The sequence below is a fragment of the Elaeis guineensis genome, chromosome 4 (genome assembly GCF_000442705.2).
Source record: "Elaeis guineensis isolate ETL-2024a chromosome 4, EG11, whole genome shotgun sequence".
NCBI classification, from domain to species: Eukaryota; Viridiplantae; Streptophyta; class Magnoliopsida; order Arecales; family Arecaceae; genus Elaeis; species Elaeis guineensis.
Window position 1 is genome coordinate 125,163,318 of NC_025996.2, and position 72,089 is coordinate 125,235,406.

Genomic DNA, 72,089 nt, shown 5'->3' on the forward strand with positions numbered 1-72,089 from the left:
TAAATATTTAAAAGAGAGAGAAAGACCTAGAGAGAGAAAGTAAAGAGAGAATCTAGAGAGATAAAGTGGAGAAAGAAGGTAGAGAGAAAAGAGGAAAGAGAGAGAAAGAAGAGAGAGGAGAGAGAAAAATTTTTTTCTCTTTTTTTCTTTCTTTTCTTTTTTTCTTTTTTTTCTTCTTCTTCTTTTCTTTTTTCCTTTTCTTTCCCCATTTTCTTCTTTCTTTTCTTCTTTTCCTCATCCAAAATAGGGGACCCGATCCCCTCTTCTCCTCTTCCCCCCATGCAGCCAAGGAAGGCCGACTCTAGCCACCCCCGATAGCCCCCGACGATGGCGAAGACACAGCCCCGACAACAGTCCCAATGGCGGCTGTTGCCGGTGGCACACAAGCAACGAAAATAAGAAAAATAGAGATGGCCCTATTCTTCTCCAATTCGATGGCTTGCCGTTGCTTGCCAGCAAAAGAAGGATACCCAAGAAGGATGAAGAGCAGGGAAGGAGCTTACCTTGCTTTGGTGGCCAAGAAGAACTCTGGCGACCCCTCTCTTCTCGTTCAAGAGCCCGTGGGTACCCCTTGGAAAAATCCCTCAAATTTATTAAAAATCTCTCCAAAACCCATTATAGAGACCTAAGAGAGGGAAGGAGGGTTTTATAGGGGAGATTTCCTACCCCTAATCAGACTCTACCGGTTCGATTTTACTGGAGCCGGAGAGGAAGAGGACTCCAGTTAGGAGTCTTTCTCCCCCTTGTCGGGCTCCTTGTTGGGCTTTAAAAGGTTTGCCAGGCCCAAGAGCCCGATGGGCTGGGCCATGACATTCTTTCCTCCTTAAAATAATTTCGTCCTCGAAATTAAGTTATATTATTTGAGATATATATTTCAAAGTATATATGCTTCATGTCATTCTTACGCTTACGATAATGTTTTACATATTATTTATTTCTCATGATCTTGTTATGATAAAATCTTTTGAAATCTCAAACTCATTCTTTCTATATGGATTTTTCGATTTTTTTTTTGAAGAACAGTAACATTTTGATCTTCTTACGCTCTAATATCATTTTGTCATATCCAAATCACTTATATCATAATCTCCAAATGATCATAACCTAAACTCTGATATCATTCTGTCATGCCCCGAACCCAACACCTGGGTCGGATACGTGATGGTCGTACACTCCTTAGCGCAAGTCCTAAAGAATATGCAAGGCCCAAAAATAATTCATTACAACCTCAACATCCATAATATCTGATTTCAATAATAATTAGTAAAACTTGTATAATTACAATTAAAATTCTTTCAATCTTCTGATCAGGTATCATGATACTCTATCTATGCATCCTCTCACTCGCAAATCCATACCATAGCCCTGTAACTCTGAGAAGAAAAAAAAAGAAATGAAAGGGTGTGAGCTTTACAGCCCAGTAAGAATTTTTATATCACATCAATATAATAATATAATCTAAAAATAAAGATAAGCAATAAAATATAAAATTTCATGTTCAATATTCAAAATAATGCAAACATCCATAAATTATTTGTCTTATCAAAAGAGATACATCATCATATGTTAACAGATGAAATACTTTTATTCAGCATTTGTTTCATGTCTTGTCTTCCATTTCTCTTTTCATAATCACATGATCTTTAACCTTTTTCTTTTTGGCTTTGGACTAACCAAGACTATACCTCAATCTCCATTCGATCAAATTTTCACTCATAAGCCTCTCAAGGCTGTTCCAGGCATAAGCTCCTGACAGGCTGTCTCAAGCATAAGCTCCTAGCTGGCTGATTTACAATAAGCCCATGGGGCTGTCCCAGGCATAAGCTCCTGGCAGGCTATCCACATAACGAGGCTAGTCCAAATCATATCTTTTTTATTTAATTATTATATATTGATTTTATCAAATTGATTTTAATTTACAGTGTGATCAAAATAAATATATCATGCTCATATAATCATGCCATCAATCACGAATACATATATGTTGACATAACCCATACTCATGCTTAAAAAAATCATATAAGCAAATAATGGTGTCTTGAATATAGCAAATTCATCAATCTTAAATTCAAAAATACAAAACTAATGATGCAAGACCAACGGTAAAATAACATATATAATGGTGATCATGTACAGAGATTCTTACCTTTATCATTGAATGATCTAAATGAGAATTGATGAGCTCCCCAATCTACGAATCTAAAATCAAGATATTTTGCTCCATATCTTCTTGTACAATAATTACATCTCTACATGATCAGGATTAAATATAAAAATTATATATGAAGAATTTATAGATAAACGATCCAAATAACATAAATCCAGAACCTCTCCTAGGATTAACCAAAATTGAGATTTATCTAAATATCTGGACTCTCCATTGGTCCACAAGACTTTTAAAGAGAAAAAATCCATGAAGAGAGAGAAAATTCTAGAAAAAAAATTTAGAGAGAGAAAGTGAAGAGAAAATCTTTGTATTCTTCAAATGAGGCAATTATGATCAAGATCATCAAAGGTTATATCAGGATGACTCAATATAGATTAACTATAATCAGATGCTATAAATTTCGAATAAGGATCGAATTGGGATGCAACCTATTACATGAATTTTGAAGCGATTTCATGTCATCTTATTTTCATCTCAAATTTATTCTAAAATCTATGATGTAATTAGAGAGAGTAGAATGATCTTTAAGGGAGAAACTAATAGAGAAAAAAATAGAGAGAGAAACTCTCTAGGTTTATAATATGGATCGAATCTTTCTTGATGTCCTCTTATCCAAAAAAAATTGATCTCCTATATATATTAAATAAATCAAATAAATTTTTTAAAATCTTTTATTGGGGTTTATCAGGATCCTCACCCTTGTTCTCAAATTTTTTCCTTCCCAAATTTTCCTAACCATCTAAAAATATATTGATAAATTAATTATTTAATTTATTAATTATTTTTTATTAAATATTTGAGAAGAGAGAGAAAGTCCTAGAGATAGAAAGTAAAGAGAGAATCTAGGGAGAGAAAGTGGAGAAAGAAGGTAGAGAGAAGAGAGGAAAGAGAGAGAAAGGAGAGAGAGAAGAGAGAAAATCCTTTTTCTCTCTTTTTCTTTCTTTTCTTTTTTTTCTTTTTTTCCTTCATTTTCTTTTCTTTTTTTTTCTTTTCTTTCCTTGTTTTCTTCTTTCTTTTCTTCTTTTCCTCATCTAAAATAGGGGACCCGATCCCCTCTTCTCCTCTCCCCCTCATGCAGCCAAGGAAGGCCGACTCCGACCACCCCCAACAGCCCCCGACGGCGGCGAAGACACAGCCCCGACAATAGTCCCAATGACGGCTGTTGCCGACAGCACATGGGGAACGAAAATAAGAAAAATAGGGATGGCCCTATTCTTCTCCAATTCGATGGCTTGCCGTCGCTTGCCGAAAAAAGAAGGATACCCAGGAAGGAAGAAGAGCAAGGAAGGAGCTTACCTTGCTCCGACGGTCGAGAAGAACTCCAGCGACCCCTCTCTTCCCATTCAAGAGCCCATGGGTAACCCTTGGAAAAATCCCTCAAACTTCTTAAAAATCCCTCCAAAACCCATTGTAGAGACCTAAGGGAGGGAAGGAGGGTTTTATAGGGGAGATTTCCTACCCCTAATCGGACTCTATCGGTCTGATTTTGTCGAAGTCAGAGAGGAAGAGGACTTCGGTTAGGAGTCTTTCTTCCCCCCTATCGGGCTCCTTGTTGGTTTCTACAGGGTTTGCCAGGCCCAAGAGCCTGATAGGCTGGGCCATGACCCAGATAGTAATATCACAAATAGAGAAACTACAAGGTGTTATCATATAAGTACTTTATTTAGCAATCTTTTACTGATTTTTCTTTTTAGGCCTATTCAGATCAAGGGAAGCTAGAAATAGAGGATAATTCCTCCTTCAATACCCCAGCTTCTTGCAAAAAAAGTATTCTACCTGACTTAAGTCTGTCTTAGACTGGTTAGATCGATTTCAATATTTAAAGTATTTTCTTTGGATGAGCATCATTAAATTTACAACTAAATTCGTCACTCATAGTAGCTCTCATTATGCAACATACTATTATACAGTCATTGAGCCATTTCTAATAAGTATCTCTAACCATCGCATGTGCATTGGAAGCTGGTACTTTAGATGCAGGATCCATAATCACATATAGGATTCTTTCATGCTCGAGAACTATTCTCAACTTTCGATATCAATTATCAAAATTTAATTCTATAAGCTTGTCACTGTCCAATAGTGAGTGGAGTGATGAATTACTAGCCATCACTAAAAGAAAAATAAAAGATCTATTAGTATATGAATTATTTAATCCTAAAGACTTAGACTTTAGTCTAAAGGTCCTTCCAATATTTTACACGAATTGGTAGCCTCTATCTTCAATTCGAAGAATTATTTTAATTCTTTAGCTAGTACTAGAATCCATACAAACTACACTCAAGCCTGACTATGGCCAACAAATTCATGTGCATCTATGGATAGATTCTTAACCAATTATTTCTCTAAATAATTTTTAGTAATTAATTGTACCTTAAATTTTTTTTTTTAATAGGCTAGGACCTCCATTGAAAGTTCTGGTTAGGTCCAACCCTTAACATGACCATACTTAGTCCATTTAACCAATAAATGATCAAGTCCGACTATGGTCGGTCAACCCGACCATCCATCAGAAAGATATGATTGTGCCATCATATAGTGAATGATAATTCCAATATCCAAAAAATACTAGGCCTAAGGGTCTGCAATGCTTACCTAGACTATTGGTTCCATTATCATCCATCTTAATGAAAGGCTATGATCTAGTTATCTCCATAGCCATCTCATTTTAAAGATCTAATAATTTAGGAGATTTGATTTTAATGATTTGAGAAGCAATTGATCGGTGAGTCATAAATCCTTCCATTGACTTCATCAAGTCATAGAATTAGATTAAAGACAAGCTGGTTGAAAGGACACCTAATTCAGTCAAATTGATTTAATGATTTGAGAATAAGAGAAGAGATTAATCGATAAGTTATAAATCCTCTCACTGACTTCACCAAGTCATAAAGAGGATTATAGACAAGCTGGTCTAGAGATACCTAAATCAATCATACTGATTTACCTTAATAGCATGAATCAGCTCGAATCAATTAGGGACCTAATCAAAATATAATCTATGGAATTGGCTGGATAAGTGAGATCGATGGGAGGTTCTACCTCGATTTGCCTTAGACACCATCAACAAGGCCAGATAAGTGGACTATTAATTAAAAATTATTGATCATTTTGCCAAGCAATATTGCTAAATCATTCCATCTCTATCACAATAATCCATAATTAGCTTAAGGCAAAATTCTTTATACACCATGAGAGAGGTAGAAAATCCGATGTGGAGTGCACTGCATCGCCTGATTGGTCCACGTAGTGCCCTCATAGCACGACATGATGGATGTCGCTTCATGTCAAAATGGGCCTTTGAAGGTGCGAAAAAAATGGAGGTGGTGCGCTATTCCATCACTGAATATATTTAATGTACGTCATAATCTTATTTTTAAATTAAATATGATGAAAATGCCCTTTTCCTTTAAGATAAAGTTTTTTTTACTATTTTGCAATCTGGTTGGATATTACGAATGCTGCTTTTTCCTCTCTTCTTCATCATTTTGTTGAGCTTTTTCTCTTTCTGTTTGTGTATCCATTGTAAACTTCTGTAGCAAGAATTATGCATCCGAGATTGTCAGCCAGCATCTAGATAATATTATCTATCTAAGTAATATGTCCCACCCATTAGGAAGTAAAATACCATCGTAGATCTTTTATTACAATATTTTTTTGATTTCTTTATTATAGCAGTTCCCTTTTCATTAGGTAGGTTCAAATGGAGTTCTCTTTTCAGTTTTGAATATAGCATGTCACATAAATTTATTCAAAAAGTTGTATAACAAGTCAGGATGTCATGATTTCTATACATGATAGTTTTTTATAATATTATGACATCCGAGATCAAAATTATGGCATTATAGATACATATTATGATCTTATAGGTTCAAATTTTGACATCCTATAGATAAAATATCTTTTGAATAAAATTATGATATACTGTAGGTAAAATATCTTTCAAAAATAGTTTGAAAATATTATGACATCTTATATCAAATTATGACATTCTATGAATATTATGACATCCTATAGGAAAAATATTTTGAAATGAATACTCTTTGATATTTTTATGATGTGCTGGAATAATATTATGATATCTTATAGGTAAAATACTTTTTGAAGATAGTTTTGACAATATTATAATATTCTAGATTAAAATTATGATATTCTAAGTTAATATTATGATATTCTGTAGGCATAATATCTTTTGAAGTTAGTTTTGATAATATTATGACATCCTAAATCAAAATTATAATATTTTAGATTAATTTTATTATATTTTATTGATAAAATACTTCAAAATAGATATTTTTTAATATTTTTATGATATTTTGAATCAAAATTATAATATTTTAAATCAAAATTATAACAACTTACATGTAAAACTTATTTCAAAGATAGTTTTGACAATATTATGATATTCTAGTTCAAAATTATGATATTATAGATCAATATTATGACATTCTATGGATAAAATATTTTTTAAATATATTTTTTGATATTTTTGTGGTATCCTGTATCAAAATTATAATATTTTATATTAAATAATAACATCCTATATGTAAAAATTTTTTTAAAGATAATTTTGGTAATATTATGATATTCTAGATCAAAATTTTAATATAATATTAATATTATGATATTTTATAGGTAAAAAATCTCCAAATAGTTTTTTTTTATATTTTTATGATATGTTGGATCAAAATTATGATATTCTAGATCAAAATTATGACATGTTATAGATTAAATATTTTTTAAAAATAGTTTTAATAATATTATGATATCATAATTTAAAATTATAATATTATAGATTAATATTATAATATTTTATTTATAAAATATTTTTAAAATATATTTTTTGATTTTTTTTATATTTTAGATCAAAATTATGGTATTCTATGTTAAAACTATGACATCCTATAGATAAAATACTTTTTGAAATTAATTTTGATAATATTATGATATTTTAGATCAAAATAATAATATTTTAACTCAATATTATGACATCCTATAAGCACAACATCTTTTAAAATTAGTTTTAATAATATTATGATATTCTAGATTAAAATTATGATATTTTAGATTAATTTTATAATATTTTATTGGTAAAATACCTTAAAATAAATATTTTTTAATATTTTTATGATATTTTGAATTAAAATTATGATATTCTAGACTAAAATTATAATATTCTATAGATAAAATATCTTTTGAAGTTAGTTTTGATAATATTATGATATTCTAGTTAAAAATTATGACATTATAGATTAATATTATGACATCCTATAGGTGAAATATCTCTCAAGTATACTTGTTAATATTTTTATAACATACTTATGTCAAAATTATGATATTCTATATAAAAATTATGATATCCTGTAGATAAAAAATTTTTCAAAGATTGTTTTGATAAATTATAACATCTTAGATCAAAATTATGTCATTCTAGTTTAATATTATGACATCATATAGGCATAACACCTCCGAATGAATATTTTTTGATATTTTTATGACATCTTGGATCAAAATTATGATATTCTAACTCAAAATTATAACATCCTATAAGCAAAATATCTCCTAAAGATAGTTTTAAGAATCCACCTTCTTCAAGTGCACCGCATGTAAATAATGATAATGTTGATACTCATGCTAGAACGGAGTTTAATTTAGTAATCGAAGTGTACAATTTTTATAATGCTTATGCAAGAAAAGTTGGTTTTGGAATCACAACTATGTGCAGTATGTTCAATAACAAAAAAGAATTATGTTTCAAACATCTAGCATGCTGGAGGAAAGAAAAATCCAAGAAAATGGATAATTTCATGAACCAAGGACACTGGCAAAATTGGTTGTAAGGCCTTAATAAAAGTCAAACTTAATTCCAAGATCGATAAGTGGAGATTAGATGATGCTATTTTAGAACACAACCATGAGCTATCTATGTCAACTGTCACTTAGCTACAGTTCCACAGAAAGATCAACACATAAAAAAAATAAAGATTAGCAACATATATGCTGTGAATATACCTACAACTCAAATATACTCTGCCATGATAAAAAAAATGAGAAAGAAGGCAATTAAAATTCATTACGAAGGATGCTCATAATTATATTTATTAGAAATATCAAAGTCGGCTGAAAGAAGGAGATGCATAGTCAATGATTGTCTACTTCACACAAATGTAAGCTAAAAATTTAAATTTCTTCTATACACTGGACTTGAATACCAATGCATAGCTAAGGACTATGTTTTGGATCCATCAAAGGTCAAGAATGGCAAGCACTTATTTTGATGATGTATTGACCTTTGACTCTACTTACCTTACAAACACATACCAAATATCATTTTGTTTATTTATTAGAGTTAACTACCACGGACAGTCCATCTTGCTTGACTGTATGTTGTTGTCAGATGAGAAGATGAAGATTTTTAAATAGATATTTCAATCATGGCTGGATGAAAATGGCGGTCAAGCGCCAAATGCTATCATCACCAATCAGAATAAGGCAATCGAAACTACTGCCAGGAAGATTTTTCCAAATGCACGACACCAATTTTGTCTGTGGCACATTTTGAAGATTCCTAAAAAGATTGGCTATATATGCATAGCACATCCCAAATTTATGGTTGAATTTGATGAGACTATATATAACACTATTACGACACAAGCTTTCAAAGAAAAATGGGGACTACTCATAGACAAGTATGAAGAATGCAAGGTGAAAAGTTGATTGCATGATCTTTATGAATGCCGAGATAAAGGAATTCTAGTTTACCTTAAGGATACATTCTTTTAAGTATGTCGGAATCTTAAAATATTTTTTTTTCTAAGTTTTCTATGATATCCTATAACATTATATCAGTAATCTTATTTGATTCTGACATCATTTCAAGGCATGTCCTCCTCTCAGAGGTGTTAGAGAATTAACCACTTTTTCGATAGGTTTGTGAATTCGAAGACTATCCTAAAAAAATTCATCAAGAAATATGAGAATGCATTGGAGAAAAGATATCAAGCAGAAAATGAGCAAGACTATAAGTCCTTGCAAACTAATGCTTTCCTTAAGACATCCTCACTTTTCGAGAGGCAAGCAGTAGTCATGTATATAAGGTGCATGTTCAAAAAAATTCAAAATGAGATAGTTGAGATGGTTGCATCAAATGCTAAATTAATTGAAGAAGTTGACAACTTCGCTATATATTCCATGAAGTCATCTGAGAGAATTGAAGTTAATAGAATTAAGAAAGAGATTGTCAAAAACTATACTGAAACAATCCAACCAGTTGGAGGAAGTGAAATGCCAATGCTGATCATTTGAGTTCAGAGGATACTTATGTAGGCATGCCTTATTGGTTCTCCATCAAAATGAAGTATTTTACATTCCTGATAAGTATTTTTTCAATAGATAGTGCAAAGATATAAAACACTGATTCAATGATTTAGATTGCAATGTTCAATTCTATGATAGGAGCACTAGAAAATCTAGGTATGTCATCCTATAATTGAATTATGGTATCCTATCTATAACTACAATAACTTGTTATAGCATATGGATATCTTGTTTGATATAGGTATGCTTTGATGAGTCATCGATTGATAAAGCTTGCGGAGGTTGCCGCCATGTCTAAAGATGCATTCAACCTAATGATGGCTGATCTAACTCCATTATTCAAAAGAGTAGTAGATACTAATTGTTTAGTATAGTCAAGCTCAGAATTTCTTATTCGAGATCCTGAAAATATTGCCACAAAGGGGTGGCTAAGAGAGAGAAGAATAAAGAGTGGAGTTGAAAAGAAGTCTAAGAAAGCTGTGAACATGACATTCGATGTTTCATCTACCAAAGGAAATGATAAAAGGCCTGCTAAAAGAAAAAGGATGACTCCTCTTGAAGTTGTGGAGGTCGTCCAATAAATAACTCCTAGCATTCAACGGTCTGATCCATTTTTGGATAAGTTTGATGCTTACATGTGCCGCCAACTTACATAGGAGAGAGTTTTTTTTTATCATATTGTAGTTCAAAATTATGACATTGTACATTAAAATTATGATATCCAGTACTAAAAAGCTCTCCATAATTATGACATCCTACTCAAAATTTTAACCTCTTGGTATGTCATTTTCATGAATACATGACGTCATTCACCCAAATCCCAAAGGGCATTTTCTATTTCACTAGTCCCGAATTGGTAATTCACGGGAAGTGACACCAGGAGACCTTTTCCCAGAAGAGGAGCAGTTTTCGAAGTCAATAAGGTGACAACACATGACATACAAGAGGGCGATGGATCGGTACCCCTTATTCATGGCTTTTTTAAATCAAAGGAAAGGGTTGCTGCTGGTGAAAGTGTCAGAGAACATAGGATTGCTGCTTCAAACCTGTACCAATGGCATGGTGGCTGCCAATGTTAGCTTCAAAATGAAGGGTTTCTATACTTCTATCTTCATGTGGTTGTTTTGGTTGGAATGGTATGCCTACTAGTTTTTGTAATTATGTCTATGTTCTTTATGCTTATGTGAAATATAGTGTAACATATGGTCTGTCTACTTTAATAAAATAGGATCTTAAATTTGGAATATATTGTATGGACCTTTGGAAAGGATTTCTGCATATGATTTCATAATTTTGATACACGATGTCAAATTTCTATAAGTACTGCATTCAAAGACATTCTCAATGCCAAAATATCATAATTTTAATCCAATATATCATAATTCTGCATGTACTATGTTTGGGGATGTCTGTTGTATGTGGATATCATAATTTTAATCTGATAGGGTAATAATTTTAAATTAGGATGCCATAATTTTATATTTTGAAATATTTAATATACATGAATGTCATAATTTTAATTTATAATATCATAATTTTAATCTATAATATCATAATTTTATATGTACCATATTTTAAAATATTTTTTATAACATGATGTCATAATTTTAACATACAATATCATAATTTTGAGCCAGAATGTCATAATTTTGCATTCGTTTATGTTTATTATATAGGCTATCATAATTTTAACCTTCAATATTATAATTTTGATCTAGTATGTCATAATTCTACATAAATTGTATTCGAAAACATCTACTATATGTGGATGTCATAATTTTAACCTAATAGAGTAATAATTTCAAATCAGGATGTCATAATTTTACACTCAGGGATATTTTATATACATGGATGTCATAATTTTAATCTAAAATATCATAATTCTGCATGTACTATATTCCAAAATATTGTTTGTAATAGGATGTCATAATTTTAACCTATATTGTTATAATTTTGAACCATGATGTCATAATTCTGCATTTATTTATGTTTATTATATAGGATGCTATAATTTTAACCCATAATGTCATAATTTTGATCCAATGAGTCACAATTCAGCATGTATTGTGTTCAAGGATGTCTACTGTATGTTGATGTCATTATTTTAATCTACATTATCATAATATTGTATACAGGATATCATATAATTCTGCATTCTAAGATGATTTCTGTATAAGAATGTCATAATTTTAATATACAATGTTATAATTTTGATCTAAGATGTCATAATTTTATATCTTCGATATGTATCATAATTTAACCTACAATATCATAGTTTTGAACCAGCATGCGATAATTCTGCATCAAATTATGTTTGCTATACAAGATGTCATAATTTTAATCTATAATATCATAATTTTGAAGCAAGATGTCATAATTTTATATTCATTTATGTGTACAATACAGAATGTCATACTTTTTTTTAAAACTTTTTTATCGGATTGATGCAGATTTCAACTTATTTACCAAAGTGATGCAAAAGCTAAAAATGCCATTCCAAATGGCATTTCTTTAGTCCAGTCAGCAAGCCTTTCCTGACCTGCATGGAACCCCATAAAAAAAATATAAAAATGCCATTCAGAATGGCACTTTTAAAAGCACCATTCGGAATAGTGATTTTAAACTTTTTTTTTTGTGCATGATGTCTTGAACTGGCACCTTAGTTTAATTTTTTAAACTAATTTTTTTGATGCATGATATGTTTCTCATTATTTTTTTTGTATTTTAATTTATATAGCTCTTTTAGCATGATATTTTTTCTCCAATTTTTCGAGATATATTTGAAGACCTGTATCTATGTCCACAAACTATAGCATCCTAACACTTAAAATTAATAAGTAAAATATTTAAAACTTTGATAGAAATAATAATTAATAATATAAAATAGAATAAAAATATCAAGTCTATAAAAAGAATCCTACAGTCTACAAGTCTAAAAAATACTGTCCCATAAGGGCATCGTGGTGCCTGTAGCCACTTGGACCTTCTTAGGAAGGTCCTCAATGATCACTCCTGCTCCTATATCACCTATGATGGCCCCTCTCATATACCAGTGGATATCTCTTGATCATGCATATGGAGAATAACAGGTACTGTCGAAGCATCTACGAGCTAAGTGACTCCCTCAACCCTCTCATTTGGATCCAAGGATGGGCCTATAACAAAAGGATCAGACCACTCAGATAAAGATGCATGATGCCCACTTGAATCCGGTGCTATCATCTGGGGCATGTAGGAAGATGAGGACCCTAGCATCTGTGGATCAAAAAGTGATGGCATATGTGTAGCATATGGTGATGACATATATAGAATACATGGTGATAGCATATGTGAAAATATGGTGATGGTGTATATCTCATATCTGGCGCATCGGATGCTCCATGCCAAGATGCACAGCTATCTGGATTATAGCCAATCACCATCAATGTCCCTAAACATAATCTCTCCATCTCCTGTAGTATCCGAATCTGCTCGTCCTCATCAGTCGTAAATAGAGCACGACGAGTATCCAACAAAAGACCCGACAAATGATCAGTTTATATAACAAAAATAAAATTAGTAATACATTATAGAACATAAAACAAAGATATAACAAAACTATATAAAATATTTTGTATTAATGATTAGAAGTAAAATAAAAACTCAATGAATTAAAATTCGATATGAGATTGACATAAATCATAATTTTTGTGGCCTTACCAACATGCGCATAGTAGAACTCTCACCAGCATATCTTGAAACTGCATATCGAGACTGTCTAATGATTGATACTGTAATGCTAAGAAATCAAGCCATATAGTTCTCAGTATATGGATGGCCTCTCAATATGTCATCATCATGAACTATATAATTTCGCTGTGCATTTCAAATAGTGATATACTCTGCATGTCTGATATGTCAGTCAATATGAGCTCTCCCTCATCAATCAACATAATGAAGTTGCTAGCTGGTATCAAACTGCTTTAGAATATCCTGAATCTGGCCAAACTACCGCAGCACACAATTTGAAAAGTGCCACTCAATTATATCAAAATAAATAAGCAGCACCCTAGCAGTCTATATATCATATCCATTTATGCAAATATGTGGTAATATGGACATGATCTGGTCTATGTATGGCTCCCACAAAAATTTATAGAGTTAAAAATAAAGTCAGATTAGTAAGCTCATTTTTCAGTAGATTATGAATACTATAAAATGATATTTATACATAAATTAAAATAATTTATCTATGTGTACCAGTCAATGTATCCAACTGGCATTTATAAACTCGTACTACTTTCATCGACACATGGTGAACGTTGAATGCAACGTTCCATCTGCTTGACAGTATGTTCACATTAATTAAATTTTATCAGATTAAAAATAATACTAAATTTTAAGTAATGGAATCAATATTTTTATACCTATATCTCCAAGGTGCATCTAGTCTGAATGGAATATCAGGGTCGTGCTGCTCTAGTGGCATCTCAAGCAACTGTCTCCGTAATAGGCTGATAGTTGGCATCCTCTCTTATGCCCAAATCCATCAATTCCAAAAAAATTATACATGATATGCCCAATCAGAGCTACAATAGAATGTAAAAAATTAAAATTTGTATATCACATACCAGCAATAATATAAGATAACCATCAATCTTTGACTAGTCTGTTGTAGAACCCAACATATAGCCCTATATAGGCAAGCCAGTACTGCACTGTCCCACCTGAGCCTACAAGCAAAATCTAAATCCTCTAATAATCATAAAAATATCAATTTTATCTTGTTAGATTAAGTATCACATAAAAAGATACCCTCTAGTAACCATAGTACGTAGCCTCTGACATACTGTTGCACCATCTCCTCTAGTGCATCATCTTTAATGTGCAAATATCGATAATGATGATCCAAACATTCTATCCTCAGTCGTGAATGATCAAAGAACTGCATCTCAGGCTGAAATCCTAGTAATTGATAGCACATAGCTTACTACTCTGGAATACTAAGAGTATGATCAACTCCTGTAACTGCCTCACCATTAACTGGTAGTCCAGTGAGGATACTAACATCCTGTAATGTGATAGTCACCTCATCGAATGGAAGATGAAATGTGTGTGTCTCTGAATGTCATCTCTCAAGCAAGGCAGTAATAAGACCAACATCCATTTATATCCATCCAATATGATACACTCCATAAAACTCCAAATATCATAAATAATCTACAACTCTATCTAGGATGTCTTCCGTCCTCCATATGTTAGCATCGGCTCGTCGTAATCAGAGGTGTCTAGGCTCTTGTAATAAGATAGAATAATTAGATAACATATATGACTTTAACAAGATTCTCTTTATAAAAATATAAATATTAAGAGTATAAATAGAATGCTTACATTGCTATCTAAGATGGCCTATAAGCGATAGATCTCCTGCAATATAAGAATACTGCGATCTCGAGGGTTCGGATGCCATCCCTCGTAAGCCATAATACACTAATAAATCCAAAACAATGACATACATCCCAAGTGTATTAGAGCATGAAAAATATGATACTAATTTATTACATGAGAAATATAACTCTACAATCATACATAGAACAATGGATAGAAAAATACACAACTCTAGACATAGACTACACAACAATTCAAGCATAATGGATAGAATAACACACAACTCTAGACATAGACTACACAACAGTTCAATTATCGAAACTATATAAAATAATATATAACTCTTAAAATATATAGAGCAATACATCTGCTGCCTTTAATTTCTTCCACTACTTGAAGTTGATGTGTATGGAAGTAATCTAAGACAGCGACGACAATCATGATCTTGTTCCTTACAAATATCACAATGATTCTTGCTTCTTATTTACCTATCATCCATCTCATTTCACAGCCTTATTGACTTTGGCCTTTCTTTCTGTTTAGGTCTCAAATGATGATAATCAAGAATACATGTGAAAATATGTGTGGATCTCCAATAGTCTTCATGTGGTAATGGATAAAATTCATCACTCCAAGCATTCATGTATGCCGCAACTGTGTATGCATCATCCATGAATCTACTAAAATGTACAGTAATTTTTTGGCACATAGCTAAAACGTAAGAATAAAGATATCTATAGATGCTTCACTTTTCACAAGAATATTTTCTATCACTTAAAGTCACAGTTTAAAAATTTTCTTTATCTTTTAACCCTGCACTTGCTCTCCTCGTAAGTACTTCATATATGCCTCGTTGGATATTGAATGCTGTTATAATATGCTGGTTAGTTTTAACTTGATCTTCTGTAATCTTAATTATAACATGAGGAGTAAAAAAACTATTTGAATTCTCCTGCACATATCTTGAGGCTTGAGCACATCTCATATTAAAATATTTTATAAGATAATAAAATATCATTTGAGCACAAGCTATAATTGGTATATTTCTCGCTCTTCGTAAGATACTGTTAAAAATCTCCAATAAATTTTTAGTTAAAACACCATAGTGTATGCCAGCATCATGTGCCAATGTCCACTTCTCTGGTTTCAACTCAAGCAGCCAACTTCAAGCCTCTACATTCACAGTCTTGATCCTATTCATGATAAAGTCAAGCTTGCGAACTTAATGAGTGCTCCCTACTTGCCATACTGCTCTTTTGAGCTGTGCATTTTTAAAGTGAGTGTTGAAATTACTGTACATATGTCCTAAGTAGTATCGGTGATAGGCACGTGGTGGACTATATCCAATAAACTCATCTACAATGGCATTTAATATACTTGGATGTCTGTCAGAAATTAAATATATTCTATTTCTATATTGTGCGACATGTATCCTGAGTCAGAAAAAAAACCAACTCTAACTAGCAGTCATCTTCTTATCCACAATTGCATATGCTAAGGGATAAATCTCATTCTCTGCATCAACTTGCAATTAGCATCTTATCTTTAAAGTTTCCATATAAGTGTATGCCATCGATGCTGATCACAGGATGGTAGTACCTCCAACCCTGGATAGATGGTCAAAAAGCCCAGAAAACATAATTTAAAATACGAATATCAAAATTTTTAGTTGGAAAGAAATCTCATGAAACAACGGTGCTGGAATTTGTATTTTAGAGTGCAGTCATATAATAGGATAATTTTACATAAGAGGGCTCCCATTCTCTATAAATATCAACCAATGCCTTCTGTTTTCCACACCATGCTTTCCTATAAGATATTATGTATTGAAATTGCTTATTAATGGCTGCCACAATAGCTTCAACTTTAACACTTGGATCTTTTTCAATCACATGTCGGACTAGTGTGCTAATCATCCTTCCACTGACATATTTATGATCTCGACTCAACCCCATAAATAAATAAGTATGAGAATCCTCATATCTTTTGATCTGAAAATATCCATACTTTTTTAAAAATGCAGCATGAAACCTTCATTTACATTCTTATTCAGTATCTGATGATGCACATCATATGGACTACAACTTTGAACATGACTGAAGTATATTATATATCCGATGCTTTCGAATGTGATAAAGATCAACAGTTCTCTTTAGCTCATCTTTACTCTGAAATATCATACCTATAGAAAATTCAATCATCGAGAAGTTTCAAAATTGATAGTCAGAGTTCAATCTTCAACCAGCACTAACACCACCACCATGATCTAAATTTATGTTGCTAAAAAATTATAGAAGTTCATGCAAACGAGATTCAGGTTCTCCTACATTAATATCGAGCTGATCATCTTTATCATCATCTTCATCTTCATCAATATCACTATTCTCATCAAGCCATTCATCTTCAGCCTCATTCTCATCTGACTCAAAACTTCAGTTATCAAAATTTATTCCAGTGCTGACCTAATCATCGTCCTCCATTTGAATGTCATATCCCGCACTTACTGCTACTTCCACCATAGGAGAAGTCATCATAGGAGAAATCACCATAGAAGAAATTACTATAGTACTTTGAATAATTGGACAACTAGGGTCAGTAGTATTAGAATATTATTCTACAAACATGGCTTCAACACCAATGATTCACACCATAGGACTTATGAAAGGCGAGGAAGGTTCAGGAGTATTGTCCTCTTGGGTTAAAAGCCTATTAAAGTATCCAAATCTCGATACTATCATTTGAAAAGTATTTTTAATAAATAGTATATCTTTTTTTAATATATAATTCAGTATATCAATATTTTAAAAATTTTAAAAGAAATATCAACATTTCTTAGACATCTTCATCATCATCAATTGAAACTAAGATATACTTGCTCTGCATTAACTGTCCCGATAAATTAGGAGATCTCCACCTTAATTTAATTTCATATTTTTCTCTATCTATAAGAATACCACTATATAAATGGTCTAATAATTTTTAATGTGATAATGATGAAGATAGCCTAACCATCCAGCTCGCAGACTGACTGTACTGCATACCATCTTTATCATTTTCTATTATGCCATCATAATACAATAGTAGACATACCCGAGCACTGACCATTTTATCAAAAAATTTTATGATAATATCAAAATTAAAATATTTAGTATTAATAATTATTTTAATAAAATGACTTACATAATAAATGTATCTCATCATCAACTAATAGGTATAGATAGGTTCCATCCTATTCAAAAATTATATTAATTTTATAAGTAATTATAGTAATCAAATGATATGCAAGAGTTCAAAAAAAATTTTGACAGTATTTTTTTTTAATTCTTTCCATACGATTGAAGATGTGTGAGAAAAACTAAAAAAAAATACTATCCAAAATTTATCTTGAATCCTCTACATATCATTTGATTACTGTAATTATCTATAGAATTAAATATAATTCTCAAACTATCCAAACTGGATAGTCAATTAACCAATATACATAATTTTTCTATCCATATAAAAATATATAAATATATGGATGCCGTAGAATATGTACATTAATCAAAAAATAGGTCTATGATTCTATGCAATGCAATATATTTAAATTTTTTAAATTAGCCATCTACCATAGTGTCGAGTAGCATTGCAAATGGGCCAAGCTGGACTGGGCACTACCCCTAACCAAGCCTGATCCAAAAATTTTTTTTGGGCTTCAGATCGAGCTTAGGCCCGATGATTTTAGAAAAAATCAAATACATTAATTTAACGAGTACATTAGCTAAAAAGAAGAGATGAAAGAAAGAGCCAAGGGGGGGAGAGAGAGAAGGAAAAGGGGCATGGGGGGGAGGGGTGTGTTGGGCAAATGGGGAGGGAGCGTCGAATGGGAAGACAGGGCTGCGGGGGAGCTCGAGGGAGAGAGAGAGAAGGAAGAGGGGTGCGGGGGGGGGCGTGGTTGGGCAGATGGGGAGGGGGCATCGGATGGGAAGACAGGGCCGGGGGGGTAAGGAGGGAGAAGGAAGAGGGGTGAGCGGGGGGCGTCGGATTAGAGGAGGAGGGGGCGTCGAGCAGGGGGGAGGGGAGCAGCTAGGTGGGCAGAGAGCGAGAGAAGGAAGAGAGGGCTGGGGGGAGGGAGAGAGAAGGAAGAGGGGCATGGGGGAGGGGGACATCAGATGGGAGGGGGAGGGGGAGGGGGAGAGGGCGTCAGGCGGGCAAAGGAAGAGAGAAGGAAGAGAGGGCCAATGGGGGAAGGGGTGGCCGGGGGAGGAAGAGGGGAAGAGGGGGAGGGGGAGAGAGAAGGAAGAGAGGGCCGTGGGGGGAAGAGGAGAAGAGGGAGAGGGGGAGGGCGTAGTGGCTTATCGACGGTAGGGCGTCTGATGGAAAGGATTGGCATCAGTGGAGTCATCGGGAAGAAGGAGCTTAGGGTGCGGGAAGAAGGAGAAGGGGTGGGGCCGACTTATATATATATATAACGATCAAAAAATGTCATAGAAAATGATATTTTTAAAAGCATCATTCAGAATGGCATTTTTAAAAATGCTATTCAAAATGATATTTTTAAAAGTGCTATTTTGAATGGCAGTTTTAAAAGTGCCATTCTCAAAAATATCATTTTGAATGATATTTTTATAATTTTTTTTTGCGGGGTTCCACGTAGGTTGGGAAAGGCTTGCTAACTGGATCAAAGAAACGCCCTTTGGAATGATGTTTTCTTTTTAGTAGAAAATGCTATTCCAAATGGCATTTTTAGCTTTTATATCATTTTGATAAATAAGTTGAAACCTGCATCAATCTAGTAAAAAAATTTTAAAAAAAAATTAGTACAATAAAGGACTCATCATAATTTTAATCTACAATGTCATAATTTTGAGTCAGAATATCATAATTATGCATTACTACATTTGAAGATGAGTTTGAGGCTTATGTCTGCAGCCAACAGTAACAAGATAGAGAAAATAAATAACGTGGTATAAAATTAGTGAGTGGATACTCTGCGGCACATCGCACCATGCTCAAGCCCTCTATAAATAAAAGTTAAGGCTACCAAATGTACTCAAAATGATCTTCTTCAGCCTTCCCTGCAAGTGAAGATGTGATAGAAGATGCTGTCATCGCCATGATGTTGCTACTCGATGAAGGCATTCTTCCCCATCCTCTGGATGGATGTCGGAAGCTCAAGAGAGGTGTGCTATTGAACACCCATCTTGGAGTGGGATGTGCTGGAAATGGTTTATGGAAGGAAGAGGAGAGTAGGAGGAATAAAGCAGGAGGGCCAGGGATGACAACATGCTATAAATTTCTTACTGGATGTCATAATTTGTAAATCGGATATTTTAATTTCATCAAAATATGAAATGTATTGTAATAGATTTTATTCATTTTTGCTGGTTGTGTATGGTTCAACATGTTCTATTTCCATAAAAAACTAGTTTTGAGCCCACACATTGCACAAGGGTTCTAGGTCACATAATGAAATATTTTTTAAAAGAAATTATTTATGAATAGTAAAATAATGTCCATCCAAATTTTTGATGTCCATCCATATTCTCAACTACATATATGAGTGGGCTTTAATTATAAGAGTACAATAATATCATACTTTAAGAATATTATTTAATTCACATAAGTGGACTTCAATTCAATCCTTTAATAACATAATGCTTTAATTCAAAGCTTTCAGGATTGTTAGGTAGGAGATTTTAGATACGTTCTTTGAGGGGTAGATCATCGCTAAAGATGTGATGAAGCGTTGTGCTTTTTTTTAAGTTTATTTAGGGAATCGACATTGTTGCAAAAAGGTCTCCACGTATTCCCAATGGATGGCTGCAGAGCATTATAAATTTTTTGGCACAGTAGGGGATTTATTTGAATTGTAGGGTGGAGAGAACATGGATCATATGGGAGAATTTGTTGTTGAAGGCAGACCAGACCATTTCAAAGTTTTCTTGCCAACTCAAGATGCTCATTTGAGCCACTACTGGAAACTCCATAGTGGTGGAGTAGTCCACATCCATCCTGTAAGAGAAGGGGGGCACCTTTCTAATTCATTTGAAGTTGCACAAGCTCTAATGTGCCTTGGGCCATTAGGATTTGCATGAGATCTGATTAAATTAAGTGATAATACCTATTTGATCACTTTCCCATCCCAAAACACTCTAATACAGGTCGTTCGACATAGCCCCATCCATCATAATTTTTTCATTTTCTCAACCTTAGTCCTGCAAAAATGCGGCCCCTTGTCATTTGTAGGTTCATGCTCTACTACATCTGTATGATGTGCCACCTCATGCGTGGCACATTGAATATGTTAGGAAGATTGTTTTTAATTTTGCTCAACTTGCTCAAGTTAGTCCCAAAATGCTGAATGGCAAAGATCTTACTGTATTTGAAGTTGTAGTCTTCCACAAAATCTGGAGGACATCCCTCGCTCCATAAATGTAACCCTTGGAGACGCGACATACATAATTTTGGTTTCTATTTTTAATACTGAAGCTGGCTCTCCATCCTCTTTCGCTATTTATCCATGAGTAGATTTCAAGCATGATTGAACTCTCCATTGTCCAATAGAAGTTGGAGCAGCCTCAGAGTCATCTTCATCGAATGATACTCCAAAAAATCCATAATGATGATGTAATAATCTACAATAATATCATAATTCTCATGTACTGATTTCAAAAATATTTTTTATAATAAGATGTCATAATTTTAACTTACAATATCATAATTTTGATTAAAATTTTTATAAATTTAATATATAATATTATAATTTTGATTCAGAATATCATAATTCTGCATCTTTTGTGTTCAAAATTATTTTTTATAATAGAATATCATAATTTTAATCTACAATGTCATAATGTTAATATAAAATATCATAATTTTGATTCAAGATGTCATTATTCTATGTTTAGAGATATTTTCTATGTCAAGATATCATAATTTTAATCAAAAATATCATAATAAACATCTAGAATATCATAATTCTATATTTAAAAATATCTATTATACTAGATACCATAATTTTAACATAAAATATCACAATTTGGATCCAAGATGTCATTATTCTGCATTCAAAGATATTTTTTGTATCAAAATATTATAATTTTAATATAAAATATCATAATAAACACCCAAAATGTTATAATTCTATGTTCAGAGATGTCTACTATGTTAGATGTCATAATTTTAATCTAAAATATCATAATTTTGATCCAAGATATCATAATTCTGTATTTAGAAATATTTATTATGCCAGATACCATAATTTTAATATAAAATATCATAATTTGGATCCAAAAAGTCATTATTCTGCATTCAAAAATATTTTCTATATCAGGATATCATAATTTTAATCTAAAATATTATAATAAATATCTAAAATTTCATAATAAAATTTTATATTTGGAGACATCTACTATGCTGGATGTCATAATTTTAACCTAAAATATTGTAATTTTAATCCAAGATGTCATAATTCTACATTCGAAGATGTTTATTATGTCAAATATCATAATTTTAATATAAAATATCATAATTTAGATCTAAAATATCATAATTCTACTTTTAGAGGTGTTTACTATACTGGATGTCATAATTTTAATCTAAATTGTCATAATAAATATTTAAAATATCATAATTCTATATTCAAAGATGTCAACTATGCTGAATATCATAATTTTCATCTAAATTATTATAATTCTACATTTGAAGATATTTACTATACAAGATACCATAATTTAACCTAAAATATCTTAATAAATATCAAGGATGTCATTATTCTACATTTTGAGACATCTACCATGCTAGATGTTATAATTTTAATATAAAATATCATAATTTTGATCTAAAATATTATTTTTTTATGTTCGAAGATGCTTACTATACTGGATGTCATAATTTTAATCTAAAATATCATAATAAATATCTAAAATATAATTATTCTATATTTTGGGATATCTACTATGCTGGATGTCATAATTTTAATATAAAATATCATAATTTTAATTTAAGATATCATAATTCTATAATTTTAATATAAAATATCATAATTTTGATACAAGATATCATAATCTATATTCAAAGATATTTACTATCTTGGATGTTATAATTTTAATCTAAAATATCATAAAAAATACCAAAGATGTCATTATTCTGCATTCTCGGATGTCTATCATGCTAGATATCATAATTTTAATATAAAATATCATAATTTTGATCTAGATTATCATTTTTCTACATTCGGAGATGTTTATTGTGTCAGATATCATAATTTTAATCTAAAATATCATAATAAACATCCAGGATAGCATTGTTCTACATTCTAGAATATCTACTATACTGGATATCATAATTTTAACATAAAATATTATAATTTTGATTCAAAATATTGTAATTCTATGTTTAGGGATGTTTACTATATCAGATGTCATAATTTTAACCTCAAATATCATAATAAACATCCAAAATATCATAATTCTGTATTCAAAGATGTCTACTATTCTGAATGTCATAATTTTAATATAAAATAATATAATTTTGATCCATTTTTCTATGTTCAAGGATGTTTATTGTGCCGAATGTCATAATTTTTATCCCGAATGTCATAATTTTGACATCCTGTATTGAAATTATGATATCCTATAGTCAAGACATGATCATATATAAATTCGATGATATACATTTTGACATCCTGTATTCACTGTCAGACAATGATCAAACAACAAAATTTAAAAAAAATTCTTTGAAATAGAATGATAAATTCAATAAGATATACTTTAACATCCTATATTCACTATCATACAATGATCAAACAAAAAAATATAAAAAATTCTTCTTTCAAATAGAATGATAAATTCAATGATATACACTTTGACATCCTGTATTCACCCTCTTCCAATTATTCATGGTAAAAATCAGCAATATATGTTGGGAAAAAAAATCAAATTATTTCTGTTGGAGCATTCCAACTTTGTCAACGACAGCATTGACTTTCTGTTCGAGCCCCACCTTTATGATTTTTGCCACAAGCTCCCCTTGGTACTAGAAGATGTTAGCTTGTGTAAAGTCCCATTTATCTGGTCTGTCTTTGTGAGCAAGAAAGTCCATATACTTCAGGCAATACAGGCCACAATCTAGGGAACCCTCGGACTGGAAAGGGCAGTCATCATCTTCTTTCATGTTTCATTAACTCACTTCTTCATTGTCACAATACATATGGAACATGACTCCTACCATCTTTTTCCACTTTCTGGCTTTAGCCTTATACTTGATGCTGCGCTTGATCGAGTTTAGATGAATAAATCTTTTATGGGCCATGTCAATTACTACCAAGTGCCAGTGGGTGTTTTCTATGTTGACGATGCTGAAAAGAAACATAAATTCTTTTTTTTTATCATCACTAACTCCATTAAAAATGAATTCTCCTACCGTGCTAGCAAGCTCATGATGTGTTGTTGTCGATTGAATATACATCCCAACTATCATTACGAGAGCAACGAGGCACTTGTGATATAGATTTGATCGTTCAATCTTTTTTTAATCAAAAAGTCTTGTCTAGCATCAATTACTATTCATGCAAAACATTATGTCAGGATATCAAAAACTAGAAGCCATTTAATACATAGGATATTTTATGACAAAGAATGAGAAATGATATATAAACAAAAGTTAAATATTTATATCATCAATTATCATCTTGTCAAATAGAAGGTCATGAAGGTTGGACCTCGTGATGCAGCCTCCTTGAGCATTAGTGAAAACAACCTCACTGTAATGGAAAATACCAAAGTTAACCATCAATAAAATATATTATATTATACCTTTCTGTAATAGGATGTCATAAAATCTTACAAGATAACTCTTTCATTCAAGAACATTTCAATGACAGCATCTTCCTCCTTGGACAAAATTCATTTTTCATGATATTCTCGTGAAAGCTCGATGAATCCCTATGCTAAAAATTTTGATTTAAAAATTTAACCCAAAATGAATATCTCATAATAAATCAAATAGGAATGTAATGCCTATCTCTTCTAATTTTTTGAGTTTGCGTGGCAAATTTGAGAGGTCGACAAGTGGTACTTATTTGGCTTTGGGGACTGCTTTATTCTTTTTTACATGTTGGATGGTCTCATATATAGTTTGTATCTCCTATTACATAGAAGGCCTTGCGTAGTCAGTGTTCTTTTTTTATCCTCCTCTCAAGTGAATATATCAATGTCTTTTGCTTATCCCCCACCTCTGCCTTCTTGTTCTGCTCCCTTCTCTTCCTTTATTCCTCCTTATTCTCCTTCTCCCTTTCTTCCACCTCCTTCTTGTCCTCCTCCATCTTCTCCCCCTCCTCCTCCTTTCTATTCCTTTCTTCCTCCACCTCCTTTTTCCCTTCTACCTCCTCCTTCTTCTCCTCCTTCCTCTTCTTCTCCTCCTCCTTCTCATTCTTCTTCTCCTCCTTTTTCTTTTCTTCCTCCTTCCTCTTCTTCTCCTCCTATTCTTTCTGCTTCCTCTTTCAAAGCTCCTTCCTTTCCTCCTTCCTCTGTTCCTCTTCATCATCATAATCTTCATCATCTTTCACTTTGTTGACATGATAATCCTCTTCCTCCTCTTCAACCTCATGCATTTCTTCCTCCTCTTCCTTTTTACCTTTGATCCCCTTTCTAATCAAGAATCTCAGTAGCTTTCAATGAATGATGAGCTATTTCCTAAGCTCCTCCATTTCAATCTTTAGTCGTACATACATTGCATAGCAAACTTGAGTGGGCAAGTCCAGCTTTACTTTATCAGTACTGAAAATTTTCTCTGACTTTCCTTCAACAAAATTGAGAAGCCATGCCTCCTATGGGGTAGGTTGAATAGCATCCTCGACCTGACAACAAAAGAAGAAGAAGAGGAAATCAATAAATTATCATATAAAATTTAATAACATCCTATAAAATATATGACATCCTATAAGATACTATGAATATAGAATATCATAATATTAATATAGAATATCATAATTGATCCAGGATGTCATAAAATTATCAAAAAATATATATTTAAAGATATTTTATCAACAATGATGTCATAATATTAGCATAAAATGATATATATGTAAAGCTATAATGTCATAATATTATCAAAACTATATTCATAAGGTATTTTATCTACAGGATATTATAACTTTCACCCAGGATATCATAAAATTATCAAAATATATATATTTAAAAATATTTTACCTATATGATGTCATAATATTAGTATAGAATTTATAATTTAAAGCTACAATATCATAATATTATCAAAATTATAATCGAGAGGTGTTTTACCTATAGGATGTCATAATTTTAATCTAAGATATCATAAAAATATTTAAAAATATATTTGAAAGGTATTTTATCTATGAGATGTCATAATTTTAATCTATCATAATTTTAACCTCGAATATCATATAAATATTTAAAAATATACTTACAAGATATTTTATCTACAGGATGTTATAATATTAACATAGAATATCATAATTTTGATCTAGAATATCATAAAATTATCAAAAATTATATATTTAGATATTTTTATGTATAAGATATCATAATATTAATCTAAAATATTATAATTTTGAGCTATAATATCATTATATTATCAAAAATATCTTCAAAAGGTGTTTAAACTATTGGATGTCATAATTTTAATATAAAATATCATAATTTTGATCTAAGATCTTACAAAAATATTCAAAAATATACTTGGGAGGTATTTTATCTACATGATATCATAATTTTAACAAAAAATATCATAATTTTAATCTAGAATATCATAAAAATATTAAAAATATAAATTTGAGATATTTTACTTATAGGATATCATAATATTAATCTAAAATATCATAATTTTGATCTAGGATATCATAATATTGTCAAAACTATCTTTGTTAGGTATATTACCTTTAGGAAGTCATAATGTTAACATAAAATATCATACTTCTGATCTAGGATGTTATAATTTATACTTAGTAGGTATTTTATCGATAGAAACATCATTGTTGGTACAGAATTCCGCCGAAGCCGGAGTTGCTGGAGTCGAGAATACCGTGGCCGCCATCGGGACCTGCAAGGAAAGTCTAAATCGGAGTTGGGGGTGCTCCGGCAAGACCCTCCGACGCTCAAGTCAGTACTCTGCTTCAACAGAAATGGAGTGCTCGAGCAGAAATTTTGGCAGAGTTTCGAGATAGAATTTTTGAGCTTAGAAAAAATATATCTAGGGATCCTTATTTATAGACGGAGAGCGTAACTGACTGACAGCGACATCTGTAACCATCTGGTAGTGGGCCGTTCAGAGCCGTGCGGAGTTTATTACGGAGAGTAGTGACGTCAGAGGTCGTTCAGGGTCATGTGGAGCTTGTTGCGGAGAGTGGAGTGGTGTCCGTTGTCGTGACTTGCCAGAGAGTGGTGGAGCTGCATGGAATCCATTGCAGAGAGTGGAGCAAGGTGGCGGTTCTTGTCGTGGCTTGTCAGAGAGCTTGGATCCATCGGCTGAAGCTCGGTTGGGATGCCTGATGGAGTAGAATGGCCCTTTACATCGTTGTTCTAGGAGAGGCTCGGATGTTTCAAGATCGTTGATGAATCTACTGTTGTCGGATGCTTCGGGCGCTGACATCTCAGGTGGGAATCACCTGCTGTAGGAGCTCGGATGGAGATTTTTTGTTGGTGAAGTCCGGAGAAGTCCGATCTCTAGATAAGTCCGTCTGAGACTTATCTGATGTGGAAGCTCATCCGAAGATCGTCCATCGGGGAAGTCCGGTTTTATGGGAAGCCTGGTAGGAGGTCGGCCGACGATGCACTTCGGATAGCGCTGGAGAGACTCGACAGACATCGGAGGCAATTGGCTATCGCAGGGACCCAGCTGCTGGAGCTCGTCCGGAACCCATCCGTCGGAGAAGTAGCTCGACTGAAGTCTACCTGTAATAGAAGTTCGGAGGGAGTTCATTTACAGTAGAGGCTTGAATGGAATTTACTTACAGTAGATGTCTGGGATAGATAGCCCGCTGTAGGAGTTCAGAGTAGACCATTCGTAGTAGAAGTTTGGCTCTCGCGGGAGCTCAATTGGGATCTGAAAGGCGGTCGACCGTCGAGGAAACTTGGATGGAGTCTAGTTACCGTAGAAATCTCACTGTCGGGGAAGCTCGAATGCAGACGAAGTCCGAAAGAAATTCAAAAAATAGTTGGTTGCTGTAGAAGGTCGGCTAACAGTGGGGCTTAGAGGGCCTTTGGAGTGGCCTAGTGGATGAGTACAGAAGTTCATTATCGGAGAAGTCTGGACGGTCGAGGGGGTTCGGAGAGACACCACACATAAGGTCGGGAGCCGGAAGAGCCCTGGAAGGATCGATCTTTTACAAACTTCGGCCGGGGGGTATTTTATACCCAACACCAGTCTCTCTACTTTCGAGTTCGGGTTTCGAATGAAGTACAGAAAAATTCTCCCGATCGAAGCTGCTCCCCTCAATTTTCGTACTCGGCGGTTGCCAGATATTTTGACGTTCAGCATGCTAGTACTGGAGCCTTTTCAAAAAAGATTTCTTCTTTTCAAAATTCCCGCCAGGGCATGGCTCTAGGTACGGTGTGATAATGACTTTGTCAGTTGCCTGTTGTTTCCAACAGCCTGTCAAGGTGGGTGGGACACGCGGCGAATGCAGACCGACTAGAGGAGATCCGCAATCATTATTACGCCGGATCCCGAGGTCTATTTAAACACGTTCTCCTCCTTCAGGGGTTTCATTTTGCTTGAGAGAATCCCTCGGTTCCCCTCCTCTTTTTCGAGAGCTCCGACTTCCTCTAGCATCCTTCCCGGCCTTAGGCGTCCTCCGAGTCGACCTCCATCGTCCTCGCCGTCTCCCTATACTCCTGGGATCAATCTAGGTTAGTTCCGAAACTTCCTGTCATTTTTCCATCTTTTCTTCTTCGTATTCTGTTTATTTAGCTTTCTCGGGGGCCTGTTTGCTATTTTTCCTGATTTTTTGGGATTTTTGTAGCTTTCATTTGATCCAAAATGTCCTCTGATATCTCCTCTTCTAGTAGTTCTAGGAGTTCGTCAGCTTCGGTTCCCCACAGTACTGGTACCGTAGATGAACCCGTAGCTAGGACCGAACCTTGTCTGGCCTTTGCGTCGGACACCATCCCCGGCTCCTTGACTCTGGATGAACTCTCACTGATAAGGATCCAGTATGGAGTTCCTCCGGAGTACGAGCTGGAGCTTCCCGAGCCATCTGACCGGGCTAGCGCCCCTCCTCCTGGCTGCTTCTGTCTGTACCAGGAGGCCTTCCGTGCCGGACTTCAGCTTCCACTGCCATCCTTTATCGTTACTCTCTTTCATTTTCTGAACATTTCTCTAGTTTCTATCGTGCCGAACTCCTTTAGATTTTTTATAGGATTTCTTTCTCTTTTTAGTTTAGTCGAAGTTCGACCGACTCTTTCTTTGTTTAGAAACTTCTACACCTTCAAGCGCCATCTCTCGGCAAAGGATTGGTGGTACTTCTCGCCCCAGTTCAGTAGAAAAGGGTTGCTGAAAGGTGCCCTCTCTTCTGTCCATAACTGAAAGGAGAGGTTCTTCTACGTTCGATGCCCAACCTTAGAGCTAGGATTACCCCCTTGGGGTTCTCTGAGGGATTCCGTCCGCCGGGCCTCTAGCCTGGAAAGGGACGACCTCGAAGCCTCAAAAAAGCTTGAGGCCTATCGAGCCCCCCTCCTCTCCGAACTTCTGAGGGAACAACTTTTGTTCAACATCGGCCTGAGCCCCCTTAACCCTGCCGGTATCTCTCCCTCTCTTTTTCTTTTTTTTTTTTTTTTGCTTCCCCTTCTTCTTGCTCTATTTCGGAACCATGCTGATTTTCTTTTATTGCAGACATGGATGCAAGCATGGCTCGGAGGTTAGCCCAGGGTCTCAAGACCCACAAGAGAAAATATGCTTCAACTTCGGGGTCGATGAAGAAAGCCAGGATAGAAGGGACAAGCTCGGCTGCGCCTGCTCCGATGCCCGTCGCCGTCGAAGCCCCTTCCGACGCCGAACCTGAAGTCCCCCGAGCCCCTTCACAGAGCCCCCCGACTGAGGGTCCTATTTCGGAGGTTCATCCTGAGGGGGCACTCGGAGCCGAAGGGAGGAGGAGAAAGAAGACCCTGGTCCGGAGGAGTCACAGGGCTGCCGCCGAGGGGGCCGGCGGCTCCGAGGAAGACCTGGGGAAAATCCCTTCAACAACAGGGACTTAATAAAGAGGCTGGTCGAAGGGTGCATTCTGCCCGAGGTAGTCGAGAGGATCATCCTCGCCGATCCTGAGCTGCGGGTCTGGGACTCTCTGGGATCTTTCCTCGAAGTAGGTTAACTCATCCTTTTCCTCCTTCCCGCTTCTTTAATTTATTCTTCAGCCCTTATGTCGACTCCCCGACCTTTCTTGCAGAATAGGCACCAGCTCGTCGCCAACATCGAGGTGGTGAAGATCGCCAAGAGGGAGGCAACTCGGGTAGAAGAAGGTCGCCTAGCCGGGGCCGCCCGCCTTGAGGAGAAAATCACCGAGGTCCTAAGTCTCTGGGAGGCACTGGAAAAAAAGGGACAAACTTCGTTCGATCTGAGGACCATCTTGGAGGAGGAGAGAGAGAAGGCTGAGGCCGAGGTCTCCGCATTGAGGGCGTAGGTTTTTGAGTGGAAGGAGCAGGCTTTCGAGCTGAAAGCGCGGATTCCATCTCTGGTCTCGGAGGCAAGGGCTCGAGCAGTGGAGGAGTTCAAAGCCTCCTCCGAGATGGAGGATCTAAAGATCCAGTTCGGTCAGGATGCCTTCATCAAGGGGTTTGAGCTCTGCCAAGAGAAGGTGGTGGGGAGGTTCCTCGAATTGGATCTCAGCTTCTTAAATGAGGCGTCCGATGATGAAGCCGGACCATCCGAAGTCGCTGCCGGTCCTCTTCCAACCAAGACCTCATCGACTGCCGTGGCCACCACTGACGATCTTCCGGAGACGCCGACCCCCTCCACTTCTGCCCCAGAGGTCTGAAACCTCTAGTTTTGTATTTTCCTTTGTGGTGATTTTTCCATCATTCTCTTGTACTTGAGATTTATTTGATCAATGAAGCCGGGTTCATCTTCATGGAGGGTCCCCTTTTTTTTTGTATTCTTTTCTTTCTTTTTATCTTCTTGCATTAATTTGAGTCATGGCGCTCTTGTCCTCCAACGACAGTGTCCTGCCAAAGCTCTTCCCCTGCCGGAGGGTATTCTCTTGAAGTCGATGATACGAGACCTCCAAAGGAAAGTTTGTCAGTTGACAAGAAAATCCAAGAAGCTGGAAGACAAACTTCACCGGCTGAAGGAGAGCCATTCAGAGGCCATTGCGGAGGCTACTCGCTTTTGGGACCTCCACAAGAAAAGTTTCATGGAATACACCAAAAGGAAAGCCGACTTCATTACAGAGCTTGAGGAACTCCAGAAACGTGCCAGCGATCGGTCTTGGTCCCAGGCTTCCAAGATCAGCTCCCTTAAAGTCGAGCTGGTGGCCGCACAGGAGAAGATCGGTCGGCTGGAAGGAAGCTCATCCTGGCTTACAGTCCAGACTGACCGCGACCAAGACTGGTCGAAGAAGTTCTCCGACCTTCAAAAGCAGCTGCAGGATGTCGAGGCGAATTACGATGCCTACCGAGTCGGCTGGAGCAGACAAGTAGAGGACTACCGAAGGAGGCTCCAGACGGCGATTGATGAAGTTGCCCGCCTTCAAAGGTGGCTATCCGAGAGAGTCCAGCCCGTCCCTGCACAAGGTTCTGACGAGCTTTGCTCCTTGAGGGGGACTATGGCGGAACTATCTGTAGCCCTTGGGCGGGAGGAAGCCGAATTATGGCGGCTGAAAGTTCAGCTGGTCCACGAGCAGCAGGCAATCGAGTCTGAGGTCTTGAGGAGGAGGCTTCGAGAGTCGGAGGACGAGCGTCGATGGTTCCACCAGATGTACCAGGATATGCTGCTGAAAAAGATGGAACTAGAAGAGGAAGTCAAAAATTTAAGACGATCCATAGTAAGGGCCAGAACTGAGAGCACGAAGTTGGAAGAAACTGGGCTTCCTTAGAGCCTCCTCTTCTTTTTTTTTTTCTTTTTATTTTTGGCCTTTAAGGCTTTGTAACATGTACTTCACCAACAAAATGAAAATAAAATTATCTATTACCTGGTCCATTCTGGTATTAAATGGTTGTTTACCAAGCTCCATCTGTCTTCCATCTTGTTCGACGTCGAAGTTGTCTGAAGGTTTCTAGCCGTCGCCGTGTCGATTCGCCCTTAGGGACTGGAGATTTTTGCCAAGGGTATTCTCTCTCGTCGAGATGAGGTCCCTGGTACCTTTGATATAGTTTGTTTTTCACCTATCACCGGTGTAGTTCGTCGCTTTTCCTTTTCGTCTCCCTCTTTCTTCTGTGTTCGAGTGAGGGTCTTCCCTCTGCTCTTGACGGGGTCACGAGAATGTAGAGGAGTCATTGAGGAAGCTTTCCTCCTTATCGATCAACCAAGTCTTTGTTTGCGTCGGGATGAGGTCCTCCCCTTGTTCCCGACAGTCGGTTTCAGCTCGTGTTAGGATGAGGTTCTCCTCCTGTTCCTAACAAGGCTGTGGAGGCACACAAGGGCCGTTGTGAGGGCCTCTCCCTCCATCCAGTCTTTAGAAAATCGGGCCTTCGACTTTGCTCATGTTAGGATGAGGTTCTCCTCCTGTTCCTAATAAGGCTATGGGGGCACATAAGGGCCATTGTAAGGGCCTCTCCCCCCATCCAGTCTTTAGGAAATCGGGCCTTCGACTTTGCTCATGTTAGGATGAGGTTCTCCTCCTGTTCCTAACAAGGCTGTGGGGGCACATAAGGGCCGTTGTAAGGGCCTCTCCCTCCATCCGGTCTTTAGAAAATCAGGCCTTCGACTTTGCTCATGTTAGGATGAGGTTCTCCTCCTGTTCCTAACAAGGCTGTGGGGGCACATAAGGGCCATTGTAAGGGCCTCTCCCCCCATCCGGTCTTTAGGAAATCGGGCCTTCGACTTTTTTCATGTTAGGATGAGGTTCTCCTCCTGTTCCTAACAAGGCTGTGGGGGCACATAAGGGCCGTTGTAAGGGTCTCTCTCCCCATCCGATCTTTAAGAAATCAGGCCTTCGACTTTACTCATGTTAGGATGAGGTTCTCCTCCTGTTCCTAACATGCTTAATTTCATTTGTATGGAGAGTTATCTCCTGTCGTTATAAGCTCATACCAAAAGAAAGAAATGTGCGAATATAAAAAGAATTTTTATTCAGGGCAAAGTTGTCGGTAATACATTCGTAGATTTTTTGAATCCTATAGCCGCAGAAGGTCTACCCCCCATTGGGGTCCCCCTGAGATGGAGTTGATAATCCCAATCGGAGGTCGATCTTCAGGCTGCTCCTCCCTCCTTGGCGGTTCCGACTGCGGCAGGGCCCTAGGTCGATCTTCCCTTCCTTCAGGTCGACGTCGAATGAATCTGTCGAGCCGACCTCATCTAATGAGCCCCTCGATCTCATCTCGAAGCTGAATACACTCCTCCGTGTCATGGCCGTGGTCACGATGATAGAGGTAGAATTTGTTTGGGTTGCACTTCTCAGGATGTGAGCGCATCCTCTCCGGCCTTGGGAGCTGCTCCCTAACCTCCATCAGCACTTGAGCTTTCGAGGTGTTGAGAGGGGCGTAGCTGTGGAACCTTCCGAGAGGAGAGCCTCGCCGAACTCGACGGTCTGGGCTCCTCTGCTTACGAGCTCGGGGAGGAGTCCGGACGCACCTATGTCCGAGAAGAGTTCGAGAACGTGGCCGAGCTTCACTCTACCCTTTTTCAACTGCGAGCTTGCTCGAGTCTCCCGTCTGCCACTCTCTCGTAGTCTCCTCATCCTTCATCTTGAAGGCTTCTTCTGCTCGAGCATATCCTTCGACCCGAGCCAGCAAATTGGCAAAATCCTTGGGGTACTTCTTTTCCAAGGAGAACAAAAGGTCGTTCTTCTGAAGGCCGCCTTTCAAAGCGGCCATCGTGATCGATTGGTCCAAGTTTCAGACCTCCAATGCAGCGACGTTGAAACGGTTGACGTAAGCCCGGATGGATTTCCCCTCCCTTTGCTTGATGTTGATGAGGAACTCCGAACCTCTCTGGGGATGCCGGCTGCTAACAAAATGAGCTGCAAACTGGTGGCTCATCTGGTCAAAGGAGAAGATGGTACCCGACTTCAACGTCGAATACCAGTTCCTTACTGCTCCCTTCAGGGTGGATGGAAAAGCTCGGCACAGAATGGCATCCGGTGCACCACGTGGAGCTTGTTGCAGAGAGTGGAGTGGTGTCCGTTGTCGTGACTTGTCAGAGAGTGGTGGAGCTGCGTGGAATCCGTTGCAGAGAGTGGAGCAGGGTGGCGGTTCTTATCGTGGCTTATCAGAGAGCTTGGATCCATCGACTGAAGCTCGGTTGGGATGCCTGATGGAGCAAAATGGCCCTTTACATCGTCGTTCTAGGAGAGGCTCGGATATTCTGAGGTTGCTGACGAATCTACTATTGTCAGATGCTTCGGGTGCTGACATCTCAGACGGGAGTCACCTGCTGTAGGAGCTCGGACAGAGATTTTCTATTGGTGAAGTCCGGAGAAGTCCGATCGCTAGAGAAGTCCGTCTGAGACTTATCTGATGTGGAAGCTCATCCGAAGATCATCCGTCGAAGAAGTCCAATTTTATGGGAAGCTTGGTAGGAGGTCGGTCGGCGATGGACTTCGGATAGCGCTGGGGAGGCTCGACAGACATCAGAGGCAATTAGCTATCGCAGGGACCCAGCTGCTGGAGCTTGTCCGAAACCCATCCGCTGGAGAAGTAGCTCGGCTGAAGTCCACCTGTAATAGAAGTTCGAAGGGAGTTCATTTACAGTAGAGGCTTGAATAAAATTTGCTTATAGTAGATGTCTAGGATAGACAGCCTGCTGTAGGAGTTCGGAGTAGACCGTTCGTAGTAGAAGTTCGGCTCTCACGGAAGCTCAATTGGGATCCGAAAGGTGGTCGACCGTCGAGAAAACTTGGATGGAGTCTGGTTACCATAGAAATCTCACTGTCGGGGAAGCTCAGATGCAGACGAAGTTTGAAAGAAGTTTGGAAAATAGTTGGTTGCTGTAGAAGGTCGGCTAATAGTGGGGCCCAGAGGGCCTTTGGAGTGGCCCAGTGGATGAGTGCAGAAGTTCATTGTCGGAGAAGTCTGGACGGTCGAGGGGGTTCAGAGAGATGCCCCACATAAGGTCGAGAGCCGGAAGAGCCCTGTAAGGATCGGTCTTTTACAAACTTCGGCCGGGGGATATTTTATACCCAACAATCATAACATCCTATAAGATAATATAAGATACTATGAGAGCTTATTGATGTTAGTTTACCTCATGGGACTGGATTTTGTCAAAATTTTGATCGTGCCTCTTTTTTCTATAGTCACGCCACCTCAATAACCTTAAAAATTTTGAAGGATCATATAAGGCTCTGATATTGGTATGCTCGAGGAACCATGCCTGCACATGAATATTTTCTCAAATCAGGCTATAGAAGAATTTAAAAAAAGACTGAACTGTGAAGATACTATGAATTATCATGACCATGAGGACTGTCGAACAATTAAGGAGAGTGGACTGCCTCGTATCCTTGTCAACCCTCTTTGTTTGGTGTGGCTTCTCGGACCTTAGGTAATCAGCAATCTTTGAGAGGACTCAACCATCAAGTTTTTGAAGGCAACGGCCCATGCAAAAGATCCCAATTGAGATAAGTCATCCAAATAGAGGATCAAATCTCTTGGATATGTTTGGTTTGACTTTGGAGCCAAAAAAAGAACAAGCATATATATTATCCAAAGCCTAATTGTATCCTAAACATCCTCCTTTTAGATGAGTTTAGTTTATCATCAAAGACTCTAACCTTTTATGCTGCAGGTTTAGCCTCTTCCCAAATCTCTTGAATAGCCTCCCCATCTTCTTTGGATATTTTTCGATGGCTGAGATTTTCATCTCGTGACACAGAAGATCTAATATAAGTGCCACTTTCTTAGCATTGAATATTATTATTTTTTCAGCAAAAATAAATTGATCCCCTCCAACATGATATTTTATGATGTTTGAAAGTAGTATCTCATTGACCATAAAGGGCTCCATGTCAACAAAGGTGCCAAATGGTGTCTTTCAGATCAGCTCTACATGTGCACAAGAAAAGCCTACTTTTCAGATGTTTTCAACATAGACTGTAGGTTTACATGAGTTCTTAAAAGTTCGAGTCCTTTCTTGAAAAATTTGGGGTAGAACTTGACTTGACACTACAACAAAGAATTGGATAGTCAACAATAAGAAATCAAAGTAATAAACAGTATGTCATTCAAAGGAATAGGATGTCATAACATTATCAAAAAATTAACTTCTAGAGGTATATTGCTTACAGCATATCATAATTTTAATCTAGAATGTCTTAATTTAGACATAGAATGTCATAATTTTTATACACTATCTTTTGAAGATATTTTATCAACAGGATGACATAATTTTTATTTTAAAATATCATAATTTTGACGTAAAATATCATAATAATATCAAAACTATATTTGTAAGGTTATTTGCCTATAAGATGTCATAATTTTAAGCTATAATATCATAATTTTGACTTAAGATATCATAATAACATCGAAAACTAAATTTGCAAGATATTTTATCTAAAAGATGTCATAATTTTAACCTACAATATCATTATTTAGACATAGGATGTCATAATATTTTTATAGACTATCTTAAGAAATTATTTTACTGATAGGATATCATAATTTTAATCTAAAATATCATAACTTTAATCCAAGATGTCATAATAATATCAAAAACTATCTTCAGGATGTATTTTGCTAATAGGATATCATAATTTTAACTTGGAATGTCATAAGTTTGACATAGGATATTATAATAATATCAAAAACTATCTTCGAAAGGTAATTTGCTTATAAAAATTCATAATTTTAATCTAAAATCTCATAATTTTGAAACAGGATATCATTATAATGTCAAAAACTATCTTCGAGTGGTTATTTACTAGCAGGATATCATAATTTTAATCTAGATATGATAATTTTGATGCAGAATGTCATAATAATATCAAAAACTATCTTCAAAATATTATTTACATAAGGGAAGGTCATAATTTTAACCGACAATATCATAATTTTTATTCAGAATATCATAATTTTATCAAAACTAACTTTGAGAGGTGTTTGCCTATAAGATGTCATAATTTTAACCTAAAATATCATAATTTTAATTCAAGATATCATAATATTTTTATAGACTATTTTTAAGAAATATTTTGCCAATAAAATGTTATAATTTTAATCTAAAATATCATAAATTTGATATAAAATATTATAATAATATCAAAAACTATCTTTATAAGGTAATTTGTCTATAAAAATTTACAAATTTAACATAGAATCTCATAATTTTGAAACATGATGTCATAATACTGTCAAAAACTATCTTCGAGAGATTATTTACCAGCAAGATGTCATAATTTTAATCTAAAATATCATAATTTTAATATAAGATATCATAATAATATCAAAAACTATCTTCAAGATATTATTTATCAATAAAAATTTATAATTTAATATATAATATCATAATTTTGATCCAGATATCATAATATTGTCAAAACTAACTTCAGAAGGTATTTTGCTGATAAGATATCATAATTTTAATCTAGAATATCATAATTTTGATCTAGTATATCATAACATTTTTATAGACTATCTCTAGATATTTTGCTAATAGAATATCATAATTTTAATCTAGAATATCATAATTTTGACACAAGATGTCATAATATTAGCAAAAATTATCTTCGAAAGATTATTTATCGATAGAAATTCATAATTTTAATATAGAACCTCATTATTTTTATTTAAAATATTATAATATTATCAAAACTATATTTGAGAGATATTTTACCCATAAGATATTATAATTTTAATATAAAATATCATAATTTTGATTCAAAATATTATAAAAATATCAAAAAGTATGCTTGATAGGTATTCTACTTATAAGATATCATAATATTAAACTATAATATCATAATTATGATCTTGAATCTTATAATATTGTCAAAACTATATTCTCATGATGTTTTACGTACAGCATGTCATAATTTAACAAAAAAAGTTATAATTTTAACCTAAGATGTTATAAAAATATCAAAAACTATAGTTGAAAGATATTTTACCTCTAGGATATCATAAATTAATGGAGGCATGTCATGTATTACTACAAGATGTCATAATTTTCTCCTACTAGTTAAATATTTGTTAATAGGAGGTTATACTTAGTTAATGTAAAATGTAAAAGTGAACTACTCTTAAAATCATTGAGGAAGTAAAAAAACTCTTAATGGATGCCCTAAAACTTTACCTTCTTTTTCCTCTTTTTCATCTCCCAAAGGTCATAAGTGCATCTTCTCCCCCGTAAACAACCATTACTGTGCTCTCTTTGATCATCTCCTCTTCTTCATTGTCTTGTACTCGGCTTCTTTTAAACTCAAACTTTTTACGGACCATTACTGAATAAAAATGGTTATCTGAAAACGAAGAAGCTCCGATCGAGATGGTCCGCAAAAAGCAGAGTCTCCATCGGAAGAACAAGACCAACCACAGAGATGGTCCGATCAAGATGCTCTGGTTGTCTGAAGGAAGAAAATGAAGAAAATGCTAGTCGACAGAGTGGGGGGAAGATGAAGAGATATTTTGGGAGAGAACACAAAGGAATTTCAAATGGATTTTTCTCCCTCTCTCTTCGGCGTCTCTTTTCTTTGCTAAGCAATGGGGGCAAAAGCGACTTTTCATCCATTTGAAAAGACCAGGACTAACGATGCTGCAGAGCATGATGCCGCCACCTCCATTTTCTTCGTGTCTTCAAACATCCGTTTTGACAGAAGCAACATTCATCACATTGCGCCATAAGGGTGCTACGTGGACCAATTAGGTGATGCGGTGCACTCCACGTCAGATTTTCTACACCCCTTGCAGTGTACAAAGAATTTAGCTTAGCTTAAGAGATTAATGGACTTTACCTCAATTAGTAGGCCCAGTTGATACTCCACGTCGGTCTTCTCCAACCTCAAAAGGCTGTCCACCTAAAAATAAATCTAACCTAAGTTAAAAAACTAGAAAAGTGAATAAAGTCAAGATTAGTCTTTAGTTAAAACTAATCATCAGCACAAGAACGATATAAGGATAGATTAAAAAATAACATAAGAATACAGAGGGATTAAGAGGGAGATAGTAGAGGGCTTTGGTCCATCTTTGAAAAGAAGAGCAAAAGAATAAATAAATAACTAAGTCTACAGCCAAAAGAGAAAAGAAAAGAGAATTATTCCTCTCTTAGTGAAGAAAAGGATGATATATCATCCTCCATTTGGCTGCAACTCATGAGGGTTTCATCCTTCTTCAAAATAGAAATTAACAAAAATAACATAAATTAACAAGAAGAATCTGACGATAAGAAATTAGATTTAGGATTTACCTATGAGGAGGATGAAGAAGAGATGGGTTGACATCTGGCACAGAGGAAGAGAAGAAGAAGATGATGATGATGATGATGAGAAAGACGTGGGATGGGAGAGATCGTGGAAGAGGGAGGGCATGCATAGAAGAGAGAAAGAACAAGGAAGAAAAAAGGGAGAAAGCTTACAGTATGCAGAAGAGAGATAGACATGGAAGGAGGGAGGGCGATGGGAGTTTTAATTGCTTAGAACAAGGGATGCACAATGGGGAAGGGCGGTGGGGTTTCTATTGCATGAAATAGGAGATTTATTTTTCCTATTTCAGTCCTTATTTAGTAACCACCTTAACAGGCAGGCCAACCAGATGGACTGACTAGGTCGGACCTCACATCCTCCCTCTTTAAATAAAATTTTGACCTCGAAATTTACATAAGTTTATGAAAAGCTAAAGATATTTTTCTTTCATCTCACTCTCAAGTTTCCAAGTCACTTCCTTTTCTGTGTGATTACTCCATTGGACCTTGATATAAGAAATAGCATGATGTCTCAGAACTCGTTCTCTTCTATCCATAGGTTGAATTGGTTACTCTTCACATGTCAAAAATCCTCATATAACTTTAATGGCTCGTACTCTACCACATGATTAGGATTGGGTATGTACTTCCTCAATATTGATACATGAAATACGTTATGTATACCAAAAAAAAAGGGGGTAATGCCACTCTGTATGCCACTTCCCCAACTCTGTCCAAAATCTCGAAAGGACCCACATATTTCGAACTGAGCTTGCCACGAATACCAAACTGCATTAGAACTTTGGTAGGAGATACTTTTAAGAAGACATAATCCCCAATTTGGAACTCCAACTTTGATCTTCTATTATCTGCATAACTCTTTTATCTATCTTGAGCTATTCGTAGCCTTTTCCTAATTAATTAAATTTTTTCAATAGTTTGCTACACCAGTTCAAGGCCCAATAGCCTTCTTTCACCAACATCATCCTTTCAAGGCCCAATAGCCTTCTTTCACCAACATCATCCTAACAAATAGAGGATCGACACTTCCTGCCATATAATGCTTCAAAGAAAAGCCATGTGGATACTAGCTTGGTACTTGTAATTATATGCAAATTTCACTAGAGGTAAGTGACTATCTCAAGCACCTCCTAGATCCAGGACAAATTCTTATCATATCCTTTAGAATTTGAATGGTTCTTTCAGATTGTCCATTAGTTTGTGGATGAAGGTGGTGCTAAAGTTCAACTTGATGCCCATGGCTTTATGTAAACTTCTCCAAAACTAAGATACAAATCTAATATCTCTATCTAATACTATAGAAACTGAAACTCCATATAATCTTACAATCTATTCAATACACAAATTTGCTAACTTCTCCAACAACATCCCAACTCTTAAGGGCAAAAAGTAAGCTAATTTCGTCAGTCGATCAATAATCATCCATACAGCATTGTTATCTTTAGGGGTTTTAGATAAACTAATCATGAAATCTATGATTATATATTCTCATTTCCATTGAGAACTAGAAAGAGATTGCAAAGGTCTTGCAGGTCTCTGATGTTCCACCTTTCTTTGTTGATATACTAAAAACTGAGATACATGTTGTGCAATGTCCTTCATGCCATTCCACCAGAAATTTTCTTGTAGATCTCAATATATTTTAGTACCTCCAAGATGTCTGATATAAGCAGAGCTATGGGCTTCTTCTAAAATCTTTTTCTTTAGTTCTGAATTCTTAGAGACATAAAGTCTATTGCCAAACCTTAAGGAGCCATCTTTATGAACTTAAAACCCTACTTGAGCTCCAGATTCTACCAACATCCTGCTCTTCTAGAGTTTTGGATCATCGCTCTGAGATGCTTTAATCCTTTCAATTAAAGTAGATTGTAATATGAGATTAGCAATTTGAGAGTTAGCATCATACAGGTATACTATAACACCCAACCTTTTCAAATCTACCAAGATAGTTTTTTGTGAAGTAATTAAGGCTACCAATTCAACTGATAATTTCCTACCCAAAGCATCCGCTACCACATTTGCTTTTCTTGGACAATAATTGATGGTAAGGGTCATAATCTTTTAGCAATTCCAACCATCTTTGCATCAAATTCAATTCTTTTTGGATGAATATGTACTTAAACTCTTATGATCACTATAAACTTCATAAGGCTCTCCATATAGATAATATCTCCATGTTTTTACAGCAAAAACTATAGCCACTAATTATAAATCATGGGTGGGATAATTCTACTTATAAGATTTTAGCTATCCGGAGGCATAAGCAATTATCTTCCCATTCTACATCAAGACAACCCCAGGCCCTTTCGAGAGACGTCGCTATAAATAGTAAAACATCCTACTCTAGATGGAATAGTGAACACTGAAGCTATCACCAATCGCTTCTTTAATTTATGGAAGCTCTGCTCACACTCCTCTGTGCATTCAAATTTCACTCATTTTTGAGTCAATGAGACAAAGTTATAGCAATGTGAGAGAATCCTTCAACAAATCTATGGTAATAGCTAGCTAATCCCAAAAAACTATGTATTTCAAATACATTAGTGGGACAAATCTTCTCAACCTATAAGGAGCTATTCTATAAGGAGTCTTAGATATGGGATCAATTTCTAGAACCAAATCAATAGAAAACTCAATCTCTTGCTCTGGAGGTAACCCTGGAAGTTCCTCAGGAAAGATATCTGAAAATTTTTTTACAACTAAAATATCCTCTAGCTTCTGTTCCTTTTGCTAAGTATCTCTTACTACAGTCAAAAATCCTTCACATTCCTTCCTCAGAAGCTTCCTAGCTTATAGAGTGGAGACTAACTTTAATGGGGAATATGATCCACTACTTGCGAAGCTAAATTCTAGCTAGTCTGGAATATGAAAATTCACTATTTTTTTTAAAGCAGTCTATAGTAGCATGATATGCTACCAACCAATCCATACCAAGGATTATATCAAAATCCCTCATCTCCAATACTAGCAAGTCAACCATCATTTCTCTATTTGTAACACTAAGGATGCGAGATTTGCAAATAGAATCCACCACAATAATATCACCATTCGGAGTAGCGACTCTTAAATCAGACTCAAGTGGCACAGGTAGAATTCCACTATTCCTCCTAATAAAATTAGTAGATATAAAAGAATGTATAGCATCAGGATCAAACAGAATATAAGCATAATTAGATAATACCCTGATCATACCTGTTACACATTCTCAATTTTAGCTATAATCCTAACTTAATGAGTTCCAACATGAGGTCTACTTTTCAAATATGGTAAAAGAAAAGATAACACTAGTAAATACCTATCACTATAGAATTGAAAGCATTTGCATCCTACAGAGTGCATAAACTCTCCCTTCAATCCTCAGCCTCTGCTGCAATCCTTCTTGTTATGGTCTTGATTGAGAAGCTTGAATAGATAGGGGTGCCTGAGCAGGTTGATACTCAAATCATACTATAAGCTCCCTCCTCTTAGGACATACATTTGCCTTATGGCCAACTACCCACAATTGTAACATACCCCTACAAACCTTGTACAATCTCTTATAAAGTGACGTCCCCTACACCAATGACATTGGAGAACATCTTAGGGCTGCCTTCTATCTCCTGAAATCATAGTGACTAGCCTCTTGTCCCTTAATTCAACAATCCTGCTACCATGACCTTGAGGACCACTCAGCCCAGTCCTCTTTCTTAGCATTCTATCTCTTTCCCATTGGGTATTATTAAGTTCTTTCTCTATGACTAACGCTTTGCTGAGCACCTTCTTGTACATAGAGAGCTCAAAGTTAGATACCTGTTGTTTAATTTCGGTTCTAAACCCAATCTCAAACTTCCAAGCCCGATCTTTTACCTTTTCTACTAATCCTAAAGCATAATTGGCCAGCTCTTCAAATTTGACTGCAAATTGAGCGATCGACATATTATCTTGCTTCAACTAGCAAAATTCCTCATACTTTTGATACAAAACACTATACGGAAGGCACTTTTCATAGAAAGCTTCTCTAAAGACTTTCCAAGTGATATGTGCAATATCTGTACCCAATCGTTCCCTTTCTATCTTGCACCAATTATAAGCTTCTCCACGTAACATGAAAGAAGTGTAACAGACCTCCTCATCAGAATACTTCAAAACCACAAAGATTTTCTCTATCTCACCTAACCAGCTTTCAGTGCCTAAAAGGTCAGAGGCACGTTGAAAGGGTGATGGGGTAAATTTCTTAAATTCCTCCAAGCCAGTGTGATACTCTTGCTAAAGTCTGATATTTCTTTGCTATTGGGGAGGAGACTGCTATTGATGCTATGGCTACTGCTGGTGCCCTTGTTGTTGTGTAATTTGAGTGTTTGGATTAATTGGGAGAGTGAACTTGCTCTCCGAGGGCAATAATTTGAGTGTTTGGATTAATTGGGAGAAGTGAACTTACTCTCCGAGGGCAACCCCAAATCCTCCCTGAGTCCTTGGGCCTTGAGATAGGATTGTTGATATCCCCACGTTGGTGAGCATCACTTGCTGGTGTAGAGGGAACATTAATTTTGATATTCAGTAGGCTTCCAAGCATTAGAACCATCAGCAAACTGCATCGGCCTCCTCACACATCCTCGTTCACTACCACAAACCATCTTAGCCTACACTAACCAATATTTGTATTCAAAGTCATAATCAATCCTAATTCTTAGTAATCAAAAAGAACACATGATTCACAATTATATGCTACCTAATATACACACTCAACTAGAGGTTTGCCTATCCATACTCATTTAAAGCTTATCCTTCAGAATCTTAAACCTAAGCTCTGATATCATCTCTGTCACACCCCAAACCCTATACTTGGGTTGGTCACGTGACACGACAGTATATCCCCTAGAGTATAATTTTAAAGTATATGCAAGGCCTGATAAATCTGAACCAAAATATTTAATTCTAAGAAATAAACAACTAAGGCAAACCACATATTACATTCTTCATTGAAAATTAATATTATCCAAAAATACATAATTCAGACACATCTGATGTCAGATACAAAACTTAACTACTACTATCTCTCACCAAAAAGTTCCAACTCGATCTGATCTAGCTAGGTATTTTACGGCTCTAAAAAGAAATAAAAATAACAATATGTGCTAACAGTTCGATAAGAATTTCCTAAGCAGACATACAAGCATGAAAATATAATAATTCTTTAATAAATATATCCATTGAGAAATAATGGTTCAAAATTCAAAAAATTAACAATTAAGTGTTTATATGTCCATTTCAATAATAATACCAGGATGTTCATCAAATTTTAATATATAGCAATTTAAATGTATGCAATACTCCATCAATAGCAGCTATGATATGCTCATCATATCTGATCAGATCAAAAATTTTATTCGATTAAAATTTTATTTTTAATTACTATTATTTCAATCAACATCAGGTTCAAGCTATTACTCTTATTCACTATTTTATTATAATGTCTAAAATAGATTGGATCCAAATTCTCGATATTTGGATTGTTCACGATCACATTTTTGTTTGTAACTAGCCATACTCAAATACCACATTCTTATCCATGGTGATGCCATACGTATAAAATTATCACGTTCCTATCTGTGGTGAGGCCATCTAATAAAAGTATCATGTTCCTGCCCATGGTTAGACCATACTGATAAAAATATCACATTCCTGCCCATGGTGAGGTCATACTAATATCGTAACTAGTCCAAGTGCCTCGATTTAAATCATTAAAAATCATTCTCTTCATTTCTTTATTATTATTAGATTATAAATTATTTATATATATATACTTTATTTATGTAATTGACAAAAAATGAGATCATAAAGAATCAAAACTGGTAATACAATGTAAATATGCAATGCCCACAATTTCTAGCATATGATACCAAATATTTATGATCAATGCAGGTGGTTGTGATCAAGATTTTATGTCCCATCAGGATGGGATGCGTCCTAATGGGATGGGGGCATCTCAACCATCCCGTCCCATCCCGTTTCTATGAGAAAATGAGATCGAGATAGAGTCGAGACTCTAAAACCTATCTATACAGAGAGAAGAAGAAAAAGGAAAGAAAGAAAAGAAGATGAAAAAAGAAAAAAAGTGAAAGAAAAAAAAAAAGAAGAAAAAGAAAGGAAAGAGAAAGAAAAAAAAGAAAAAGAAAAAAAAGAAAGGGATAAGAAAATAAAATAAAAAACATGAAAGAAAGATAGAAGAAAAAAAATAAAAAAAGAAGAGAAATGAAAAAAGAAGAGAGAAAAAAAGAAAATCTATCGGGATGCATGACTAGGACAGCTATCGAAATGGGACAGGACAGTGGAGCATTCCGTTCCATGGATATACCGAGACACCTCCATCCCATAGGATTTAAAACTTTGGTTGTGATTAGAGATCCTTATCTCTAATAGCTAACAAAATTCACCCAATTTGCCAACTTGAACTGCCGCACACCTAAAACATCTAATTAACCCTAAATCAATATTTAGTGCTAAGAAATTTAGAAATCACTCTCGTTTCTAACTTGCATAGTCATGACCTAATTTCCTTGATTTCTAAGATTCAATCTATCATTCTATTCCTATCACAATAATTCATAATTAGCTTAAAAGATTAATGGACTTTACCTTAATTAGTAGGTCCAGAAGAGTCTCTACGTCGATCTTCTCCGATCTCAAGATGTTGTCCACCTATAGATAAATCTAACCTAAGTTAGAAAAATAAAAAAACAAATAGTCAAGATTAGTTTTTGGTTAAAACTAATCATCAGCACAATGAGGACATAAGGGTAGATCAAAGAAGAACTTAAGGATGTAGAGGGATTAAGAGGAAGATAGTAGAGGGCTTGGTCTATCTTTGAGAAGGAAAGTAAAGAACAAATAGATAACTAAGTCTATAGCCAAAAAAAAAAAGAAAAAAAAGTTATTCCTCTCTTGATGAAGAAAAGGATGGCTACATCATTCTCTATTTGGCTACAACTCATGAGGGTTTCATCCTTCTTCAAAATAGAAATTAACAAGAATAACATAAATTAACAAGATCAATCTAAAGACAAAAAATTAGATTTAGGGTTACCTATGTGGATGATGAAGAAGAGATGGGTTGACGTCTAGCATAGAGGAAGAGAAGAAGAAGAAGAAGAAGAAGAAAGAGACGTGAGATGGGAGAGATCGTGGAAGAGGGAGGGCGTAGAAGAGGGATAACAAGGAAAAAAGGGGGGGAGAGAGAGAGAGAGAGCTTACGGCATGTGGAAGAGAGATAGGGATAGGAGGGATGGCGATGGGGGTTTTAATTACTCGGAACAAAGGATGCGATAGGGAAGGGTGGTGCGGTTTCTATCGTATGAAATAGGAAATTTATTTCTCCCGTTTTGGTCCTTATTGGACGACCGCCTATGACTGCCTTAACAGGCGGGCCAGCCAAATGGATCGGCTGGGCCGGGCCTCACACTAATAGATCTCAAATCCTTGGGTTGTGAAGAGCTGTTAATGGGGCCAATTTAGATTTGAGGTTCCCAAAGGAAAAAGAAAAAGAAACGTGTGTCAAGATATGTACTGAGGCCAGGGATAAGATAAAAAAAGAGATAAGCTTTCTAGTTCAAGATAGTGATTGCATTGCCATTTTGCGAGTACCATCAATAATGATTCCCATATAAAGAAAAGTACAAATTTGATCTCAAATTAATGAAAATGACAAATTCAAGAGACAGAAAAGAGAGAAGATTTCAAATCCTATAACAAGCTTCTCCATTAAAAATAATAGTAATAAAAAAAATACTTTTGAGGCAAGAACAGAAATAAGCCACTACCTAAATCGGACTGATTTTAACCTTGGGTCAAGGCTATTAAGTACCAATTTCCAATGGTTTTTCTTCTTGTTCCTTGAATCGAAAAGGGGATAGAAAATGAACATTATCCTTTGCAAGCTGAGAACCCTAAAAAGGCCCCTATTAGTCATTATGGTACTATATAATGACAAAAAAACAACCATAAGACATTTCACAGGAATAAATGCTTTTATATAAAATAAATATACAATGCAACTACTGCATTTGATAAGATAACCGCTTAACCTCAAAAATATGAGACAACACCAATATTTCATATATTTATAAGTTCCACTAAAAAAGAAGAAAATATTTGGATGCACTAAGTATCAAAAAGATTCAATATTTGTTAAATATGATGAATTTTAGACAACTGAAGTTCAAGAAGTATGCGCGCACATACATACACACATCCATCATACATACAAACATATGTGCATATACACAAAAGTATATATATACATGTCTACTTAAATACCTACATACCTAAGTACATACATACTTAAGTATGTAGGTATGTACAAACAAATAGATAGACATACATGTATAGATAGATATATACATACCCATACATACTATATAAGTACATACATAAGTATGCACATATGTATGGATATACATGCACACAAACCATGCATATATGTATGTATGTATGTACATGTCTACATATATACATATGTACATACATACAATCATCTCAAGAGCAAGGGTATCTACTTCTCCCAACTCCAAAATCAATAATGAGATATAGAAATTTAAAATCTATACTGTTCATCGTGATCCTTTCCACTAAAAGTGCCTTCGAATTGAAAATTACAAGTTTTGGTGGTCCCTAACCTACGCATCAACTATACACAAAAATAGATGGCTTCAATTGTGCTAGTGTGCTAAAACAAATAATAAAGCATTTAAACTCAGAATTCACCTTAATGATCATAATCTTTACATGTTAAAAAATGTGGATTAAAAATCAATATATTTTAATGCTGAGATATCAAAACATGGTCCCCATATTATTTTTACAAACCATTTCTGTATCAACGATGGATAGGTTAGAAACCACCCTCCAAAAAAAAAGTGCTTTTTGATTTCTAGAAATTTTTTGGTTGTATAGGTTATGATCACGATGCCCATCCTCAATTTGATTTTCCTATTGCTTTTTTTGGTTGTATAGGTTATGATCACGATGCCCATCCTCAATTTGATTTTCCTATTGCTTGCTTGGGAGTTTGACAGGTATATATACCATCTCCTCTTAAGAGGAGCAAAGCCCCCCCCCCCCCCCCCCCACTCTCTCTCTCTATATATATATATATATATATATATATATATATATATATATATATATATATTATTATTGTCTCATCTTGAACCTGGTTGAAAGCATACCACCTCATATCGGGTCGAAATTGAGACAAGACAACATGGGTCGATACATACCCGAAGCAGCCTAAACCAACCCATACCCATCCAAACCAAGCATTACCACCCCTACTCTATGTATGTATGTCAGATGGACTATATGTCTCTTGATAGAGGGTATCTACTCCTCTCAAGTCCAAAATCAATAAGCGGACATCCAAATCAAAAATCCACACCGTTACTTATGGTCTATAATTCTATATATTAAAAAAGGTGTGAATTCAGTATACTCATATACTAAACTATATGAAAAATACTTAAAATTGAGAAGTGACATCATTGATCATGATCTATACATGTTAAAACATGTCCAGATTGAAAGTTGATACGCTTTAATGCTTAAATCATAGAAAACAGTCTTACATCATTTTAAATGTAACATTTTTGCAGATCCTTGATGCACAAGTAGAGACCACGCAAACATGTGATATTTAGTCTCTAGGTATGTTTAATGATATAAATCATAATCAACAGTATGGATCCCTGATTTAAATGCCTGATTATTGATTTTCAACTTGAGAGGTATACACTCTCCTCTTGAAAGAAGAATAGTCCATTGCATATATATATATATATATATATATATATATATATATATATATATATATATATATATATATATATATATATATATATATTGTGTGTATGTGTTTGTGTACCCATACATACATATATACATTTATATATGCATGTGTGTGTGCGCGTATATACACACATGCATATATATACATGTATATGTATGTGTAGACACTCATACCGGGCATACCAACTCTGTACCAAGATTAACTAGATCCAATGCCGAGATTGCAATCCTTACCTAGATGTTCGACTACCAGATATATTAAGAACTGGCGTCCAGCCAATTTAAGTTTTGAAAAATTTAGTGACTTCTGGAAATTGCTATCCTACCTGTGTTAATGGATTACTGTTAGTTGAGTTGTATTTGTCTTGTTTGGCACGTGCGTGCAGTGGGTTGCTGCATCTTTTGGCACGTGCTTTTAGGTCACGGGTGTGACAAGATATAAGCAGAAATAAGGATAAAAGAAAAGATATCGAGAAAAGAACAGAGACCAGGAGGAAAACGGGGATAAACATGGCCTCACATTCGAATTTTTTTCGAAGGATATTTGATTCGTGATTAGAATTAAAATTAAAATTAAAATGATTTGAAATCGAAATTGAAATAGTCAAATCTCTCAAAGCATTTAGTTCGTGACTGGAATCAAAATCAGAATCGAAATTGGAATGAAAAATTGAATTCATAGAGGAGAGTAGAGATTGAGTTCTATATAGATTGATCCATTTTTATTCCACTCCAGAATCGGAATCAGAATGGCACTCCTCCCAACCAAATAATTGGAATGGGAGTCACCCATTCTGATTTCGATTCCAGTCTTCCACTCCCTCCAACCAAATATCTCTTCAAATAATTCATCCTAATAAGGCTTTTTGTAATATTCTACCACATGTTTTGCAAGTAGGACTTAATAACCAAGAAATTAACCACCAAAACCTTTAAATGGAAAATTCAGAATACCACAACACACTACTAAGAAAGACAAGGCATGTGGAAAATGAAACTCTAATGATCTCATGACACATCCATTCCAACATATAAGATATTATTCTTTTACATTAAATTCAGTTAAAATAGGGCTCTAAACCATATTTGCAAAATTACCCAAACAAAAGTTCCGAAAATACAAAAGAAATTCCAAACTAAAATTTCTTATTCCCCATTACATATACATGCACACATACCACATGCATGTGGCCCAAACACAAAACATGCGCACATCCATAAGATAAGAAAACAAACCATATAGCTACATGCATGGGGATGTATCACATAATATGTATTTTGAAACTAAGTATCATATACTTTATCATGTTATAAGAAGGAGATATGTAATGATAGAACTTACCTGTAACAGAAGAGTCTGGAATTGCCTGGCTCAAGGTTGTAAAGTACAGCCAACCGCAAGAATAAAACAAGAAAATATAAAATTTGCACAAAGATGAACAACTGGGTGTAATCAAAGGCCAATCTACAGCAGAAAAGCAGGTAATCTAGCAGTGATTCTGGAAAAACAACCTCCTATTGTGGTAAGTAATCCGTGCATGAAGTCAATGTCCTGTGACATACCAAATGACTTCCAGATTACTTCGAAATGAAGATTGTCAGACAGGTCAGAGCTGTGCGCACACTTATATACAGATGCTTACCGACAAACATAATTATCTTGGCTGCATCTGCGGGTCTTCATAAGGGTAAACCAAGACCAAATATTCACATTGAATTAACAAGAACTCTGTTGCGGCTTTTCTCCGATTGAGATAGTCGGCCTGGAGCTGACTAGATGCTATGCCTGGATGCATATCGGCAGAATGCCGAAAGATAATATACCATCATCAGAAAAGGTGCACACAATCAAGACTGAAGGTGAAAGTGAGGGGTTGCCGATAAACGATGGCGATGGTCTCCGCTTGGCGTCGGAAGAGAGAGACCTGCAAAGGAAATCCCACCGAAGGTGGCTCCGATGAAGATCCTCTGATGCTCAAGTCAGTGAGGTGACTCAAGATAGTAGAAAGAATAGTAGAGTTTTGGCACTGTATTGGCCAACATACCTGGAGGAGTCCCTGCTTGCCTCTATTTATAAAGGGAGCAAAGTGGATGGTGAGAAAACAGGTGATCATGTCAATTATATCCTGTCAGCCGGATGGTGCTGCATGGGCGTCTAGCTCTGACAGTAGGCGTGCTTTCTGTTCGGTGCACAGATGGCCGTGGCGGCCGGCCTTATCACGCATGCGGCATAATTAATGACCTCATAACATCCTATCATGGCGTGCAGCCAGCCGATCAAGATATGGCATCTGAGTGATGTGATCTGATGTGGTCTATCAGGATGGCATGATGGCCAAACCTGTCGTTCGATCATTCGGCTGAATGACGTGACCTGATGTGGTCTTATCACGCGTGCGGCATAGTTAATGATCTCGTAACATCCTATCATGACGTGTAGCCAGTCGGTCAAGATATGGCGTCTAAGTGACATGATCTGATGTGGTCTGTTAGGATGGCATGACGGCCAGACCTGTCGTTCGACCGTTCGGCTGACGCCCATATCAGAAAGTCGATTGAAGGAGCCCATTGAGTGGTGCAACCCAATCGTCAATTTGGGTAGTCCATAAGGCACCGAGAAAGAAATCAGCCTTCTGATGACTACTGATGAGGTCAATCTCCAGATAACTTCTGATGAGGTCAGCCTTAGCCTCCTGATGAAGTCGGCCTCCGGATGACTTCTGAGGATGACTTCTGATAAAATCGACTTCAGCTTTCTGATAAAATCGGCCTCAGCCTCCCGATGAAGTTAGCCTCTGGATGGCTTCTGATGATGTCAGCCTCAGTCTCCTGATGAAGTCGGTCTCCGGATGACTTCTGATGAGGTTGACCTCAGCCTCCCAATGAAGTTGACCTTCGGATGGCTTCTGATGAGGTCGGCCTCAGCCTTCTGATGAAGTCAGCCTCTGGATAACTTCTAATAAGGTCGATCTCGGCCTCCTGATGAAGCTGACCTCGATCTTTCGATAAAGTCGGCCTCCAAATGGCTTCTGATAAGGTCAGCCTCAGTCTCCTGATGAAGTTAGCCTTGGCCTCTAAATGAAGTCGGCCTCCAGATGACTTCATGAGGTTGGCCTCCTTGTGATGATGTTGGCCTCCTTGTGAGGTCAGCCTCCAAATAACTTCGTGAGGTCAGCCTCTTCGTGAGGTCGGCCTCCTCATGAGATTGGCCTCCTCGTGACTTCATGAAGTCGGCATCCGGATGACTTCGTGAGGTTGGTCTCCTTGGAAGGTCGGCCTCCTCGTGATGATGTCAGCCTCCTCATGAGGTCAGCCTCCAGATGACTTCTTGAGGTCGGTCTCCGGATGACTTTGTGAGGTTTGCCTCCTTGTGAAGTCGACCTCCTCGTGATGATGTCGGTCTCCTCATGAGGTTGGCCTTCAGATGACTTCGTGAGGTCGGCCTCTGGATGACTTCGTGAGGTTGGTCTCCTTGTGATGATGTCAGCCTTCTCGTGAGGTCGGCCTCCTCGTGATGATGTCGGCCTCCTCATGAGATCGGCCTCTGGATGACTTCGTGATGTCAGCTTCTTTGTGAGGTTGGCCTCCTCATGATGATATCGGCCTCCTCGTGAGGTCGGCCTCCGGATAACTTCATGAGGTCGGCCTCTTTGTGATGATGTCAGCCACCTCATGAGGTCGGCCTCCAGATGATTTCGTGAGGTCGGCTAAGCAATAAGGATCTATCCCAACACTTACCTCTCAACTCTCGAGTCTGATTACGTAGCTTTAATCGAGCGAAGGGAGTTCAGCATTGCTTTGATCCGAGTCGCTTTTCCTGACTTATTCTCCTTTATAACTTATTTGTTTGCATGCTTTCCTTCTCCGCTTGCTTGTCTTTCTGCAAAAATAACTAAATAGTGAAGTTGGCAAGGCTAAGTAAAGTAGTCGATTAGGAAGTTGCAAATCGAGTAGAGGATAACCGAATATATAAACTTGAGAAAAATTTTCTAAGTCATGTAATCGATTTTTGCAGACAAATTTGGTCGGATTGAAGTCGTAATCATAGATTTTTGCTGTAGGTTGTTCCGTTGAATTGGAACATAGTCATCGTTTGGAGGAGCTTTCCGAATCGTTGATTCATCGTTTGGAGGGAGACCTTGATGACCACCAGAGGTCGGGGTCGGATTAATCCCGACCTCATGAGGTTGGATCTGACTCCTTCCCAAGGTAGAGGTATTGTTTGCTTTGGTGCTGCATGAGGTTTAGCCATGCATAAATGCAAACAGCATTACCAACGTGGGGCCGCACAGCTTTGCCCTTTGGAAAAAAGCACCTCGTTAAGGAGGAATTGTCCCCTCTGGCTATGCTCACAGGGGATTAGCCATGCGTAGAGTGAATAGTGTCTCACCACAATGGGGGCCTTAGGGTTTTGTCATGGTGGCTTAGAAAATGGATGGGATGAACCACATGCGATTTCGTTCCTGTATGAGAAATTGTCCGCTTTGACAACATGGGCCTGCCGTATGTGGAGCCATAGCCACCAATGTGGGCGCAGGCCGCATGTGTTTCATGGCTTTGTTTCACCTAGGCCTCGTAAGCAATCTGGCGCTGTGGCCCTTGAGCCCTAGCAAGCACTCTTATGGTCGATGAACCCATCCGTGTTTAACCCAGTAATGCGGCCCCTTTGGGGGTGCACTCATGGTTGACGGACCCACCTCGACTTTATCAATCGGGTGTCAGCCGACTACCGCTTCGTTGGATACTAGCCGATGAGGGAATGGTTATTTTATAGATTTTTTGAGTCGTCTATCTTTCAGAGTCTCCGTGCTTAGCCATTTTGTAGGGACCTCCAAGTGAGGTGGATTTTCTCAGATTTCCTCCTCGGATTTGCCAGTCTTGTCAGAGTTTTTCCTCAGATTTTCTCCTCGACTTCTGGACGAAGTCCAAAATTTTGGATGACTTGATGAGATCGGCCTCCAGATGAAGTCGGCCTCTAGATGAAGTCCACGTCGGCCTCCTTGTGAAGTTGGCCTTCTCATGGAGCTCGTCGAGGAGAAGGAGACTAGCAATCATCGGAGCCGGTATGTGGAGCGCACTGAGAGTCAGGATGTAGTGATCATTGGGCGGATCGAGAACTTATCCAACAGGAGCGTTGAGTCGAACAGTGGGTTGGAGATCAAGTCCGACGACCATGTCGGGAAGGGACATTATGCAGTGCGATCTCCTCCGACCAATGCTGCTGCTGCTGGAGACCATAGACACCTCCATCAGACTTTTCACCTGCTACATGAGAGCAACGAACTGCTGGTGGTCTACTATAATCGGTAGTCATGAAGCACTCGGCTCTCCATGAGTCGTCGGAGGTGCGCCACACCGCAATGAGCATTGAGCAGAGCTTGTGGAGGCATTTTGTGCTTGTCTTGGCCATAGAAGTTTTTAAGAGAGAAATTTTTTTTTTCTGCTCAATTGCCCCCCCTATATGGCGCACCAAATTGTTGCAGCCTTTCTCCAATTGGGATAGTCGGCCTAGAGCCGACTAGGTGCTACGCCTGAAAGTGGGCCAACGAGATGCCGAGAGATGGTGTGCCGTCGTCAGAGAAGGTGCACACAATCATGGCTAAAGGTGAGAGCGAGGAGTTACCGATGAACGGTGGTGGTGGTCTCCACTCGGTGCTGGAAGAGAGAGACCTGCAAAAGAAGTTCCACCAGAGGTGGCTCCGACGAGAACCCTTCAATACTCAAGTCAGCGAGGTGACTCAATATAATGGAAATAGCAGTAGAGTTTTGGCATTGTGTTGGCCAACATACCTGGAAGGATCTTTGCTTATTTCTATTTATAAAGGGAGCAAAGTGGATGGTGAGAGGATAGGTGATCATGTCAACCATGTCCTATCATCCATATGACGTCGTGTGGGTGTCTAGCTCTAACAGCGGGCATGCCTTCTGCTTGGCGTGTAGGTGGCTATGACGGTGGGCCTTATCACGCATGCGGCATAATTAATGGCCTCATAACATCCTATTATGACATACAACCAGTCAACCAAGATATGACGTCTGAGCGATGTGACCTGATGTAGCCTGTCAAGATGGCATGACGACCATGCCTGTCATTCGACCATTCGGCTGACATCCATATTAGGAAGTCGGTTGAAGGAGCCCATTGAGTGGTGCAATCCAATTATCAGTTTGGATAGTCGATAACGCATCGAGAAAGAAGTTGACCTTCTGATGACTTCTGATGAGGTCGACCTCAGCCTCCCGATGAAGTCGGTCTCGGCCTCCCGATAAAGTTGACCTCCGGATGACTTCTGATGAGATTGGCCTCGACCTCTTGATGAAGTCAATCTCAGCCTTTCGATGAAGTCGACCTCTGAATGACTTCTGATGAGGTCGGCCTCAGTCTCCTAATAAAATTGGCCTCTAGATGATTTCTGATGAGGTCGACCTCGGCCTCCTGATGAAGTCAGTCTTGGCCTTCCGATAAAGTCGACCTCGGATGGCTTCTGATGAGGTCAGCCTCAACCTCTTAATGAAGTCAACCTTCGGATGACTTCTGATGAGGTCGATCTCGGCCTCCTGATGAAGTCGGTCTCGACCTCCCAATGAAGTCGGCCTCTGGATAACTTCTGATATGGTCGGCCTCAACCTCTTGATAAAGTCGGCCTCTGGATGACTTCTGATGAGGTGGGCCTCAATCTTCTGATAAAGTCAGCCTCGGTCTCCTAATGAACTCGGTCTCCTAATGAACTCGACCTCCGAATAGCTTCTAATGATGTCAGCCTCAGCCTCCTGATGAAGTCGGCCTCTGAATGACTTCTGATGAGGTCGGTCTTAGCCTCCTGATGAAGTCGGCCTCGATCTCTAAATGAAGTTGGCCTTCGAATGACTTCGTGAGGATAGTCTTCTTGTGATGATATCGGCCTCCTCGTGAGGTCAGCCTTCGGATGATCTCGTGAGATTGGCCTCCTTATGAGGTCGGCTTCCTTGTGAGGTTAGCCTCTAGATGACTTCATGAGGTTAGCCTTCAGATGACTTCGTGAGGTTAGCCTCCTTGTGAGGTCAGCCTCCTCATGATGATGTCGGCCTCCTCATGAGGTTGGCCTCCAGATGACTCCTCGTGAGGTCGGCCTCCTCGTGATGATGTCAGCCTCCTCGTGAGGTCGGCCTCTGGATGACTTCGTGAGATTCGCCTCCTTGTGATAATCGTGAGATCAGGCCTCCAGATAACTCCTCGTGAGGTCAGCCTCCTCGTGATGATGTCGGCCTCCTGGTGAGGTCGGCCTCCGGATGACTTCATGAGATTCACCTCCTTGTGATGATATTGGCCTCCTCGTGAGATCAATCTTCGGATGACTTCGTAAGGTCGGTCTCCGCATGACTTCGTGAGATTGGCCTCCTGGTGAGGTCGGCCTCCTCATGATGATGTCGGCCTTCTTGTGAGATCGGCCTCCGGATGACTTCACGAGGTCGGCCTCCTTGTGATGACGTTGACCTCCTCGTGAGGTCAGCCTCCAAATGACTTTATAAGATCGGCTAAGTGACAAGGATCTATCTCAACAAACTCCATCCCAGCACACTTGCACCGAAACTAAGGTTTCATCACAGCCGCCCTTAGGTTACCGCAATAATTCCTATTTGAGCATGGTACATATGCTGAGAATCAGCTTTTATATTTTTTTTTAAATCATCGTAATCAACATCAGTTGTCTGAAGTAAAACAACTCCTACAATGTGGGGAGAATAAAAAGTAATATTAAATCATAGAAAACAAAATAAATAAAATACAAATGGATACAAAATTTAGCTACTCTGATATAGAAGAAATCTTGTCATTTTAAGGTTCCAAATAAATTATGTAATGTCAACAAAAGCACTAATTAAAAAAATCCTAACAATAAAGATATAAAATTTCAAAGAAAATGAACACTTTAAAAATATATCGTATTCTTTTTTTGACAAAAAATGGCACAGTTTTGTTGCTCTGGATATGGGAAATAGATGGTAATAGATATCTCTGCATATAATTGGAAAGCCTCGAAGTCTAGCATGCTTGCTTCCAGCAAGTTACTGGATTGCGAAAGGTTTTTGACAAAATTTTGAATAGATTTCGACATGAAAAAAATAGTGATCAAACAAGTTACCAAGCGGTTGAGAATTAACTTTTCTTAACAGCACTATTTACTTCCAAAACCAGAAAATCGTCTGAGCATTGCATGTGCTTGCTGCATTGGGGCCTTCCATTTAAACCAACGAGTCCAGCCCCAAAGGTACTGCAAGAAACCAATTAATATAGTTTGCTTAAGACAACTAAAAATAAAAAGATGAAAACAATTTAAAACAATCCTGATATGACACGTATGTTACCTTCGACCCAACTTCAGCATAAGTCCCACGAGCGAGATGAAACCATATTAAGGCTTGACCACAAATTGGGTCAAGAATTCAGTAGCTGCGATCTTCTGTTTGGGATGGCACATTCACTTCCCGGATCTCCTTGGAAACTTGTATCTGCACTTTGCTTCCCGACCATTTTCTTACTATTTTTTTAAAGACCCACTTTCCCATACCCAAACCCGACTGATTTCCAGTGAACTAAGGTCAAGTATGGATGATTTGTCGTGACAGAAGGAAAAAAACAAGAAAAAGTTTAATGCTGTCTTGAAAAGAATTAAGCTGTGGACCCTGTGGATTGGATTGGACATGAGAGGAGAGCTAACCCGATCCAAACCCATCAAGTGATGACTAGAATTCATGTCCAAACTTTAGGCCCATAGATAGTTTGGATCTGACCTTGGTCAAGCTAGAATAGACTTTATCCAACTCACTAGCAAGTTGCAACGAGGATTTGCTATACCAATCGGTACCATATCATGTCGGTGCCGAACCAATATGCAGTCTCATACCGTATCGATCAATATTCATCGAACCGTCCCCAATCAGATGGTTCAAGACGTTTCGAGCCATATTGACAGCAAATCGAAACATGAGACAAAAAAAAAAAAAGAAAGAGAGAGAGAGAGACGCAACCGCTGGAGGCCGGCGATGGCCCGTCGAGACCACTGAAAAACCACGGAGGCCTCCATAGCTCGGTGTCACCAAATAAGGCATTTAATCGAAAGAGATAGAGAGAGAGGAAGAGAGACGGTACTGAAGGGAGATGTAGTCAACGGAGAGACCATCGAAGGGCGTCAGGTGGCCACCATGGCCCTGGACGGTAGAAAATAAGCAGATGGAGCCATGGCCATGGAACAAGGATGACTGCCCCTAATCAATTCATCGAATTTTGTAAAAAACAATGATGAATAGTGAAACCGGCAAATCCATTGCTGGCTTTACTGTTTCAGAAATTTTTTTAAAAAATTGAAGAAAAAATGAAGCCAGCAATGGATATGTCGGCTTCATTATGATTGAAATTTTTTAAAAAAAATAGCGTAAAATAAGGATGATCACTCTTATTTCACATCCGCAGCACTGCAAGCTGCAATTGCGCTGTCCAACGACCTCTCCGATGGCAGCCTCTCCCTCTTTTTCTTTCCCTCCCCTCTCTCTATCTCTCTCCCTCGATCGAGATTTGATAGAGAAAGCAGATGCCTCAATAACCCTCTAAGTGCGCCCATAACCTACCTGTGGCCACCACAGGCGCCTCCTCCTTCTCCCTCTCCGTCCCTCCCTCCTTCTCCCTCTCCGTCCCCTCTCTCTTTTTTCCTCCTCCCAAATTCTCTTTTTCCTTTTCTTTTGTGTTGGTTCGTGCCGATTCGATCCGAGGGTCCCGATTCTGGTTTTGTAGATCTTGGTATTGACACTTGATACGTCTCATCATCTTATATCGTATGATGAACTAGCATTATAATAGACATTACCTGTATGAGGTCCGATATTGAGATAGCAAACTTTGCTTACAATCATACGTATGACTATGATACACTAATTACCATTGATACATGTAGTTCAAGTGGTTGTGCCACTTTTATAACTAAAACAAGGTACCATTGGGCTAGATCTAACGTTATCAAGTTAATCTCAAGTTCTCAACCTTTTTGGCTAAACACTAATCTCATTAGCACATTACCATTGTTTTTGTAGTATTAATGTTACTCAGGGTGGATTGTATTAAAACTGAGCAATTCTACGGTGCTTACAGCCTAAAACGAAAAAGAAAAAAAAACCACCAACAATTACAAAAAATGGTTTATAACTGGACTATTAGGATGTGAAAGATTTTCTTTAAGAAAAAATGTAGCATGCCACCCGTCAGAGTTAATCCCAACCTCTGCTATGGATGAGAATGCTATCGTCATTACATCATTGTATCAACTTTTGGCTTCCTAACTATATACCAACTTGATATATTCAAAAGTGTATATCACCCCATGCACTGACCAGTTTCAAACCAACTCTGATTATCCATGACACCGCCCAAAACCTAGCACATATTTCTAGAACAACTAACCCAACCATACAAATCCTGTATAAACATGAAAGCAGATTTGAGGCTTGGGTTGGAAAATCATAGCCAAACTCCAAATCAAGTTGAACACATTTAAACAGCTCGTATGAATTCCAAATCTGTTCATTTAAATTATTGAACTGAAGCTTTTAAAGCCTTATGAATAATCTTAGGTGATCCAATAGCTAATTAGAAAATCTGGCCCATTTCTGAACCTGATTTAAATTAAAAGAAAACCTTCAGACTCGTTATATCAGATATATGAAAGAACTATGCACAGACCAATATATACCCTTCAAATTCCAGTACCATGTCAAAAGAGCTTCAGCTAAAACTCACTGTTAACAACCCCATATCCATGAAATCTCAGAATATTCTTCTGATCTCTATAGCTTCTAAGTCGATCCTTAATGGTCCCAAACCGTAATTCAGGATACTAAACATCAAATTCATATAATTTTTGGTTTTAATATCCTAAAATGTGATCCCCATTGGACTGGGAGTACATCAGACATATTTAGCAAGTATGACCATGTCATGGCATGTTTGGTCAAAACAGAACAAATCAAAGGATAGAAAATTTGTAGGCGGGTTCCTGCCTGTTGGCCTAAGCAGTATGGAGGCTGAGGATCAGATTTTGATTAATTTCTGAATCACTAAGGTGTCTGTCGTTAGATGTTTATAAACTGGACTGAAACTCTGAAACCAACCTGTGATTTAAACTAGTCTTACCTGAAACTAAAACCTTTTTGTTTTGGATTTAAAGTTTCAGATGAAAATTCAAATATTAATTTATAAACCTCAAACCCAACTCACTGGTCAGGGATATCACCAACAAAGAATCCAACAGCTGACATGTTTATACTATAATCTCACCACAGTTCCCCACCGAACAAAGTTGTTCCAGCCTAACTTAAAGGAACTCTCGTCAACTTTTATGTTGTAGTGAATCCCATGACAACAAGCTTAGAGCTCTGTATAAGAGGTAGAACTGCATCCATAATTGCTCTCTCTCTCTGATGAGCAAAAGAGGGGCTAAGGTCCACCTGCTGGCCATTATTAGAGCTTTGAATAAAAAGAGCTTCACCTTCGGTGTCAGTGTCACCTATGCCATCTCCTTCTTCAAGTATAATGTTATTTTGTTCTTCCTCACTTTCATTGTCCTTGCATTCCCCTAGAAAGAAAGTAGAATAATCACTGCCAGTGTGTACCATCTCTCCACATTTAAACATGCCAACATGTTTGTCTAAGACCTGTCTTTTAAAGATTTAGTCCGCTGTCCTATCAATTTAACTGGTGCCACAAAGAACCATAGAATAGATCAGCAAATTTTAAACTTTTGTCCTCAGCTTCTCTTTGATCTGCAAGTTGCCTCCTCTATCTTCTGAGTACTGAAATTAGATATATCATCCTGAATCTTGAAGCATAGTCCTAAGCCCTGCTTTATACTTTGTTCTAACACTTCTTCAACTTCATAACTCTGGTTCATGATGACAATTTAAAGAATTTCTCCATTTGTTCATTACTCCCTTCTGAGGAAGCCAATAGAACTTGACAATCGAGATCCTTTGGTAGTCCATGGGGAAATCTTCCTTTCAAGAGAGGTTTCACCTCATCCTAGATGACCACTGCACCTCCACCATTTCCCCACCTCACTTCTTGAACCCAACTGCACCACATGTTTGCTTGTTATACCCCGAGATTTACCCATTGTGGGACAATCTAATCTATCAAAAGTAACAATAATATTGCACCATTCTTAAAGAAACCATATAATTGGATGAAACATAAGCAAAGCTACATTTAAAACCATGGACCTTAAATAGAATTCTATTACAAAATTGTGAATATATCTTAATTCACATAAAGCCATAATTCAAAAATACAAACAAGATGCAAACGACTATTTCTCCGATGCTGATTCAAAAATTACTGGGCCCAACAACTTCAAAACATGATGTCCTCCTTCATGGAAAAGGTCCCCTATATCCCACACCAGGTAATCGGAAGACATTTGTATAATAGATGAATTGAGCTACACAGCTTAGCAAGTAAATACTACCACAGTGAAAAAAATTTAAGTTTCTAGTGAAAAACAAATGACTTTTCAAGTATGGGTTCACTAAAACAAAGTCAAAATTTTCAATAAAGAACAACATATTATGGAAGGACCAAAGTACATAATCTTAGCCTCCTTGAAAGAGTGAATGCAAGATCATAAGTTATATACTTGTCTTAAAGTTCAAGTGAAAGTTATCAGAAACAATTCAAAAATCTCAATAAAAAACATTTGAAATTCTCTAATAAAGAAGAAAGCATGATAAAAATGACAAAGATTTTTTTTTATTCTAGAGAAGCTAAGATATTTCATATAATTTCACATTTTCTGATGTAAGGTTCACTCGTATCCTCATTGCTAATGCAACTAAGGCCTTCTACACCCTCATTAATAAATTTGGATGAGGTCACTCATTATCCTAGTTCATGATGCAAATGAGGGCACCCATTCAACCACCCGGCCAAGGGTCGAAGTATATCCTCATTAATAACTCAAATGTGGCCATATATACCACCTAGTCAGAAGTCCACATACATCTAATCAATAATTCAAATGAAGCCACTAAACACTACCTAACTATGGGTCCACTAAACATTTTATAAAATATTCATTTCAGGACCGATTTTTAGAACACCCTGATAAAGATATGATTTCAAGTCAGGCATTTTTAAAACAGCAATTCAAAAACTCACATGATCCCATGATTTTCAAATAGAAAACTGAAATAATGTGGAAGCAACTCATGTGTAGATTCCCATACAAGACAGTTAAGTTTTTGATTATTAAATATAAAATTTCAGAACTTCAAAAACAGATATCTATTATAGAGAAGACAATCGTTAAAAATGACCATGAGATGTAGAACTTTGAAGTAGCACGCACACTTGATATTGACTACAAGTTTTAAAAGCACAAATAAAACCTAATTCCTAAACACATGGACAGATTGGTTTCAAAGGAAACCATATATTGTCAAAACTCAGAAGAGTGGTGGATATTAGAATTTCAGATGACAAATTTGAATGTGGTAAGACGTTAAAATGGAAAGGAAATTTAAGAATCTCAAATCCGAAAAGCATAGAAGACTGACCTACAAAGCAATTAAAAATTTTGGAGAAGACCCTTACGTTTAGAGTATCTATATGCGGATGCTTGAAAATGACAAATTTGCTCCTCTCTCTAGCTTAGCAACCCTTCCTTTCCCAGCTGGCTTCCCCATCTTGCCTCTATTTATAGGCAAGATTGGTTGGTCAACCTACTTAGCAGGCCTAAATAGAGTCCAACTTACTGACCCAGCATGCAGGAAATTCACTTCAGCAGACAGACTACAAGAGACAGGAGATTGATATAGAAAACTTGTATACATGAAATATTATTCAACCAAATATCTTAAGATATTGCATGCAAGTAAGAAATTGCCTCATATTTGAGTGTAATAAGAATACTTTTAAAAATATTCAACTTCCAGGAGAATAAAAAGTTGATCACCAACTTTATTACAATTTTCAATTTTTTAGGCTTGGGTCAAAATTGCATATTTAATATGCTTAAGCATTTCTCATAACTTAAGGGTTCATAAATGTGATTCTACCTAATTATTGCTAAAAAGCAGAAGTCCAAGATATTTCATCTAATATAGTGCCAAACAGCACTTAATACATAAACATGAAGGTTTATATTCTAGTCTTACACATAAATGAACAAGTACCTCTCTCAGTATATGATGGGTTATGACTTTACAACTCGCTTTAATTTTGTTGTGGCATATCACACCTTCCATCCTTCAATAATCGATGACCGATGAAGAACTCTTCCATGCTCCGAAGTCCATTCAGAAATACTTCAAGGTATATTCTCCATAGAAGTCTGAAACCTCCAGTTGCAGCAGGGGATCTTAATGCCCAACAAGGGGCTTGAGGACCCATGCTACCTCCTCGGCATTACAAGAATAGTTAGTAGAAACAGGATTTTCAAACTCATAGTTAGTATGCCGAATTCCCAAGGCAAACAGTTTGCTATCTCTATACTTCAAACCCATTATTTTTCCCTCCACGATTGCTTAAATCTCCCCAATAGTGCTCCCCCTAATTGGCCTCACTAATATGCCATTCATGGCACACCTTCACATATATTGCTGCATTTGGACAGAAGAACCAGCAATCTATGACTCATTTCTCTGGAGACAGCAAGATGCTGTCACTTGAGCATCAACATGTTTTCCACAAATTTAGAAACCAGATGCATCTGTCTCGAACATTGTAAGGGAAGAGTAAAAGATATTTGTCATCTAACAGGGGATTGTGAGTCCATGTTTTCTTCAATAATTGATGAAGATAAGAGGATTCCAAGAAACAATATTTATGCATCTCATTCGCATTGATAACAAAGCCATCCATTCCTGATTTACTTTCTTTGCCTCACACAACTCATCAAATCACTAGCTCTTCTCGACGGGTCCTTATGCATCTCCAAGCCATCCATCCACTTGGTGGTCATTTATTGTTGTAAATCTCCAACTATCCAATTGAACATCCACCATATCTTTATATCTTTATAGCCTTTCATCTTGATCAACTTCATCTGAAGTTGATTAAGTATTTGTGGCTGCAGAAGTTTGGACTCTAATACCTACTCTAGAATAATTGATTCCAAAATAGATTTTTTAAAAATTGTGTAAAGTAAACCAGTAGTTTTAACAACTTTCTACTTTTTCCACTTTCATTCTGCACTAAATGTATAATCAACAACCAAGTGGCAAACCAACAGCCTGATCTCGAGATAAATCCCCAAAGAGGGGGGGAAGGGAGAAATATGATCAAAACTATAACAGCATTGCTTCTTTTTAAGCCTAAAATTTCCTCTCTTCTTTTTAAAGTTGGATTTTAAGACTAGAGATTCCTCCTATTATTTCCAGAGTATACTGGGGGAGAGAGAGACAGGAGGAAAGCAAAGGGAAAAAACATGAGGCCCACAGTTAAAAGGAGAGAGACTCATGAGTCAACCAACTAGAGGAACTCTGGCCTGCCACAAGATGCAGCCACCAGCCCAACCACCTGTAATAGTTGGCCAGCTCATGGATGCCTCATCTCACGCATAAGTGGGTCTCCACTTGTAATAGTTGGCCACCAACAGATTCATTTTGCAACACTGGCCCCTACTTAAACTCCTTTATTTAGGAGCAAGCTCCAACACACCAATATGGTGTCAACTCAAATGGTGCACAGAGAAACACTAACGAGACTACCAGATTATCTAATTACAGCCTTCCATCAACCAGACTCCTAATATTAACAAGATAATGCCCTTAGAACACCATAACACAAAATATATACATCTGATAAACAGGTAACACCAAACAAGACTCATATAGCAATTTTACGGTACCCAACTTTTCCCATGATTTGCAGTAAATGCATGATATTCCACATTCATTCAATCACCTACTAAAAAAACCTGATAGAAATATCAAACCTTTGCTTCCTGCTTTCCCATTCTACTGCAATAGCCCTCTGGTGCAACCCAGATTACATGCAGCAGAAATTATGATGTGGCTAGAGATCCCAGATGCACATGTTTTGGCTATGGAGGGGCTTCCTAGATGTCCAGAGGAAACCATCAAAAGATGGAACAGCATCTATACTTGGAATCTTCTGGAACAACCAGATATTTAATTAAATATCTCATAAATAAATTTGCCTGGTCAAATAGTTTAGTTTATTGACTTTTAGATCTCAGCTCTTATTCTCTTTTGCATCATATCATAGATCTCGTCCTTGAAGAAAAATATATGTTTGTATTGTTTCTCATCTCGATATTAGATTGAATAAAATTGACCCTCAGGTCCATCAGGTAGGTCACCAAAGACCATGCTTCACATATACGGCATAGTTTACCCTCTAGATCCGTATAAAGCAATATTGATAAATGAGGACTCATACTAAGTAGCAACTTTCAATAAATGAACACACAGAAAGCAAATGTTGAATATGTTTCAGGGCTATCTGATAATTGAACCTAGATTATGTTTTTTTTTTTTTTTTTTTGGTAGCTGAAAAGCTAAAGTTACTAGCCAGAATTTAGAACTAGATGCATCTAACATGACAAAACATTGCTACTCTATCAAAGATGGGAAGCTGCTATGCACACAACCATTTAAATGCAGTTAAATTCCTAAATACCTCCCATGATAGCCACATATTGAGAGGGAGAGAAATATATATATATATATATATATATATATAGAGAGAGAGAGAGAGAGAGAGAAAGAGAGAGAGAATATCGCAACCCTGAAAATTCATTGATCATCTTACCTGAAAAATGCCTTCAGCTTTGAATTTCTGTGTACCAGCTGCATAACAGATTGCAGCACAAAGCATGGCTTCCACACCGCATACATTGCATGACTGGCTCTTTTTGTTGGGCCCAACATATTTATAATTGCAATAGCAGGCTGAATCAATAATTTGTTCTTAATCTCTCAGGCTTCAATCTCACATACTAATATTCTATTAAAAATAAGAAGCCAGCACAAGCATAAAAAATATCACAAAATGTCCAGTGATGTCAAAATCAGCGCCAAGATAGTCTGCATAAGCACCTAAAGAGGCCTGGCTGCCTTGGCAGTGAAGGACAAGATCCTATTTATCCACACAAATGTGTATTCCTGTTTGTTTATTATTTGTACTTCATTCCTTATTGTATCTTTACTATTGTGACTGAAATAAGCTTAATATAAATAACTTGGAGTAGAAATAACGTAAGTCACATGATCATTTCGAGTAACCCACCAGCAGTTGCCTGACTGCCTAAAGGATCCGAGAGTGTTTGTTTTGTGTCTGCACATACATTTTCTTCTTTTTCTTTTTACTCCATCTGCTTCCCTTTTTCTGTTCCTTCCTCTTTTCTTCTCCTCTTATTCTTCTTTTTACCTTCTCTCTCAAATGATCATTTTTCTCTTCTCTTCTTCTTTCTTCATCCCCTTCTCTTTTGAGAGATCCTTTTCTTCTAATCTTCATCTCCATCCTCTCTGTTTTTTTTTTTTTTACTTTTATTTATTCATTGTTTCTATTTTTGTTCTCTGTTGTTTCTTTTGTCCCCCCATGTTGAAATTTTGTTTATTTTTCTTTCTGTTTTTCTCTCTTTTAATTCTTCTCATCCTTCTGGATTTTGCAATTGTTGCTGCTTGTAATAAGTTGTTACCATGCATTTCTAGCTTGTTAAATTGTTTAACACATTAGCTTATAATAACTCACCTTTGCTATGACTGGTCATTATTATTGTTGACTTGGCAGATTGGTATGCGATGAAAAGCTTTCCTGTTTTGATCAATATTAGCTCCTATCATGCTATAATGGTATATTTGGTTATTTACATGCATAGTTTGATATTTTTTTTTAAAAAAAAAAAGATCAGCAACGATATTTTGTGACCTTCATGGCCTTTCTTTTCCCTTTTCTGAAATGGACTGCCTAAGCATGAGGCAGTCCATTTAGGCAGTCAAGGGACCCTACCTGCTAGGTCTGCCTGGCCACCATGAAAAACTTAATAGAATCCGATAAGAATACATTCATGTTTATTCAACATCTATATGAAATCACAAAATTCAGCTACACAAAAAAAATGCTGGAAAATGAAATATAACTACAAATATCAATGTGAAAATATATATTGTCTATAGAAGATAGCCCATAATCTAGATTAGAAAATTCAAGCATTCACTGTAGTATATTTATGAGCTGATCCTACTTTGATTGATAAACCAACAGTCCAAGGTCAGAAACAATAGATTCCAAAAGATTCAAGAAATACAATCCATATATGTCCCACAATACATAAACAAGAAAGCAAATGACAAAATTTAGTATTTGGAGAATTTTTACCATTCAAAACATCAGCAGCTACAAAAAAGAATCATCATCCAAAGAATATATGGTCTGCATCATTACCAAGATATCAAGACGAATGAGTTATTACACATGAAAAGCTCATTAACGGGAACACTAGCACTTAGGGCCCGTTCTTTGGCGGATAAATATCATGGGAAAGCTAGTCAACTTACCCATATTCTTATGCTTCTCTAGATGGGTAAGTTATTTTCTCATGGGTAGCATTTATCCATGAAATGGGGGTAAAATCTTAGCCACCTAAGAGATAGATAGATAATTTTCCTATCAACCAAAAAAATAATTTTTTTTTTTTTAATTTTGTTCCTAACATATCCCTAACCCTATAGTATTGTATAATCTCACACAATTTACAAAAATATTATATTATATTATATATAATTTATTACAATATATATTCTTTATATTATATTATTATATACTATAGTATACATAATATAATATGATATGATATAATATAAAATATATAATATGATATTATTTAATGCAAGATATAACAAAATCTAAAATAATGTTATATAATAATATTATCATATAATTAAGAAGCATGGATACCGGTATGCGGTACGGATATTTTGTAGTACAGATATGCCGATACAGCAAAAATTGAAAAAACAATGATACAGGTATGGCTAGATATTTTATATTTTTATTAACATTTGAATATATATAATATTCTAATATTAATAAAAATATATAAAAAATTGAATCATATATATAATATTAAAATATTAATAAAATTAAGTTCTCAAATCTCAACTAAATTTATAAGTATCATCATAAAAAACGAACACTTGCAATTAATGGGTTGGATTAAATGTGGGACATACGAAATGTATTGATAACAATGCATTTAAAACAGGCTATAAATAAAGATTTTCAGGTATTAATACTGGCTACCACGACGTTGCATTGAATACAGGCTACCATGATGTATTTTGCCGCACCGAAAATGTACTGGATGCTGGTACAGGCCTGCAATAGGCGTACTGGTGTTTCATAGTCATATAATAATATGCTATGATTATAATATAACATACTAATATTATATTATATTATATTATTATTCTACTATATTACATTATTGTAATATATATAATATAATTGTTATATAATATTATAATATATTATATTATATGATTATCATATATAATAATATATCTAAGATGTATTATATTATATATAATATATTATAATATATAATATTGTAATATAATAATAACATATATGATCTATATTAATATTAAACATTTTTATATATTATATTATATAAATATAATATAGAGTAAAAGAATTACTATATATAATAATATTTATATAATCAAGGGTATTATGGGTAAAATGCAACCCTTATTACAAGGAATTTAAAACAAATGATCCATTGTCAGAAAGTTAATGCGTAATAACAAGTTAGGTTTGACATTGTTAATATTTCAAATATGTAAAAAGAATGGTACATTAATAATTAGAATGGCTACTCAAGAACACTAAAGTATAGGATGTAAAGAACATAACCATAAAATTTACACTTCAGCATCGCCGATATTAAGACTAGTTGTACATAACTGACGTATCTTAACAGAACAATGCATGATATATAGGTTAAGTACATAGGCTTCAATCAAGGATTCAATTCACGGTATGTATTGGTCCATCCAGGATCAGAATGGTGAGATGTCTTGAGAATAAGTCCACAACCCCAGCACATGACAAACAAAGTCGGCCCTGTTGGTACCAACACCTATGAACCAGAAAGGTGACCATGATGGACTGCTACCACCAATACCAAGCACGACGTCAAAAAGGAGTTGTCTGAGCCTCTTTGTTTACACCATTTGCTTCATATAGAAAAGAGAGTCAGTAGAAAGAGAGCAAGAAGGGACAAAAGACCATTCCAAGTGTCAGCACAGTACAATTCTGCTACCATACTCACCCAATCCATGGCCAGATCCCAGAGCCAAGACTGAAATCTGAAACCTTGTCTTCCACGTAACCATGTTCCTAAGATGCAACCCTTTTGTTCGGTTGCACAAACTCCACTCATACAGAGGGAAACCCACCTGCACTTCCAGAATGTCACCAATTGTAGGATTTTATCAACCGTCAGTGCTAGAAGCACCAAACCATCCAAGAAGCAAAAGAAAGGGGAGGAGAACTGCTGCCTCACAAGTCAATCAAGAAGAAACATGGTTTCAAAGTATAAATGCCCGATCAGCATTACTAAGACATGGCCAAATATATTAATCATGGTCTGACTCTTATTCAATGATCAAAACTCATGCCATTAACTGATAGACATCGAAATGGTATAAGATCTCTAGTAGAGAATTCAACCAAAGAAAAATATTTAGTTGTCAAGTAAATAGTGGAGTAGACATATATATCATTGTTCTATAAATGGTGACTCCAGTATGCTGTCAGTCAAGGGACCATGTAGATTAATATGTAGTATGCAGGCCACATATGTGAGTGCCTTTTGTTTTACAATGTGGTGCATGAGGTCAAAAGGTTACAAGGCAACAAACTGTCCAAACTGCCCAAAACACACTAAACTGAGCAGAACTAGGTGGTTCTACTGGTTTGTGTCAGCTCAAACCAATTCAAGACCTATTCCAAACGAGCCTTCTTCATAATTCACAGTTTTAACAAAATCCAATACAAAAACCACAAAGAACTAGTCAGTTGTCTTAGCAAAATAACCACTAAATTATTGTTATGAAGACACTATAAAAGACAGACACCAAAGAGAGCTTTAAAACAGCACCTTACAATGAAATGAAGATATATCTTCATCTTTTATATCATATCAATACTACTCTCATTGCCTCTGTAACCGGAAAAGTCCCAAGTCCATATGGTGAAATACCTGGCATATTAGTACCAGCAATCACAAATTTACTGCATGCCCATGCAGCTACAAGAACAAAACTAAGTAATTAGTACTACAAAAATGTGAAAGTATACAAATTCATGGTTAAAGGTTAAAGCAATTTCAACAAACATCCAAGGAAAAATAATTAAAAAACAATCATTAAGACCACACTCACTTGACCAAATTCAGTTCTGTGACTATTGTTCATCATGTCTTATGGGCAAAGAGTCCATCAGAGGAATGCTCTTCTCATCCAAATTACCAGTCATAGTACCATCATCAAACTTGCAGGCTGCTTTGTAGAATTTTTCTTTTTGAGCACTCTACCACCACTTCTATCCATGGCACAATGCTGCAAGAATGCCCACAAAGTTGGTCTCCACCTCTTCAACAATTACATCCTAAGTTGAAGATTCGATAGAGATGAAAATGTTGGCAGTAAAGAGCAGCTTTGCAAATAATATGAAAATGGTAAAGGCAAGAATGTTAATTTGTACGCACAGCAAATTTGGGAGAAACTGGGTCCAAGATGAGTGGCTAGAAGTCATAAGATTACTGAGGTGGGAGGTTCTTGGGTGCTGAATGAATTTATGCAATGTAAGGTTGTTTTCTAACCAAAGAAGGTTCCCAGGTATATAGGTTGAGAAGTTAAAACAACAAAGAAATCAAATATTAATTAGATGGTCACAAGAAGACAACATGTTACATGATTTGGAATACTGATCTATCTCAAAAAGACATGGAAAAATAAAGAATATGTCCACAAGAAAGTGATAATAGAGCTGGCACATAGATCAAATATCACAAAATACATAATAGATGAAATTCGCACTTTGAAATTCTTACCAACATAGTGCATTATAACAACGACCAATGAGTGGCATGTGTTTTATGCTTTAAGGCAACAAAATAGCAAGAAACAATGATAGACCTTAAAACACTCGAGCAACATGACAGCAGGCATCAAGCTAAGTTGGTTAGGAACTATATTGCAATCATGTGGTCGAAATTCAATGACGCATATCTGACAAAATAACTAAGATAGTCATATATAATAAATGAAATGCACGTCTGATACGAAGAAGAAACACTTCAACATTGAATGTTATAATAAAATAATCATGTAAAACAGTATGCAACAAAAAATGGCAAAAGGAAAATCATATATAGTAAATACCAAGCCACTTGCTTGATTAGTAAAGGAAGCAGCAATTTTCTCAGTGAGAACTACTCATAAGCAGAGAACAGAACTAAATAAAAGATCGCAAGAACATTGCATGTTATAGCAACTACTACCACTGCTTCCGATAATGCGGAGATATGGCAATCATTATGTGGCCGCGACAATTCATAAAACAAAGTAAAGAGATAGCCATACTGATTCATAATTTCATACATTTAAACCACCTGCCAACATTTACATAGCTGGAAGAGTAATACAAACTACCACATGGTCAAAAGACTTCTTCATTCATTCTAATATTTATTCAAAGAAAACAACTAAAAGTACTGCTACAAATGCTATAATGCACCAGCCACCTAATGGCAGCACCAACTTAAAATACAAATTGATAACCTGCCATACTTATTCACAGAAACAAGCATTCCATGCTTATAGCAATGTGGCTGCA

At 36.5% G+C, this 72,089-nt stretch overlaps 1 long non-coding RNA gene across 2 annotated transcripts; it reads right to left on the reverse strand.

Annotated features, from left to right (window-relative positions):
- Positions 1–24,687: 24,687 nt before the first annotated feature.
- Positions 24,688–46,779, reverse strand: LOC140857015 (uncharacterized). 2 transcript variants are annotated; one of them, XR_012140497.1, is made up of 3 exons: positions 46,440–46,779; positions 45,992–46,054; positions 24,688–25,691 (listed from the first exon to the last, which is right to left on the reverse strand). It is a non-coding gene; the product is annotated as an uncharacterized lncRNA (long non-coding RNA). The 2 variants fall into 2 exon arrangements; XR_012140496.1 differs by lacking the exon at positions 24,688–25,691 and adding an exon at positions 38,295–38,972.
- Positions 46,780–72,089: the final 25,310 nt, after the last annotated feature.